Source organism: Salvia splendens, chromosome 15, assembly GCF_004379255.2.
Source record: "Salvia splendens isolate huo1 chromosome 15, SspV2, whole genome shotgun sequence".
Taxonomy (NCBI): Eukaryota; Viridiplantae; Streptophyta; class Magnoliopsida; order Lamiales; family Lamiaceae; genus Salvia; species Salvia splendens.
Window position 1 is genome coordinate 8,340,040 of NC_056046.1, and position 62,247 is coordinate 8,402,286.

Sequence of the window (62,247 nt, forward strand, 5' to 3'; positions counted from 1 at the left end):
ACCTCACCGAGAAGGCGGAGACGAAGCTAGCGAAGTATGATTTCGTCTCCCTTCTCTTAGTTTAGTTTCTTCCTTTATGTAAAATGGCCTTGAAGCCCTCCTTGTATAGAAAATTTTTTTTTCTTATGAATGAAAAAATTCTTCTTTCTGCTCTTGTGTCTTCGTTTAGCCTTTCGTACTCTCTTACTCCTGTTGTGGTTTACTACCTGCTCGGTAAGCTGAAATGCCGAACTGACGTAGCTGCTTTGTATTCTTAACTCTCAAGGAGCTGGAGGTACTTCACTGGAAGCGGCTGTACTCTTCGGCTTTAGACGAAGCTGAGAAAAGAGCTATAGCCGATCAGACGAAGAATGACGAGCTTCTGGCTCGTTTAGTGAAGCTGGATGCCGATAATAAGGACTTAGAGTCCGATAAGAATGATCTGGAGGCCGAGCTGAATACGACCATTGCTGAGAGGACTGCGTACGAGGATTACATCCGTGTGCGCGGGGGAATGACCATATCAGATGCTCAGAGTCGAGTTGACGAACTGTGGGAGGAATATAATGTACTCCGGAGGAACAATGCGCTGGAGAGCTCGGCTTGCCAACAAGTCGTGACATCATTGCGGCGCTGGGCTTCTCGGTACAACATTGTTCTTTCTCGGCGCCCCTCCATAGAAAGATTCCTTCGGCATATCGCGCCAACAGATGCTCGCACTCCTGATCAAACCTCTGGTTCCCTTGTTCAAAATCCTACTCCCAGCCAACAACGAACTCCGGAACAGCCGGAAACGTCAAGACGAGAACGGGCTGAAATTCGCCGAGGAGTTGTGACTATGAGCGAGCAAGATCAGCAGATGCTTATTGCAGAGACTCTTCATCGCCGAGGTGTTAGGACTTCTCGAGCTCGGGGAAGAGGCGTTGGGTCGAGGATAGCATCTCGTCGACCTGCTTATTCTTCATCTGCTCGGAACAACCGAAATCGGCTTCCAGAGGATTTTGCAGATAGGTGGCTTAACTTCAGCAACCCTGGACAGTAGAATAGTCCTTTGTAATAGCGTAACGCCATTTTGTAGGGTAGCGGAGTTGTGTGCCGAACAAGATTTGAAAATGAAATTTTGTTTTTGTTTTCGCTTCTAACACTGTGTATTTACAGCTTAGCGAAAAAATTTCATCGTACTTGTCCTCGGTCTTATGAAGTAAACTTCTTTGACCGGACTTGTCTTTGGTCTGATGAAATAAACATCTTTGACCGGACTCGTCTTTGGTCTGATGAAATAAACATCTTTGACCGGACTCGTCTTTGGTCTGATGAAATAAACATCTTTGACCGGACTCGTCTTTGGTCTGATGAAATAAACATCTTTGACCGGACTCGTCTTTGGTCTGATGAAATAAACATCTTTGACCGGACTCGTCTTTGGTCTGATGAAATAAACATCTTTGACCGGACTCGTCTTTGGTCTGATGAAATAAACATCTTTGACCGGACTCGTCTTTGGTCTGTGTTCTAATTTGGCGATTTTTGTCGCCGGGATCGAACTTTCCCTTGTCCTAATTCGGCGAGTTTTATCGCGTGGATCGGACTTTCCCAGTTAACCGAAGTGGTCTTATGCAGTAAACCTCTTTGACTAGACATGGTCGTCCTCGGTCTTATGAGGTAAACTGCTTTGACCGAACTTGGTCGTCCTAATTCGGCGAGTTTTATCGCGTGGATTGGACTTTCCCTTGTCCTAATTCAGGCAAGTTTTATCGCGAGAATCGGACTTTTGTTGCAGTTCGTTTCAGACGAAGTGCTTGATTCTTAAGCAGAATTGTGGTCTTGTATCCTCTTTAGAAGCTTTGACACACAATCGTGGGCTTGTTGCAGCTCGTTTCAGACGAACTGCTTGTTTAAGCTGAATTGTGGTCTTGTATCCTCTTTAGAAGCTTTGACGCACAATCGTTGGCTTGTTGCAGCTCGTTTCGGACGAACTGCTTGTTTAAGCTGAATTGTGGTCTTGTATCTTCTGTAGAAGCTTTGACTCACAATCGTTTAGCTTGTATATGTTCTAAGAAGGGGATCAGCCTTCGAAGAACAAGATACCTCAGTAACATTTGTAAGAGACGACACGCACATAGACAGACAAGGCATATAGACAAATAAAAAGCACATAGAGACGAACAAAAACCAAGCAAACCAAAGAAAGCACATTGACCGGACTGTCTCTTACAAATGGAACTTTTTGAGGTTGGAAACGTACCATGTTCGGGGTACTTGTGCTCTTGACACGTGAGTCAATTTGTAAGACCCTTTGCCGAGGACTTCTGACACCCGATATGGAACTTCCCATGTGGGTTCGAGTTCGCCCAGCTTTTCTGCTCGGCTTACTTCGTTGTTTCTCAAGATGAGATCTCCCACTTGAAATTGCAGCTTTTTCACCCTTTGGTTATAATACCGGGCTACTTGCTCCTTGTACTTGGCTGCTTTTATGCAGGCCAATTCTCTTCTTTCTTCGGCCAGATGTAGTTCGGCTCTTAGTCCGTCACCATTCATTTCTGAGGAGAAATTGAGTTCGGGGACTGGATATGCCGATCTCAACCGGAATCACGGCTCCAGTGCCGTACACCATCGAGTTCGGCTCCGGTGTGACTTCGGTCATTTCGCCGGCCTCTGATTCCGGCTGCTGTGATTGCTATGCTTGATGGTGCCGAACTGATTGCTCGGCACTTTTAAGCGCAATCTGCGAACACACTTGCTCTTTTTCGATCACCTCGGATGACCGCTATCTCTCCTTTAGTGGAGAAGGTGTTCGGCGAGGATGCCTCTGATCGCTATGACCGGGCTTCTTTTTGTCTTCTCTAGATGAGCTGTCTAAAGACCGTTTTCGACGGTCTGCCTCATCGGCACGAGAAAACTTGTCCGCAAGGTCCCACATCTCTTGAGCTGTTTGCGGACCGCACTCCACGAGCTTTCTGTAGAGAGCTCCGGGCAGGATTCCATTTTGGAATGCCGAAATGACAAGTAGATCATTGAGATTATCTACCTGTAGGCATTCCTTATGGAATCTCGTCAGGAAGTCGCTGATCTTTTCGTCGCGACCTTGACGTATAGAAAGCAGCTGAGCCGAAGTATTTCGGGCTTCCGCTTTCTGAAAGAACCTCCTGTGGAAAGCATCCATCAGATCTCGGTAGGATCTAATGCTGCCTTGAGGAAGGCTGTCGAACCACCTTCTGGCGTTCCCGATGAGCAGCTCGGGGAACAGCTTGCACATATGGACCTCATTGAGACCTTGGTTCGCCATATTATACTGATAGCGTCCCAGGAAGTCATGAGGATCCACGAGTCCGTCATAGGTTATCGACGGAGTTCGGTAGTTCTGTGGAAGGGGAGTTCGGGTAATATCGTCCGAGAACGGAGTCCTCAATGCTCCGTACATGGCGAACCCGACATTTCTTCGGTATGGAGGAGATGGAGTTCTCCTGTGATTCCGGTACCGAGGATTCTTTCTTCTGGAAGACATGACACTACTGCGGTAGTGACTGTCTCGTATGGAGGGAGAGGGAGAATCCGCCGTTTTTGTCCCCGGCTGCTTTTGGCTTTTTTGCAGGAAGGTTAAGAATTCCTCCTGCTTTTCCGCCAAAAACAGCTTGACAGCCTCGTTCAAATCGGGCTGCTGGGAAGACTCGGTGTGACGGCTTTTGGAGCGGCTTGTTCCTCCACCATGAGAACTGGTGGTGGATTTATCCCTAGGCTGTTTTCCCGACCTATGGGATGGATTGGCTTCCTCCTGGTTCTCACGGGCAGGAATACGGGTACTCTGCGATCTGGTATGCATTTTTTGGGTGGAAAAAATGGATCAAAAATTCGCTTTATCACAAATTTTGTTCTCTGTTTCCCACAGACGGCGCCAGTGATGATTCCGCGAATTTTTGATGATGATAAATGCTCGTAAAAATAAATTACGACACAGAGAATTTTACGTGGTTCGATTTACTGAGGTAAATCTACGTCCACGGGGAGAAATGGGGGCAGGTTTGTATTGCTTGATCTGCGAATTACAGCTTACAACACAGACTTGCTATATGATTATTTCTCTAGAGAGATTCTAACCCTTTTCTATCAGATCTAAGTTCTATTTATACATTGAACTAAGATCGTGGCTTACATCATCACTCTAGGTCGTGGAGGTCGTGTAGGTCATGGCCTAAGATCGTGGCCTGAGTTGACGCCACGTGGTAGTGGGTGTGTTGGAAGTTGTGGAAATCCTGCATGGGTCCACTAACTCCTTGTTCGGTCGAATACTGAGACCGAACTGCTTTGGTTGCCGATCTGAGAGTAGAGCTTGATGCCGACCTGAGAGCAGAGCTTGATTGGTTGGCTTTTACCGAGCTGTAGGCTGAGGCCGAACTCTTTGGTAATGCCGAACTCCTCCGAACTCTTTGGTAATGCCGAACTCATACTCTTCCTTGGGCTTTGGGCTGATGGGCCGTCACTGCTGTTGGGCTTGTTTAGTTCGTACCCCATCACTGAGAATAATTCTTCACTCAATCTACAAGATTGGATTTGGGGCTGAGATGAAACGTTAAGCCTGATCTACCATCTGTTTGCAATAGCCTTTGATTTGCAAATATAACTGTGACTGAGATTAATTAATTTACTATGCAAAATCAATTAATTTTAATGGGATGGCGGATTGTGCTGGGTAGAAAGAAGGAACTTGGACAAAGTGAGGAGGAAGGGAAAATGGTGGAAAAGAGAGGGGGGATTTATTAGGAGAGGCGACCATGAGAGAGAAATACATGGGGCGCTCACATGTCGCCCACCTTATAATGTCGCTCAGCAGAACAAAGAGCGTATATGATGCTTATTAATATCAACGCTCACAAATTCATAAATAAAAATTAGACAACATGAAAAGGAAGCATCTCGGCCGTTAAAACAAATAGGAATAAAATCAACGGCTCAGATTGATCAATTCACGAAGCTTTGCTTAATTCAAAGAGACCCGCATCGCGTCTTGATGCGAGCTCTATCTCGTCGACCCCATCGAGACACTCCGAGACGAGATAGAGCCTGCATCGAGACAGCGATGCGGGCTCCCGTTTCGTCCCCAGCCCGTCCCTTGTCTCGCCGTGGAGAGGAATCTCGCGCACCAGCTCGCCAAGCGCGTTGGCCACATGACGAACTCTGGTTCGTCCGTGACGCCCACTCGCCAGCCCGCGAGGGGGCGTCGTTTATATCCGTTTTAAATGTTTTTTTGTTTGTTTTTTTAAAAAAATTCAGGAAAAATTCAAAATTTAAAAAAAATTCCAAAAAATATACTAGCCGTTTATAGCTATTTTTTTCAAATTTTTAATTTTTTTTTGCATTTTTTAAGCCCTCAATTACTTCTATAAATATCTAATGGAGCACATTTGGGCAAATTTTGGCAACCGTTAGACGCACATGATCTTTATTAGACAACTCTTTCTGCTTCTTTGAGTTTTGAGATTTTGAATTTAGAGAGAGTGAGTGAATTTTTTTTTATTTTTTTTAGGATTTTAATTATGTGTTTTTTTATTTTTTTAGAATTTTAAATTGTAATTTTATTTTATTTAATGAAGTGCGTTTTTATTAATTGAATTTGTTAGAAATAAAATAAAAAATGAGATTGAATGAATAGTTAATGAATGAGATGATTAAGAGATGAAGAGATACATGTGTTGTCTTAGAGATGTGGTGAAAAGTACGGTGTACCCATGAATAATTAAGAGATGGGACGGTTCAGAGACGATGACACGGATGGCCTAGGCGTAAGGCAAAGTAAATGAGTCATCGAAAAAATAACTTGGAAATTTCGATTTCAAACACTTCTGCAAAGCGTCGTGCTTATATATTAGTCCGCACTTTTGAGTCTTCAATCAAGGAAAATATCTGTTTTTTTCTTGAATAGCAAAATGGAGAGTAATGGTGTTACTGAGGTTACAAATGAGAATGGTGGTTATGATCTTACTTCGATTCTGTTCTCTGCAGAAAGGGACTACCTTGTCCGCAACAATGGTGATCAGGTGATTTTTCAGTTTTTTTTTGGTAGTTTTCATTGTTGGTTATTAAGTGGTGTTTTGATAATTTTGGATTTCTCTCTATAAGTTCGATTTTAGGTTTTGGAGTAGGTGGGCTGTTGTTATGTATGTTTTCTTGAATTTAAGGAAGTATTTCAGTTTGTGTGTGTAATGAAGTTGGGGGGGAATTGGGGTTATGATGTTTACTCTTTTGGTTTGAGACTTTTGAATTAATGGAGAGTTGTATGATTGCATGGCATCTCCTTTTTGGTGTTTTTGACCTCATTTTTGCAAAGATTGTAAGTATTTTTATTGGTGTTGTTTCTGATTTTTGATGGCTATTTTGACCTAATTGTGTAGAGATTGCAATTTTGGTGCTGTTTTTTTTCTGTGTGTGAGTGTATTTGTGTGTTGGAGTTGGGGGAAAGAAAATTGGAGTTATGGATGTTTTACTTTACTGGTTTGATGCTGTGCTGATTGTGGATTACTTAATGGAAACAGGATGAGTTTGATTCTTACTAAGGCTTGCAGCTTTGACCTATTTTGCAAAAAGGGTTGAGTTTTTGGCTGGTGTTGTTGCTTATTGTAGATGAATTAATTGAAACGGGGCGCCTTCTATTTTCAGTCTACATCTTCTAGCTTCGAATCATTTGTGAAACGATTGAATTTTCACTGGTGTGTTGATGACTTGAAATGGGATGATTGGCAGAATAGGGTTAAATGGTTGGTTGCTATTTTAGCTCTTAATTTGATATTTGAATCTTGTGTAGTTCCAACAAACTATTGAATCTAAAGGTTTCTAATTCATGGTTGATTTCTGATTGATATTTGGAAATCTAGTTAATTATATGGAACAGGGGTGTTGGATGATACATGTTCAATGGAAATTTTCTGAATATTTTCTTGAATCCATTAGGTGAAACCCGATGTCCTTAAGGGGAAGATAGTCGGGTTGTATTTCTCTGCTTCATGGTGCGGTCCGTGCCAGCGCTTCACTCCAGTCTTGGTGGAAGTCTACAATGAACTCCAAAAACACCACAACTTCGAGATTGTGTTTGTCTCGGGAGATGGAGACAAGGAGGCTTATGATGCGTATTTCTCCAAGATGCCCTGGCTTGCAATCCCATTTTCTGATTCTGAGGCACGTGAGAAACTGGACGCATTGTTCACTGTGAGTGGAATACCCCACCTCGTGATCCTGGACAAGGACGGAAAGGTACTGACAAACGAAGGAGTGGAAGTCATCCAAGAATATGAGGATGAAGCGTACCCTTTTTCTCCCGAGCATATTGGAAAACTGAGGGAGCAAGAAGCAGCAGCAAAGGCGAACCAGTCGCTGAAAACCTTACTTGTGTCTAAGTCGAGAGACTATCTGATATCAGCTAACGGGAAGGAGGTTGGTTTTTAATTGTGCTTTTCTTTGCTAAATGTGTAGTGTTATTGTTAATACTGATAAACGACGTCATTTGAACTAAAGGTACCCGTCGCTGAACTTGAAGGTAAGACTATCGGCTTATATTTCCTTCTGGCGACATACAATGGTTGCCTCGCTTTCAATCCAAAGCTCATTGAAGCATACAAGAGTTTGAGAGAAGAGGGAGAGAATTTTGAAATAGTGATGATACCTCTCGATGATGATGAGCCGTCGTTTCAAGAAGAGTTCGCTTCCCTCCCATGGTATTCCTTGCCCGTCAAGGATAAATGCTGTTCCAAACTAGTGAGGTATTTCAAGCTCAACAGCCTCCCTACGGTGGTTGTGATCGGGCAGGATGGGAAAACACTTCACCCGAACGTCGCTGAAGCCATTGAGGAGCACGGCATGAAGGCATATCCCTTCACACCTGAGAAATTTGCAGAGCTTGAAGAGTTAGAAAAGGCGAAGCGCGATGCACAAACACTTCAATCCATTTTGGTGTCTGAGGATTGCGATTTCGTGCTCGGGAAAGACGGCATCAAGGTAAAATGAAGCATGTTCTAGAATGTTCATTTATCAGTTGAAACGAACTTTGGCTGAATTCTGGATGATAGATTAGATCAACAATATATGTAATCGATTTCAGGTACCGGTGTCGGATCTCGTTGGGAAAAACGTGCTGCTCTACTTTTCGGCACACTGGTGCCCGCCTTGCCGCGCGTTCCTTCCGATGCTCATCCAAGCGTATAAGGAAATCAAGGCAAAAGTAGAGGCCTTCGAAGTGATATTCATCTCAAGCGACCGGGATCAAGCCTCGTTCGACGAGTTCTTCTCGAAGATGCCATGGCTCGCTCTCCCGTTCGGGGACAAACGGAAGCAAGCTCTAAGTAGCTTGTTCAAGGTACGAGGGATCCCGATGGTAGTCGCGATCGGGCCAACCGGGAAAACTGTCACGACCGATGCCCGAGAGCAGATCATGAGCCACGGTTCCGGAGCGTATCCCTTCACGGTGGAACGGATCAAGGAGATTGAGGCCACGTACGATAAGATGGCGGAAGGGTGGCCGGAGAAGGTCGAGCACGAGTCTCATCACCATGAGCTCGTTCTCACCAAGCGCCAGTTCTTCAACTGCGATGGTTGCAGCGAGGAGGGGCGCATATGGTCGTACTATTGCGACGAGTGCGACTTTGATCTCCACCCGAAGTGCGCCTTGGGCAGCGAGGGAGGCGGAGGCGAAGGAGGAGCAAAGGAAGAAGATAAGGCCAATGCTCAAGGGTGGATCTGTGATGGTGATAAGTGTTACAAAGAATGAAAAATGGAGGAAAACAAGGTGTGAATGTTGCTGTGCCTACACTCTTGAAAGTAAAATTCACATTGAAAATGATTGAAACTTTCTGTAGTATACTATGTTGTGTGGATTTTATTTAGTACTATTGCATTAGGTGACTGAAAATTGTATCCTTGAGCAGTTATGTGTTTGCATACATGTATACAGATTATCATTCATGTGTGTGCATGATTTTGAATATTTTTACTACTCCTTAAATTTGATTTTATTGATTCATAAATTCTAAAAAAGTAAATAACTATAAGGTTAAAAAAAATAAATATATGTAACATCATATTGAAGTTTTATAATAATTAAATAAACATCGTGTTTTTCTTTCAAGTTTTATAGTAGTAATAATTGTGTAAATATCTTATTATGTGATACTATTAGGAGTATCACTTTTGTCATTTCAGTCCTTCAATGATTAAAAGTCTCGGTACATTTTTATTGTAAATGGTAAATGGTGAGTAGACTCCACCTTCAATTAATTCATTTTTATTCACATTTTATCATAAAATAAATATATAAAAATAATTTACATTCCATCATTTTTTCCTCTATTTTCATTAATATTTTCTAAAATCTGTGTTGAATTCAGCTGTGACTTTTAATCATGCGAGCCATCAAATAGTAACATTGAATAACAAATTCTAAAAGTATCAAATAATTAATCAGAAGCAGCTTGAAAATCGTATGCAGTGACATAATATTTGGCAAATAAAGCAAGAGAAATCCATATTGACTGCATCAAGTGCGCAAAAAATAATGATATTTGTAGTTATCCTAAAAAACAATGTATTATTGCTGTTGAAATGTCGAAAGTACCCTCCCCATTGAAGTTATTTGAAACTCCACAAAAGTAGGCCATTTGATCGGCGGTGCAAAGGGAATTGAAAATGAAGGCGTGGATTTACAGAGAGTACGGCGGCGTCGATGTATTGCAGCTGGAATCCGATGTTCCAGTACCCGAAATCAATCATGATCAGGTCTTGATCAAAGTTGTCGCTGCTTCTCTTAATCCCGTCGATTTCAAGAGACGCCTCGGCTTATTCAAGCCCACCGATTCACCCCTCCCTGTAACTCTCTCCCTCTCTCTCTCTCAAATTTAATGTATTTATTTACCATATATATGTTGCTAATTATTGTTCTAGATTGTTCCGGGCTTCGACGTGGCTGGAGTGGTGGTCAGAGTTGGGAGTGGAGTAACGAATTTTAAGGAAGGAGATGAGGTTTATGGAGATATAATTGAGAAAGCATTTCAAAATCCTAAACAATTTGGTAGTTTAGCAGAGTACACAGCTGCTGAAGAGAGACTCTTGGCTCTTAAGCCCAACAACCTTGATTTTGTAGAGGCTGCTTCCCTCCCTCTCGCCCTCGAGACGGCCTACGAGGGCCTCGAAAGGGCCGCTTTCTCCGAGGGCAAATCCATCCTCGTCCTCGGAGGAGCCGGTGGCGTTGGATCACTTGTAATTCAGGTACATATATTAATTGTCCTATTCATATATAGTTTTTAATAGTGAAGAAATGTTGGATTATAGTTGGCGCAGTGGTGTCCAATTCCAATTAGTTTTAAGTTTTTTAGGTCGACGATCCTAACAAGAAATGCTGATTCATTAAAAGTTGACTAATTATGCAGCTAGCAAAACATGTGTTTGGTGCATCTATGATAGCTGCAACAGCCAGCACTTTGAAGCTGGAATTGGTGAAGAGTTTGGGTGCAGATTTGGCTATTGATTACACCAAACAAAATTTCGAAGATTTGGATACCAAATTCGACCTAGTTTATGATGCAGTTGGTAACTAATTAGACTAGTAATACATTAACAAAATTTGACCTTTTTAAGAATATATATGAAGATATTGAATTTTGTTTGGACTTGATCAGGAGAAAGAGATAGAGCGATGAAGGCGTTGAAGGAAGGTGGTAGCGTGGTAGTTGTTAGTCAAATTGAATGGCTTAAGGCGGTGGATATTAATGACAAACTTCTTGTTTGTCAAATTTAGTAGGCAATTCATGTCAAAATTTGTGGGCACTCTTGCCTATAAATAGAATGCATGGTAGCATTCTAAGATCATCCCAACACACACAAATCATTCCACACACTAACGTGCACAACGTTATATATAGTGATTGTGGTAGTTTTATCTTGAGTGTTGTACTATTCTGAAATAGCGAGGATCTCTAGTTTTGCCCGTGGACGTAGCCAATATTTGGTGAACCACGTAAATTTGGGTGTTCTTTATTTTTCGTTTTTTTTCTCTTTCGTTTGCCACTTTTATTGTCGAATTTAGGCAAAGCAAATCCTAACAGTGGTATCAGAGCCATTGGTTAAGGATTGCTATTTATTACGGCTGGTTCTACCGCCTATTTTATGGAAGGTTCTACCTCCTTGATTCTATAATTTATGGAAGGTGCTACCTCCTAAGCTAATTTTCTGAAAGGCAGGTTATACCGCCAAATCATTGTTTTGTGTGGTTATTGTGCCAACAGGATTAGCTTGATTAATTGGCGAGCAGAAATTTTGTTCAAATAAAATAGCAGTCGGAAATTCCTTCTGGTGGTGGATTCAAACCATGGCGGCCAAATTCGACATTGAAAAGTTCAATGGGAGCAATTTTGCTCTATGGAAATTGAAGATGATGGCAATTTTGAGAAAAGACAATTGCCTTGCAGCAATTAGTGTCAAACCCGCGGACATGACGGATGACAAGTGGAACGAGGTGGATGGCAATGCAATTGCCAATCTACACTTGGCACTTGCTGATGGAGTATTATCCAGTGTAGCGGAGAAGAAAACATCAAAAGAAATTTGGGACACATTAACCAAATTGTACGAGGCAAAGTCGCTGCATAACAAAATCTTCTTGAAAAGGAGATTATATACCCTGAGAATGGCGGAGTCAACAACAGTGACTGACCATATCAACACTCTCAACACCATGTTCTCTCAACTGACCACGTTGAGCCACACAATCCAAGAAGCTGAACGCGCAGAGCTCCTGCTTCAGAGTCTACCTGATTCATACGATCAACTTGTTATCAACCTCACAAACAACCTTGTGGCGGACCAATTAATCTTCGACAATGTTGCTGCCTCTGTTCTTGAAGAAGAAAGCCGACGCAAAAACAAAGAAGATCAACATGTGAGTTCACACCAAGCAGAGGCTTTATCAGTAACGAGGGGGAGATCGATGGAGCGTGGCCCCAGTGGGAGTCACAACAAAGGTAGATCGAAGTCGAGACACTTGAAAAATATCAAGTGCTTTGGCTGCGGCAAAAAGGGTCATTTGAAGAGAGATTGTTGGAACAAGAAGAAGGGTGGAGAGCATGAAAAATCAAATGCTCAAAGTTGTGTAGCAAGTGCTTCAGATGATGGAGAAGTACTGTACGGTGAAGTATCAACCCAAGCAGAGGGCAGAAAGGCGTACTCTGATGTCTGGCTCCTAGACTCGGGAGCAACATGGCACATGACACCCCGGAGGGAATGGTTTCACAAATATGAATGTATTCCGGGAGGATCGGTGTACATGGGCAACGATCAAGCCTTGGAGATTGCTGGAGTTGGTACTATCAAAATAAAAATGTTTGATGGTACAGTACGTACTATTCAGGATGTACGACATGTTAGAGGACTCAAGAAAAATTTGTTGTCTTTGGGACAACTGGATGATCTTGGATGCAAGAGTCGCATCGAAAATGGGATCTTGAAGGTCATCAAAGGTGTACTTGTGGTGATGAAGGCGGAGAAAGTTGGATCCAATCTGTACATGCTTAAAGGAGACACATTTCAACATGGAGAAGCAGCGGTCGTGACAAGCAAAGCAGAAGAATCAACGATGCTATGGCACCGAAAACTTGGTCATTTGACGGAACGAGGTTTGAAGATTCTCGCTGAGCAAGGGTTGCTCCGTGATCTCACAAAGGTTTCTTTACCCTTTTGTGAGCATTGTGTTACAAGCAAGCAGCACAGATTGCAGTTCAACAACTCCAGTTCTAGAAGTAAATCCATACTGGAGCTTATCCATTCTGATGTCTGGAAAGCGCCGGTTAAGTCCTTAGGAGGAGCTGAATACTTTGTGTCATTTATTGATGATTACTCCCGGAGATGTTGGGTGTATCCAATCAAGAGAAAGGGAGACGTATTTTCAATCTTCAAAGTATTCAAGGCGCAAGTAGAACTGGAAGCCGAAAAGAAAATCAAGTGCTTAAGGACTGACAATGGTGGAGAATACACCAGTGATGAGTTCGTTAGCTTTTGTAAAGAGGAAGGTATCAAACGGCAATTTTCAGTGCCTTACACTCCTCAACAAAACGGCGTAGCGGAGCGGATGAACAGGACTCTTCTGGATAGAACAAGAGCCATGTTAAGAACTGCTGGATTGTCTAAATCATTTTGGGCAGAAGCAGTAAAAACTGCATGCTATGTTGTAAATCGGTCACCGTCAACAGCTATTGAGTTGAAGACACCAATGGAGATGTGGACGGGGAAGCCAGCAAACTATTCACGCATTCATACTTTTGGATGTCCAGCATATGTGATGTACAACACCCAAGAAGTTACAAAACTAGATCCAAGATCTAGAAAATGTATTTTCTTGGGGTATGCTGATGGAGTAAAGGGGTATCGCCTGTGGGATCCTACTGACCACAAGGTGATCATCAGCAGGGATGTAAAGTTTGCAGAAGATCAGTTGCAAGAAGCTGAAAATGATAGCACGAGAAATGAGAATGTACAATCTGCTGAGATTCAAGTGGATTGGATCGACAAGGAGAAGGATTCCTCTGAAGAAACACCAGAGCCGAACAATGATGATCCAAACGAGATTGAAGAAACTCAAGTCCAGAGGCCATCTCGTGAGAGAAAACTACCTGCTTGGCTCTCAGACTATGAAACTGAGAGCAATGTTGCATATTGTCTTCTAATTGAGGATGATGAACCATCAACGTTCATGGAGGCAATTAATTGTCCAGAAGCATCCAAATGGACGGCAGCAATGCAAGAGGAGGTGAAGGCTCTACATAAGAACAAGACATGGGATCTAGTTCCACTTCCATCTGGAAGAAAAGCTATTGGAAATAGATGGGTGTACAAGATCAAGCGTAATAACAATGATCAAGTGGAACGATATCGTGCTCGATTGGTGGTGAAAGGATATGCTCAGAAAGAAGGCATTGATTTCAGTGAAATATTTTCTCCCGTGGTTCGACTTACAACTATAAGAGTTGTACTGGCCTTGTGTGCTACATTTGATTTGCACTTGGAGCAGCTGGATGTTAAAACTGCATTTCTTCATGGAGAACTTGAAGAAGAAATTTATATGCTCCAACCAGAAGGCTTTGTTGAAAAAGACAAGGAGAACTTGGTTTGCAGGTTGAACAAATCTCTGTATGGTCTCAAACAGGCGCCGAGATGTTGGTACAAGAGATTTGATTCTTTCATTTTAAGCCTGGAGTATGACAGACTCAGTTCAGACTATTGTACGTATTACAAAAGGTTTGAAGGGGATAATGATTTCATTATCTTGCTGTTGTATGTGGACGACATGTTGGTAGCAGGCCCCAACAAAGATCGAGTCCAAGAGTTAAAGGCACAGTTAGCTAGGGAGTTCGACATGAAAGATTTGGGACCAGCAAACAAGATTCTAGGGATGCAAATCCATCGAGACAGAAATGAAAGGAAGATTTGGCTTTCACAGGAGAACTATTTAAAGAAGGTCTTGCGACGTTTCAACATGCAAGACTGTAATCCAATTTCTACCCCACTTCCTTTCAATTTCAAGTTATCCGCAACAATGAGTCCTAGCAATGAAGCGGAAAGGGAAGAGATGTCTCGAATGCCGTATGCATCAGCAGTAGGGAGCCTAATGTATGCCATGATCTGCACAAGACCAGACATTGCACAAGCAGTGGGAGTAGTCAGCAGATACATGGCAAATCCTGGCAAAGAACATTGGAGCACGGTAAAAAGGATTCTGAGGTACATTAAAGGGACCTCACATGCAGCTTTATGTTTTGGGGGATCTGATTTTACGGTTAGGGGATATGTCGATTCAGACTTTGCAGGAGATCAAGATAAGCGAAAATCCACAACAGGATATGTATTTACACTTGCTGGAGGAGCAGTGAGCTGGATTTCCAAGTTGCAGACTGTGGTAGCATTATCTACAACGGAAGCTGAATACATGGCTGCTACACAAGCTTGCAAGGAGGCAATTTGGATACAGAGGCTTTTGGAGGAACTCAGGCACAAGCAACGAGTGATATCGTTGTATTGTGATAGTCAGAGTGCCTTGCACATTGCAAGGAATCCAGCCTTTCATTCCCGGACGAAGCACATAGATGTACAATATCACTTTGTACGAGAAGTGGTAGAAAGCGGACAAGTGAATATGCAGAAAATCCACACTAAAGACAATCTAGCAGATGTCCTGACCAAACCAATCGCAACAGACAAGTTCCTATGGTGTAGATCCTCATTTGGTCTTGCAGAAACGTAAGCTGACATGGATGGCAGAACTAGAGAGACTGTGTGAAGACATGATTTCATCAAGTCTTCAAGTGGGAGATTGTTAGTCAAATTGAATGGCTTAAGGCGGTGGATATTAATGACAAACTTCTTGTTTGTCAAATTTAGTAGGCAATTCATGTCAAAATTTGTGGGCACTCTTGCCTATAAATAGAATGCATGGTAGCATTCTAAGATCATCCCAACACACACAAATCATTCCACACACTAACGTGCACAACGTTATATATAGTGATTGTGGTAGTTTTATCTTGAGTGTTGTACTATTCTGAAATAGCGAGGATCTCTAGTTTTGCCCGTGGACGTAGCCAATATTTGGTGAACCACGTAAATTTGGGTGTTCTTTATTTTTCGTTTTTTTTCTCTTTCGTTTGCCACTTTTATTGTCGAATTTAGGCAAAGCAAATCCTAACAGTAGTGATTGATCCGAAGGACTCTACGTTTGTCTTAACCTCGAGTGGGGAGTTTTTAAGGAAAGTCGATTCGTATTTGAAGAGCGGGAAGGTTAAGGCAGTGCTCGACCCTAAGGGACCATTCTCTTTTGACAGGGTTAAGGATGCTTTCTCGTATCTCGAAACAAATCGAGCTATAGGAAAGGTTGTGATATATCCAATTGCTTAGAATGATCGATTATCCTCGGATTTATCAGGGAGGTTTCGAAAAAATTGAGTGTTAAGACATTTCATGAGTTAAGTACAATATCTTTTTATTCTTCGCGCCTAAGTGTAAGCATTCGGATTTTAGTTGAGAGTTTTGCCTAATCTAATCATATCTAAAAATTTGAATTTTCAAGAAAAATAATATAAACTGAATTATCTGAAAATTCGAAATCCAAAGTATGAAAATCGATCTGAATTGAAAAAATATATTAATATTACATAAAATATTCTGAAAACAAAAGAATTGAAATTCCGAGAATTCTAAGTACTATTTAGAAGCACAAAGTCACAAATATAATCTTCTTAAAAATCGAAATACTAAGTCTAATTATATTCACTGCCAAATGGATTATAAAATCATGCAATACCAACAAGTAAAAGTTCATGACATCCGCGAAGTCCATAATACTAATCAAGCAAATTTATGAATAAAAATAGTTCTATATATTCTAAAATTGAAATAACAACAAATCAACAAATTCCACATTATGACAATACTTTTAAATCATGACTGAAGGCTGCATTTAACAAAGAAAAATACAAAAGTTGGTTTACTCATCCCTATTCAAGCCGCTTGATTTTCTATATTCAGTAAAGAGTGATGCTAAATGGTCATATTATGGTCAGCCATAAAATTAAAATAATAATAAAATTTTAATGTATTTAATGCTGATTCAATGTAATCAATTCACCTAAAAAGCATCTAATATTTTTGGTCCATTGTACCCTTTATTATTAAATCTATTTTTGCTTAATATACTCCATAAAATAACTGAAGATATTGCTTAATAAGAAAATGACAATAACATGACAATACATAATTAATTAATTATTACAGTGGTACTACTGTAGTTTAGGAATCGAGAATTTTATGGATAAGTATTATCCTATAATGGTACTACTTCAGCTATAGCTTTTCGCCACTAATTTGTTTTGACTTTATGGAGTTTCAAGAGATATTCCAAAACCATGAAATACATTCATGAAGTGGCTGTTTGGCTACATTTAGATTTTCTGCTTTATGTTGTCACATTTTTGGTGTCAAAGAATAATTACTACTACTATATTCTATGCGTATAAATTATGCAATTTAAAATTAAAACAAATATTTAATACTCTGTTAACTGCAAAAAAATGAATTAGACTATCTCCAATCATACACCAAAACCCATTTTTGGTGTAGACAATTTCTCCAAGCATACACCATACCCAAACCCATTTTTGAGTGTTTCAACGGATTAACGTCATATTTGGTGTTACTGCAAAATTTTAGTGAGACAAATACCCATAAATGGTGTAAATTTTAAATATGGTGTAAATGGTTGGAGTAAAACTACTTTTTGGTGTGATATATACTCACAAATGAGTTTGAATTTGGCGTAAATGATTGGAGATAACCTTAATAGAATTCAAGGTTATATACACATAGTATTATATTCTATATTAACAGTAATAATATTTATTATTATTATTATTATTATTATATTATATCACAACTTATAATTGGAAAGTATATAAATACATAAACTATTATGTACTAAGATAAGGTTACATTTTGATATTAAAAATAATTAAAGTATTGTTACTTGTTAGTCGAGAATGAGTCACATCTCAATAAAGATAAAAGAGTTTTCAAAATTAAAAAATGCATATTTTTTTATGGGACGGACTAAAAAAGAAATAATGCACCGAGGGAATTATTTTTTTTAAGACAGTGGGACATGGCAGAAACTTACTGGGGATGGGAATTTTCATGTTTTAATTTTTTTTTCTATTTTAAGATTTTATTATTTATAAAATAACATTTATGTTAGAACCTAACATTCAAAATAAAGAGAAAAAGATAATTATGTAAACACAACTATATCATAGTATATAAAAAATAATTAGTATGTTTATTTTTAGAATTATATTATAATGCACCATACAACTTAGTTATTATTGATTTCAATTTAATATGATTAATAGAAAAATATTTAGGGAAAGATAAAAACTTAATCCTAGACTAAAAAATTGTTTAAAAATAAATTACTGAAAATAGAAAATTAAAAAATAAATAAATTAAAAAAATGTAAATATCGGATTAAGGAAATAAAATTGGAAAACAATTACAATTAAATAGAAAGGGTAATAGAAAGGGTAATAGTGTAAAGGTATTGGAACATTAAATGACCTATTTGAGCTATAACATCTAAATTTTACTGAAATGCCATTTTATGGCCAACCATAATGTGGCCACATACCATTTCCCTTCAGTAAAATGGTGAAGCGGTCATTCTAACAAACTTGTTTCCGATTTATTAGAAATACATCATGCGATCATTTATATATTTAGAAAAACGATAATACACGTGAGATTCAGATAATCCACTTCGTCTTTTTACCAATCAGTTTTTAATTTCCTGATATTTAATCTTTTGATCTCATATATAGTGAAAATTCATTTACCATCCAAATTATTTTATTGACTTCACTACAAACTAGCACCTTTTTAGATTGTCACGGAAGTTATTAAAGTTTTTGTAGGCACGGCGTATAGGCGTCAAAACATTAATAAGAGTAGCCAATAACTTAAATTCCAAAAAGTATTTTGTTTCGTTACATTTTACTGTTGGATTAAAATGCTGTACTTAAAAAACGATATACAAACAAAGGTAATAATATTATAATCACAGAATTGGTTTCTTCATTAAAAAAACTAGAAGAAACCTAGTGACAAAAGCTCTTCAAAAATTCGAGCTCATGCCACAAACAATCAAATCAATCAAATCAATCATAGGAAAAGAAAATCGGAGCAAAACAAGCATCCTATACATAATCTTGATGCTTGTAATGTAATGAAATCAAGTGTGTGACAATGCTTTAATATTCGATTACCACACACGAACAAATTGTTCTTGAGCTAGAGATGAAGAGCTCTTCTCATTGAAAGCATGAAGAATCCGAATAAGCGACGCCGCTTTCTTGGTCGATCGAGGCGAGCCGTCGGAGATCAACGAGTAGAGCGACACCATCAATGACGAGTTCTTTACTAAAATCGGAACCACGTCTGTCGCATCGTTGCTACATAAAGAAAGCAGTAACGACACACTGCATTCGCTGGCGTCTCTGGAGTTGGAGGAGCCCAGAATCTGCACTATGATAGGCAGAATCCCGGCACTGACAATGGCCACCGCTCCTTCAACTTTGACGGCAAGTGCGGCCAAAACGGTTAGAGAATCTGCTACTAGATCTCCGTTTTCAGAAGATCTTAGCAGATTTACTAGAAGCGGAACTAGTCCTGCTGCTAGCACCCTCCAATGGTTCTCAGGGTGCACCAGGAGGCCCAGGAACGCAGCTAGGGCGCTCTTTTTTCCTCTATCCTCCCCATCACTGAGGACCCCCATTATGCCCTGGATGGCCCCTGGGGTCCTCCCTATCTTCCTTCGGTTATCTTCAGCCGAGGAAAGATAGAATAGCGCGCCAACTGCATGCTGGCGTGCTTCCCCAGTTAGACCGTTGTTCAGGACCTCGACTATGGTGTCCAATCCCCCGTTTTCCATTATGATCTTCCGGCCCCTAGGATACTTCGACAAATTGAGCAATGCCGCCATCGCATTACGCTGCAAAGCCCGACTAGTCAAACAAATTAGCTCCAACAAAGACGGGATCGCATCCGCTTCAACCAAACAAGATCGGTTAAAATTACTTGTTTTGGTAAGCAGACGAATCTCGAATGCAGCCTTATTTTGGTCCTCGTTGGTCCCAGTGACCAACCTCCCAACCAAAAAGTTAGCGAGCAGGGCCATAGCTTGTTCTGCCGCACCACCGCAAGTATCAATTGTTGACTGTTTTCTCGATTCATCGATTTTGACCCGATCTTCTTGAAATTTGTGCATGATGAGACTCTTCAGAGCAAGATTCGGAACCAAATCAACGCTCGTCAGCTTCTCACCGGTTACGGGGCAAGTGCAATTACCCGAACCGAACCATTTCAGGATTGAAGACCTTTCGTACGTTTGACCGGTCAACAGTGTAACCGGGTCACGCATGATCTCCAATGTGATCGGGCACTTAAAATCATCAGACCTCAAAACCCGAACCGACCGGTCATTGATTTCTTGATAAACCGGGTTTTTTCTTGATCTCTCCACTCTTAAAAAAACCGTACACCTACAATAGGTCAAGAATGCGATCAAACTTCCGATTAAAGGGACTTCCCTTTTCTCAACCGTCCCACATTCTCGTCCAAGCTCGCTCTCCAAACACTTGATCTCGTCGTTACATTCGCCCCAGCTCCCGATTTTCAAATCATCGAGAGCCCTTCTCAGATCAACCGGTTCGGGCGCGATCCCCCGCCCGAACCGGCCAGTGATGCGGAGAATCCTCCGCATCGCGCGCCGATCGTCTCTCCCTACTTGCCAGCTCGATCCCGCCGCCTGCTTCCTCACGAGCTCCGACACTTCCAGAGCCTCCTCGCAGGCGCCGGATTCAGGCGCCGGAAGGACGTCGAGAGTCACCGCGACGGCGTTAATGAGCACGCGGAAATGCGTGGAGGCTTCCTCCGATTTGGCGAGCATCAGCAGCCTGGCGTCGTCTCTGGAGCAGTCTTCTAGAAGGAATCGAAGCTTCTGGAAGATGAAGTGGAGTTCGGAGAGGCATAGAGCTGTGGAGGATTCGGATCTCGGCAGCGCGGCGGTGGACTGGAGATCTTCGAGGAAGATGAGGAGAGCCTCGATTAGGCGAATTGAATTTGTTGCGTTTGGCTTGTTTGTGAAGAAGGTTTTGGATTTGAATCGGCATATTGAGCGGCCGAGATTGATCAGAGAGGCGAGAAGAGTTAGGAAGGAGACGGATTCGCAGGGTCTAATCGCCGGAAGATTCAAAATCCAGCGGTGGAATTCGTCGGAATTATTTGACATTGACGAAAAAAGGGGTATAATTATTAGAAATAGGAAAATGTGGTGATAAACCGATCAAATCTATATGAAATCTAAGAATTTGGGTGCGGAGATTAAAATGGAAGAAATGATTTAGGAGAAAATAAAAAAGATTTGTGTTTGAATCTTTGCATTTGGCTCTCTATCTATATACTAGTGTGGGCTGTTGAAAATATGGATAGGGACACGTGGTGGCATGGTGTGAGTTGACTATGATCAGAGGGCTGTCTTTGTAACACGTGGCAAGATGGAGTATTTAGGATTGGGAGATTAGTAGCGTACATTTCGTGGAAGGTCTAATGGCCAATGGGATATCGACATGTAGCGCGCTATTATTGGGTGAGCTCGTGTGCCCATCCCTGCATGGAGGAAAGTGCAGCCGACATGCATTGTTGTCTTCAAAATTATATTTGCTCATAAATGTGTACGGTTTCTTGATTATTGGCACCATGGGCATTGGATCCATTTTTTGTTGGTTTATTGGTGTATTGATTTCAATCTAACTATTTGTGTTAGTATTATAATCCAAGATTCTTGAGTTAGGAGTATTATTTTATGCTTAGGTGTTGATTGGAATTTAATTATCTTTTTACCAATGGCACCATAATTTACGTAATATTCCATCCGTTCCACGGTAATAGAGGCATTTCATTTTGCACACTTATTTTGAAAAAATAATTATAAATAGTTAAAGTAGAAAAAAAGTAAAGTAAGAGATAGAATATTGTAGATAAGATTATTCTCTACATTATTCTCTCTTACTAACTCTCTATCCACTTTAACTATTTAATATCATTTTTTCAAAACGAGTGTAGAAAATAAAATATCTCTATTACTGTGGAACGGGGGAGTACCACTGTATCGACAATATCAAGTCGAATTAAAATAGAAAACTTCTCAGTGAAATATTAAATAGTAAAGTTAAAATAATTCGTGTTCAAAAGGATCATTTAGTGGTATAAATATGGGAGGATTAACACCACCATGAAGATGAGTATGTGTTAATCGTAGAATTAATTTTGTATTAGAGGTGTGTTTGTGTTAGAAACGTGTATTTCTTTATAACTATTCAACAACGTTTCGTTGCACGGAATGAGGTGGATACATTTTAAACTTCTATAATGACATGAACATGAAATTAAATTTAATTAGCTGCACAATTATGGGATAAAGTCAACAGACGAAGTAACACGGCAAGAGTTCCATATATATAATCATTTAGAGCATCCACAATAGCGCCTAGCGCACCGCCTAGCCGAGCGCCGGCGCTAGGCGGTGCGCTAGGCGATCTATTGCAGCTGCCTAGCGGATTTCGCGAAAAAAAACCGCCTAGCGCTCGGCGGTTCCGCGGCGCTAGGCGGTGTGCTAGGCGATCCGCTAGGCGCTATTGCAGCGTCCGGATCGCCTAGCGCGAATTTTTAATTTTTTTTCCTAAACACTATATATACGCAACTTGCCCGTCATTTTCATTCGCACCACTTGTATTAACGAGTACTCTCGCTATCTAAATTTCTGTACAAGATCAATAACGGTAAATGGATCTCAACAACGAGCCTACTTCAGGGAGTAGCGGATCTCAAACTCCCCCAATCCCCGTGGGAGGTGGATGGAGTCAGATGCACCCGAGTCAGATGCACCCATACTACAACATGTACCCGTGGCAGCAGATGATGCCCGGGATACCAGCGGGAGGGAGTCCGCCGGGGGCGTTTCCGGCGATGTCGGGGTGGGCACCCAGTGTCCAGATGCCGGGGTGGGCACCCGGGATGCAGATGATGCCCGGGGGGTACCGGCGACGCAGGGGACGCCCGCGACACAGGGGACGCCGGGGGACGCCTATCGCCCCAGTTTTGATTTTTCGACTGGTACCGGCAAGATAGCAGCAGCCTACCAGAGACGGCCTAGGAGGTCCCGACCCCTCGTTCGTTTGCTCGTCGTACTCGCCCGGTTGGGCACAGGCGGGCTCAACGGGAGGCGATAGGGGTCGCTGGGGGTTCACAGGAGGTCCAGTCGGCATCCCCCCTTGGCCAATCCACAACGGATCTCAAATTCTTCGCGCGTCAACAAACGCGCGCTCAGATGGTCAAGACGATGGCCGAATGGCGGGCGGCGGTGGACCCCGTGGAGAAGAGTTTGCTTCAAACAATGCTCCTTAGCATGCAGGAGGATTTGGAGGCGGCACGGAGGGAGACCGACGGCGGCGGCGGCGGTGGCGGCGGCGGCGGCGGCGATGGTGGCGACAGCGACGGAGGCGGCGACGACGGAGACGAGGAGTGAATTGGCACTCCTTTTTATTATTGTATTTTTTTTTAAATTAATGTATTTTTTTTAAAATATTGTACTTTTTTAAATTTTAATATTATTATTAAACTTTTCTCGTATATGTCTCGTAAATTAAATTTCGTATATTGTGTGATTGTTAATTATTTCATTTCATTTTTTAAATTAATAGTGATGTGGATATTATGTGGCTAGGCTATGGCTGGGCTATTGCTGAGCTATTTGCTTGTTTTGATGATGTGGCAGGAGAATTTTTAGTGCTGATGATGTGGCAGTGGCTAGGCTATGGCTGAGCTATTCCTATTGTGGATGGCCTTACGCCACCTTGATTTCACATGTTATTATCAGCTGTCTATATAGATAGAGGAAGAGACTAGAGAGTGGATTAGCTTATTGAGCCGGGTCGAATATTAAATGAAATTGGTAGTTTGTATAGTTATAAATTGATGGCCCATAAATAGATTCCAGATGGCCCAATAGCTAAAGCAATACTCCGCTAATTACTAATGAATCAGACTGGCTTGGCTGACAAAAAGATTGGACTGCAATTTTCAAAAACTGACCCAAAATACTTTAGTGGGCACTAGTTAAATTAATTTATGAATAAAAAATTATTAATTACATAATGGGAATAATATAAAAAAATTTACAGAATTGAAACAAAATCATAATCATTGAGGTGACTGAAGTGTGCCTTAATTTCTCTACTGAATCATGCTGAAGTCTTGGAGTCGACTATTTTGGTATTTGTCGTAAGATGACTCATGACGAGTTGCATAAGTTAGCAAGTTTGTGGTCGTATCTTGATTTGGCGCAACGCTTGCAATCAGGTCTTCACTGGGATGAAGAAAATTTACATTTTTAGGAAATATTTCTGCTCAAGAATGAAAATAGTATTTGGCAGGCTCAAGATTCAATTTTTGTTGCAGGCTGTTGACAGCTTTGTAAAAAGTTAATATACAGCCATATGCATAGAGCACATGGCTCGAGACATATCAATGGAGTATTTTTTTTTAAAAAAAGGAGTCAATCCTGTCTCTGTCTATCCAATTAGAAGTGTTGAGTTTTCGTTCTACGATAATCATTGCGTGAAATATGATGCACAATGCAAGATATTGGTTGCCACATACATGAACCACATGTGGCATGGACCTTTGATGACTAAGAGCCGTGCTTAGAAGCATATCGAAAGCACATATATATGCACTATACGTGATATTGGTGGAATGATGAAATCTTGATTCGATCATTTCAAGAAGTAGACTACCAATGTCATTTTATTAGCAAAATAGAGGATAAAAAGCCTCCATAGTAGCGTGGACATCCCAATAACCTAGCACTAGGATATCCCAAAAACACCTCCGGCCACGTCACTAGGACATCCCACTATACTGCCACATCACTAAGACATCTCACTGCACAATAATAGTCTAGCACTAGGACTAACCGACACTCTAGCCAATAAAACAAATTAAAAATACGATTAATTCATTTTAATTGTTGGTGTTTATCAAATATACAAAAAATGAAGTGCAATGAGTTGTAAAAAAAATTGGGACGTCCTACCTCTTGTCCCCGCAATAGCGGACAAGAGCACGAACGTCAGGTAGGACGTCCGGTTTCGGGCGTGGACGAGAGCTCGTCCTACTTCGGGACGTCCTACCTGACGTCCGCTATTGCGGCGAACACCCCCACGGACATCCCACTAGTCCCACCTGACGTCCAACCTGACATCCACTATTGCGGATGCTCTAAGTATAGCATGAATGACAAGAATCACCTTTCAAAATCCCATTTCCCTCAAATCCCCATGAACATTGTCACAATAAGTAGCATGTGTATATTTTAAGGAAATATCTGCATGCAGATTTTAGAGTATAATTATAATGTTAAACTCATCATCAAATGATTCAACCAATCTGCCAGAATAATCTCCGAGGCACAAATGCATTATCACACAAATCCTTTTGCATAGGACCAAACAAGAATATTTCAACACTACATCTCCGCATTTGATTAGGGAAATATCAGATTCATATAAGTATTACCTAATGTTGGGTATCGGTGGTGCACACCCGAACTCCACATTAGTATGATATTGTCCGCTTTGGGCAAAGCCCTCACGGTTTTGCTCTTGGGGTACTCCCCAAAAGGCCTCATACTAATGGAGTTGGGATAGCCCATTTATATGCTTGCAACTCTTGTTCATTCTCCGATGTGAGATATGGTTTGCTTCACCACAATCCTCCCCTCAAACCAAGACCACCAGACCAAGACCACATGTCTGTGCCCCATGTTACAGGTCACTAGGTCACCACAGGTCTTGGTCGAGCTCACGCAGAGACATCGGAGAACTTGCAAGCGCAACCCACCGAACCCCGAGCCACACAGGCCCAGCCCCTGAACCAGGGCTCTGATACCACTGTTGGGTATCGGTGGTGCACACCCGAACTCCACATTAGTATGATATTGTCCGCTTTGGTCAAAACCCTCACGGTTTTGCTCTTGGGGTACTCCCCAAAAGGCCTCATACTAATGGAGTTGGGGTAGCCCATTTATATGCTTGCAACTCTTGTCCATTCTCCGATGTGGGATATGGTTTGCTTCACCACACCTAATTTTAAATCGCATTAAGAAAAAAGTATCTCAATATTTAAAATGTTGGCATTTTCACTGTTGGTAGCTATGATACCTATACGGCAATGAATAGTTAAGGGAATGTACGGTTTTAGACTTTTAGTGATCGGATTGTGGAGTTGGGGTCTGGCCATTGAATTTTCCAACTATTTTGAAAAGAAAATTGCCTAATTAAAATATAAGTATGTTAGTAATTACATATTTTAATTATCAACTTTTTTATTCTAAATTTGAGAATGTTGAAATTTATTCGATTGGAGATTAAATTGTAAGTGTTTTTTTCCGTCTTATATCGATTCCTCTTTCCATGCTTTTTGTTTAAGTTGGGTAATAAAACATTTGGTTCCATCGTTGCGAGTTAAGTAGGTTTTTCTTTTGGAGAAATATGGTTGAGACATTTTTGACTTTTTGTGATCTTATAAGCCTTTCTTACATAAGAGTTTGGCAACCCTAGGAGTGAAGATGCAATGTATCTTGTGCAAGTATGAGACAGAGAGACAATGAAACATGTCGTTTTCAACTGTACGATATTTTTGGTAAATTTTAGTATCATTGCTATGAAAGGTGGAATGTTGCTCTCAGTTTGACACGTGACCAAAAGGTATGTATCTTGTCTTGGTTGGAGATGCATATATTTTGGTAAGTTTGATAGGAAATTACAGAGTTCCATGTTTGACATCACCTCATGGTCCATTCGTAGCATTCATTCATAACAAGTGTATTCCAAGAGTTGGAACCGAATCAAGAGGTGGAAAAGAAACGCATATTTTAGAACAAGAGTACATGAGATAGAGGTTGATGTCCAGATTTTTGTTTCGCACGAGATCCAATGATAAATGAGCTGGGGAAAATTAGGAAATGGTTGGTACTCCAGAGATCTCGATGACATAGTGGTCATTGCCATGTGGGTACATGTGTGTGCGCATCGCATCGCATCGCATCGCATCGCATCGGCCTTCTTTTTGGGCGTCTGGCTCCACCAGGAGACTCGGCCTCACCCACCCTTCCAAGATCATAACTGTTGCTCTCTATTTTTCATTCGATTGTTCCCTTTGATTTGTATAAAAAGCCTAGTTTTCCATTGGATTAGTACATTCAGTCATTCTTACATTGTACTCCTATTAAATGAATGCCTGAATAATGCAATTAATGGCTATGAGGAGCATACTCCAACCACCATAACCTGAAATAGCACATAAGGTGTTGGAGGAAAGCTAAGCTCAAACCGCGTGAATTATTGCATTCAATTATATGAACAAACAACAACAATAATTGCATCTAATTTCAGGACCAAATTGTTCGAGTTGGGCAGCCGTCGCTTCCATAATCTTGCCCAACTACAGCTGTTAATTTGCAAACAGACAAATTAATATTCTCATTCATCATTACAAAATTGTGTATGGGTTTTATTTAGCTTAATGTATGATGAATTATTATATATATATATATATATATATTATAGAATTCGGGTGCACATGTTTAAACTATAATTAAGTGCATTATAAATTCAAGAAAACAGCTTGAGATAGATGAAGAAAATCTAGAAAAAAGTAGTCCCATCAAGACATGGAAAAAGGCTGGAAACAAATGATATCCAACTCAACTGCACATGTTTATCTAACTAATGTCTCAAAATCTTACATCAACAATCAAATGGGATTCTTGGAAGATACAGCCAGCTTCAAACAACCCCCATATAAATATACATCAAAATTCCAAAACATATCATTCCATCTCTTCTTTCACTAGCATGGCAAAGTTTCATCTTAAGCTATGCTTCTCAGCTCTCATCCTTTTCTGTTTGACTGCTGACGTGTGCTCTCGTGGCCCCGTCTACAAACCGCCAAGTGTCGAACGCCTAACGGACAGATTCAGTCCATCCACGGTCGACAAAAGCTACGATGTTGCCTTCGGAGCCTCCAATATTCATGTCACGAATAATGGGACCACTGCTGCTCTAAGTTTGGACAAATCCTCAGGTAATAACACAATTTTTTCTCAATTTTGTTTCATTACTATTTTTTTTATCTTTTTTAATTGTTATTTTTATTATTTGTAGGATCAGGATTGGTATCGAAAAATAAATACTACTATGGATTTTTCAATGCTGCAATGAAATTGCCTGCCGGTTTTACATCTGGAGTTGTGGTGGCATTTTATGTAAGTATTGTTACAAATCTAAGTTGTTTTTTTGTGAAATGGTGTCACTTTCTAATTCAAAATATGTGTAGCTATATATGGATAATACTACCTCCGTCCCTGAAAATTCGTCCCAGTTTTCCATTTTCGTCCGTCCCCCAAAATTTGTCCCATTTCACTTTTACCATTTTTTGTAGTGGGTCCCATATTCCACCAACTCATTCTTACTCACATTTTATTATAAAACCAATATATAAAAGTAGGTCCTACAATCTACTAACTTTTTCAACTCACTTTCCATTATATTTCTTAAAACCCGTGCCCGGTCAAACTGGGACGAATTTTGGGGGACGGAGGTAGTAACATATTAATACTCCACTTGTTTTCAGTTTTGTACTAGCCCAATTTTTTGATACAGAAAGAAGTACTCCCTGGCAATCAAATAAAATCTACATAGAAATTATAGTACTCGAATAAAATTCATCCCTATCCACAGACTTTTGATTGACGAAATAATTCTTCTTTATAAAAATGTAAATGAATTTGATTCACTGGTCAGTGCCATTACAAATTTGTAATTTCCGATTTTTTTTAAATGTGATTTTCTTTTTAGAAAAAAATAATTGTTTGAATCATTAATCTTGTACTAGAAGATTTGAACACGGAATCTGTACATTTTGTAGCTATCAAATGCAAATCTTTTCCCACACAACCACGACGAGATCGACATCGAGCTGCTCGGGCACGAAAAACGAAGGGATTGGGTTCTACAAACAAACATCTATGGCAATGGAAGTGTAAGAAATGGACGAGAAGAGAAATTCTACTTATGGTTTGATCCCACTCAAGATTTCCACGACTACACCATTTTATGGAACAACCACCACATACTGTAATTCAACCCCACTCAATTAAAATTTATTTTAATTAAAAAATGTCAAGGGAAATTCGCATCCACTAATATAAAAATATGACAGGTTTTTAGTGGACAACGTGCCCGTGAGACAAGTGGCTCACACCCCTGCCATTGGGTCGGTATACCCCTCCAAGCCGATGTCGGTCTACACGACAATTTGGGACGGCTCAAAGTGGGCGACACATGGCGGGAAGTACGCGGTCGACTACAAGTACGCACCATTTGTCACAATGATGCGGGGGATCGAGATGGAGGGGTGCGTCTCCGATAGGAGAAATGCGACCGATAGTTCATCACCGTGTTCGAGAAGCGGCATTTCAAGCTTGGATCCAGTCGAGGGGGAGCCGTTTTCGCAGTTGTCGAGGCAGCAATCGGGCGCGATGGCGTGGGCGAGGAGGAAGCATATGTTTTACTCATATTGCCAAGATAAGATTAGGTATAAGGTCTTGCCTCCGGAATGCAATGCCAATTAGTATGTGTATTGTTTTACTATTATATTCTTTGCTCTACATTTGTAGAGATGATGTGTTTAAAATGTACTGTATTGTTTATGGATCAATTCCATCATTTATCAATAAATTGAATTTATATTATCTAAGATTCTAATTTGATCATGGACTACAGTTTGGGCCAATATTTGGTAGGACTATTTTGGACCCATTCATATTTCTCCACATATCGCATACGTCCTAATCCAGTGACCATAAAAAATTACCCTAAAAGAATATTTAGGTAAAGAATATTAATAAAAAATTAAAAGGCCTGAGAGTTTATGAATGACAAAAGCCTAGCAATCTTCCCTTCCTCTATATTTCTTTTCATTATAGCATCCACAACGGTGGTGGGAGTGAAGGCCGCCGTCCGTGCCAGCGGCGAGGACGAGGACCGCCGCCGCTGCGCTCGCGCCGTGCCTTTGAATTATTTTTTTTTAATTTTAAAAATCGTTTTTAAATTATATAAAATGATTAAAAAAAATTCAAATCCCAAAAATATGGCCGTTTTTTCTGAATTTTTTTTATTTTTTCCCCCAAAATCATCTATAAATACACACATTCATCATCCATTTATCACATCAATTCATCTCTCATTCATCTCGCATTCTTAATTCTCATACAAACTATCAACACATTCATCTCTCATTCAAAACCTCAAATGGATTTCACCCATATTATGGCGGAAGCGGAACGCGAAGAACAAGAATACTATGAACAACATCGTGCCGCTTACGAAGCATATGTCGCGGCGAATACCCCCGAATCCACAATCAACTACAAGAAGACCTAATCAAACACATGTGAGCGAAATTCGGCAACGCGTAGTGGTTTTTTTAATTTTTAGTATTTTAATTATGTAATTTTTAATTTTTTAGGATTTTAATTATGTCGTTTTTATTTTATTTGTCATTTCTAATATTATTTAGGTTTTTTTAATGAATTTTAGTATTATTGAAATGTTATTGTTTAATTAAATTTTAAATTAATTGTGCTAGTCCTTGCGAAGAACACAGCTGTGGGTGTTGTGCTCTTGCCAGAGAGCAGACAGAAAAAGTGGGGTCGGGCCCACAACCGTGCAGCTGGCAAGAGCACGGTTATGGATGCTCTTATTGTCAACTATGCTACGTTTTTTATAGTATAATAAATTGCCGGAATAAACCATAAAATTTGGTGATACTATAATCAGTCCTTTTGAAAATCAGCCACTAATTATGATTTTGGTGCACTTTATATGTATAGATAGTATCGGTCTTTGTCAAAATAAGTTGTATACACTTCTTGTATTACTCGTTCATGTCTACAATACACATTTTAATTCGACGTAAATTTTTAAAAATTGTTTGACACTATAAAGAAAATTAGTTGAATATACGTTTCATTTTAATATTATTAGTTTTTAGTTGAATGTGTATGTAATAAGTTAGTGAATTATGACTTGTGAGACCATTTGTCAAAAATGAAAAAAAAAAAAAACGTGTTTCACAATTATGAAAGTTCCAAAATGTCAAGTTTGTCGGATTTTGAGGGAGTACTATTAATAGTTTTTCTAGTAATATTAGTACTATTAAAGTATAAATATGAGTATAGAGATTTTTAAAATATGAGCAATCCAGAAGTAAAAATGACAGTACAAATACTAATTTCAAAATCAATATACTACTACTAGTATTAAAAATTTCAATAAGCTGACGCAATATATATCTTTATACTTTCAAATAATGCTGATTTCCAACCAGAAAATACAAAATTCCAATTCCCAAAGTTTTAAATAATGAAAAAGTGATTCCAAAAAGGTGACCACTGCGTGAAAGATTTGCACATTTTGTGGCCACTCACTTGCTGTGTGAAGAGCCTCTCCGTTGCAAGCGGCGCCATTCCAGTTCAAATGGAGGCTATAACAACGGTGGCGGTGTGGCGGCCGGAGGGCTTCCCCTCCGTAATCCCGGGGTGGTTCTCCGAGGTTAGCCCAATGTGGCCTGGTAATTTCCTTGCTTTTTCAATAACTATATCAGTATATTACATGTTTGTTGAAATTCTCTTTTCGTCATGTAAGAATCAGAAGCTGAGATTTTTCGTTGATTGTTTATCAAAAAACAGAGCTTTGAGTGAAGATGTATCTTTTCACACATTTCAATCTGTAGTTGGTTTTTGACTATTTAATTTAATTTTCTCTCATTGTGAATGAAATCAAAAGCTAAATTGTGGTGAAACATGCAGGAGAAGCACACTCATTGAAGGTGGAAAAGATATTGTTTCAGGGAAAGTCGGATTACCAGAACGCAATTGTTTTTCAGGTAAAATGTTCTTCATGATGAGAGAGAGATGGCACTTTTGTCTCTATAAGTACTGGTGAATTATGATTAATTCCTTGAATCCTACTGCAGTCATCAACTTATGGAAAGGTTCTTGTCTTGGATGGAGTGATTCAGCTCACAGAGAGGGATGAGTGTTCTTATCAAGAAATGATCACTCATCTTCCACTTTGCTCCATTCCCAACCCCAAAAAGGTGCTTCCACTACCAATCTCTCATAGGATTACATCTCATGTATTGTAAAAATTGACAAATTTATTAAATGTGGGGCTTTTGCTTTCCTTGATGTGAACAGTGCATAAGTTTCATATTCCATTTGGTTTGTGATCTAACCAGATGTTGTTCGTTTCAAGGTTTTGGTGATTGGGGGAGGAGATGCTGGAGTCCTACGTGAAGTGTCGCGCCATTCATCAGTCGAGAAGATAGATATCTGTGAGGTTGACAAAATGGTAGTTGATGCAAGTATAGTAAATCCCCTGTTTCTACTCATTTCTCACTTGTTGCTCATTCTCCCTTCGATAGAAAACTACATATATAATTGATTTAAATAAGAGAATCTCTTATGTAATAGTAATACATTATTGTACACTCTTTTGGAATTTTACTTTTGATCCTTTGCCCAAAAAAAGAAAGTAAAGCTCTAATGTAAGATATTGATATAGGTTTCTAAAAAGTTCTTCCCAAGCGTAGCCATTGGATTTGATGATCCCCGTGTCACACTACACATCGGAGATGGTAAAACTGAACTCTATACGTAAACTGCTTCACATCTCTGCTTCAAATTTGACACACTACATTTCCTGACAATCTTTGTAGGAGTGGCGTTTCTGAAGGCTGCCCCAGAAGGAACCTATAATGCAGTCATAGTAGATTCCTCAGACCCAATTGGTAACAACTAACAACACAAATCATTGCTTTTTAATAGCCCTTGTTTCTGTTCTTGGCTGTGAGTTCTTGCTTGCATAATTTAGGCCCCGCTCAGGAGCTGTTCGAGAAGCCTTTCTTTGAGTCCGTTGCTAGGGCTCTTCGCCCGGGTGGCGTTGTCTGCACACAGGCTGAGAGCATATGGCTTCATATGCACATTATAGAGGGCATTGTTGCAAACTGCAGCCAGGTTTTTAAAGGCTCTATCAACTATGCTTGGACAACAGTTCCTACATATCCAAGGCACTCTCTCCCCCTCTCTCTCTCTTTTTCCCATATTTTACTATATCTTGGATCTGTATACTGAAAGCAACTTGTTTTGTGCTTGTACACTATGTTTTTTGTATGCTATCTGAATTGTTCGCCAATCGCATATGAATGTCCCTCTATTTTACTATAGATTGGGCCTGTTGGCTTTGTATGATTGGATTAACCTTATGTAAAATGCTTAGTCTGAACTATGTTGTGCTGTTATGGGGGTTATCGGCTTCATGCTGTGCGCGACTGAGGGGCCTGCTGTTGATTTCAAGAATCCGGTAAACCCAATTGACGGTCGTGTTGGGGATAAGACCATGTTTATCGCTGCTTTGAGTCGACCTCCACGTCAGAAACTTAATTAAAAAAATAAAATAAATGCAATACATATTCTCCCTCTCTCCTCGACCCAAGTCTCCTTCTCTCCTCAAACCAACCTTCGGTCTCTCTTCTCATTTAATAATATCAGCCAATTGACACAATTTCATTGGCTGATATTATTATTTTTAATAATTAATATATCTTTAATATATTATATTAAAAAATTATAAAATTTATATCAAAATTCATAATTTTTCTTCCTCTATAAATAGAGACCACATATGCTATAGTTTTGCACACAAAAAATATCATCTTTTCTCCTCCTATAATCCTTATTGTTTAGTAGAATTTCATATTTTTTAGTTTAGTAGAATTTCATATTTTTTAGTTTATTTATTTGTTTTTATAATTTTTAGTTTGTCATTTATTATGTTTTTTCGATAAATTTACAATAATAATTATTTCATGTAATAATAATAGTATTAAAAAATAATGTAAAAATAAATATATAATAGTGTGGTTGGGTGGTCATTGATAAACCATGAATATATGTGTGGTTGGGTTGGATGAATATTAATGATATGGAAGATGATGTGTAAGAGATAGAAATGAATTAAATATTAAAAAAGTGGATGATTGGGTTGGGTTGAAGGGTTGTTGATAAACATGGTCTAAGGGAGAGTTGAATTTTTACAACTATGAGGTACTACTACTAAAGAAACATGTTGTAGATTGGAATTTTCTCACTTCAGTTTGCTTTACTGATTTTTTTATGGTGCTCTTTTCAGATCCATTCTGCAGCTTTCTGCTTGCCCTCATTTGCCAGAAAATTGATTCCGGCGAAGACTGATTGATATGATAAAGCTAAAACTACTGGATTAAATTTATTTTTTCCTACAAATCTTGGAGTGAGAAACCCATGTTTCATTTTTGTCTGGACAATGTAAGAATTCATTTTCATTGAACCATTTATTATGATCATGTAATTTCCATAAATATTTATAAAAAAAAGGATAAACATAAAATCAAGATACAGCCCACTCTGAAATTGATAGATGGGCTCACTTCATCAGAAACTACTCACTTCCAAATTACTACTACATCAATATCAAAAGATTGTTCCTTCGTTGGGTATTAAAAGTCTCATCCAATTATTATTTGAGAAATATCGCTGTTAACTTCGCAGCAAATTTCTCTCTATAGATTGACATAGAGTTCTCTTAAGTAATCCGAATTAGATAATTTTATACTAAAAATGAACCATACTTTGGTTCTGGGGTTTTCATGCTTGAAAACTTTCAAGATTCTAATAAACTAGATTACAAAAAAAGCAAAATTTATTGGAGTACAATAAAATAGGGATATTTGTATGTAAATTTCAAATTTTTTGTCAAATTTGGTTTTGTATATCAACATAAAAATTCACTTATAAATTACCAAATCATTAATTTGTATTGATTTTGCTGCCTAAAATGTGACTTCATTTTGGTTGACGTCTGATAGTGCCACCTACCTAAGTAAATCAAGTGATGTTAACGGTAAAATCTGAATTGCTTGCAAAATCAAAACAAATCAATAGTTTCATAAACTGTAAGTGGATTTTAATGTTGGTATACAAACTAGAATTTGACAAAAGTATATGAATAACTACCTTTATAAATAGGAACATAGTGAATAATTTATAATTACTTTCATAAATACCAGTATAGTGTATTTCATAACTAAAACTCCTGTTTTTTTTTCTGTGAAATATACAATAATCTCCATAAAAATAATTATAAAAACATTGTGTCCAAATTTTCATTTTGATAAGTAGGGCTGCTATTTTTTGAAAACTAATAGGGATAAAAATGAACAGTCCAAATCATGGAATTCGAACCACATTTTTGGGGTGGGTCAATAGCCTTCCATCTGTGTACAGATTGCAGCAAATTGTCTGCATATAGAGCCATCAAAATTCCTAGCAATATCCATATACATACGTGTGACGTTCTAGTCAAAGAAAGTAGTTCCATTTTACAATATATATACTAGTATTAATAAAATCCTACTCCATCATATACATATTTTAATATTATTAAACCACTGAAATAAAATATACGAGTTATACAATATTTACACGATAGTATTTAATCAAAATTTCCAACCTTATAACATTTTATTTAATCAAAATTTTCAACGAGTCGAATATACAATATTTACACGATAGTATTTAATCAAAATTTCCAACCTTATAACATTTTATTTAATCAAAATTTTCAACGAGTCGAATATACAATATTTACACGATAGTATTTAATCAAAATTTCCAACCTTATAACATTTTATTTAATCAAAATTTTCAACGAGTCGAATATCCACTTTTTGTGTCATTGGACAACGACAGTCAATCTTAATTTCAATGGGGAGAAGAGTCAGGTAGCACTCAAAAATTAGGTCTTGAAAATAAATGAAGGCACATTAAAATTATATGCCCCCACCCAAATATTTGGAACTATGATGTTCTCGAACTAACTCAATATTCAAACACCATTAGAATCTATTAATTTAATTTTACTTTCCTAGCTAGTTTACAACTTATAACTCTATTTGTTCTTTCTAAGTAGCCTAGGTAGAAACCATTAACCATATATTTAATGATAAATTTTGATTAAATGGCCAGATATAGATTGATTCCCTTGCTAGATATTCATATAATTTGGATATACTACAATAATGTACAATAATATGATAGTCGGTAATAGCTTTTAAAGATATAATTAAACACATCTACAAAAAAAATTAAGAGTTGGATGCAATATCTAAAGAAGCAAGTCCAATCATAAAGTTGCACAATAATATTTTGTAAATAGAATAGATTTGTGGGGATATCATAAGCTAATGTATTTATTATGGTCAATTTCCACCTACCTTTTGCTGCCACTTAATTAATTATTAATGGATAATTAATGTTTCCACACTTTCTAAAGTATATCATCCCAATAATAGATCATATGAGTCCAAAACTGCAAGGGCTGCCATATTGTTCTCTATTTTCGGATTTTATTGTGGACCAATAAATTATTTGATTTTTAGCAGAAATGGATGTTTCACCTAATTATTGATATGTGTTTTTAATTAGGGTTCTTTGCATTCAAATCGTTCTCTTTTTCAACCTAGCTTGTTATTCTGTAGTATCAATTATAAATTAGGAATAAGTTGTTTTCTTATAATTGTACGTAAACAATTAGAAGTTGTTTTCAATTATATAATTAATTAGGAATAAGTTGTTTTCTCTTGTACGTAAACAGTTAATTCCGATGTTTATTTTTGGCATTTAATTGACTGATTGAGTACTTGAAATTTTAGCGTCAATAGTAAATTATGTTAATTAATTTGAAATTTTACCAGTAGCATTTAGAAAATATATTAAATATATATGTTGTTTTACTGAAAACGAAAAATTAAGAATGTACGTGCGCAAGTAGAAATTAGAGATCATATAATTGTTGACCAAATAATAAGCACATTATTAGTCGACCTACCCTAATCCGGTTTATAGTGACTAGTAAGATTAATGTATTATTTGTTTATTATAGTTTATGAGCTTCAGATTATATTTTATTAGTTTCTAATCGTCAGAAGACTTCTACCAAACTGCCCTAAAAAATTAATTTACTAAAATTCATGCAATAAACTAGTATATCTCGAAGAACTGAACTACTACATGAAAACAACTTTAAAAGAATATTATATGTAAGATACTTTCTTTTCGAATTTCATATCTTATTATTATATTGCTTAGTTTGTCTTTTGCAACAATTTTATCTGAAAGTCACGTTGAAATTAATCAGTTTTATAATTAGCATGGAAAAAAAATCGTATCAATTCATATGGCTTCCCACGCAAATGATAGAATCAGTGGACCATGAGTCATCCAAAATCCACACCACTTCTTTATATTATTCCAAAACATTACTGTTTACCACATTTCTTATTTAAGATAGTAGTAGTAGTACTTAATTCATAGATGTAATGTTTTTATTTTCATTTTCTTTTACTATTTTTTTTATTTCAATTAAGTTAAATCCTCAATAACTAATATGTGAAATTCATTAAAATTCCAAAAGTCATTTTTATTGAAATCAAAGAATACATGATTGAAATATAAAAGTATGCATTATTGAAAGCGAAAAATATATAATCGTATCACTAGTTAGTGTGACGAAATCATGCTCAAATTTGTTTGAGTAGATTGTGTTGGAGTAGAAGATGGGCAGCGGTATTGCGCGGCGACTCATGCATATTATTTGAAACCTTGATTTGGGGGTTGTGTGTTGGGTTGGGTCATTCGTTTTCAATGACTGTGATGTGCATTATAAGTTACATACACATGATGTCGGTAATCAATTCTCGGAAAGCCTAGATCCTTCGAATGATAATTCTTTGATATTTGTAACTCCCAAAATACGACGACTTCTCAATACTCTCTGTCTATAAATTTGTAGCATGTGTAAGATTACAATTCACTTTTTCATTGTCTTCCCTTATTGCATTATAATTTTTAAAAGATTATGGAATTCACCTTCCTAAACTGTCTACAACCTAGCAATACTTCGTCCTCCATTCGAGTCTGATGTGTGCGTGTTTATGAATTCATGAAACATGGGGACAAATCCAATGTAATCTTTTTCGAATGTGTTTTCCACGACCGTGTGGTATAAGTGTTGTTTCTTATCTTATTACGTTTTTTTAGTTATTTATCTAAAACCATTAATTGTTTATTTTTTCCATGCAAGGCACTAGGATTCAAGGCACATTTCCCGCAATTTACAAAATAAGTTTCGTGATCAAATTAAGGAAGCTTCAATTGTTACTATTTGCCATTTTTTTTGTAAGAAGAAGTAGAGTACATCCTCCTATTTCAGATTATAAATTCTAAATTATTATATGCTCCAAAACACGGATATCTGAAGTCATCGACCCCAAATTTCCAAGATTTATTATTTAAGACAATTGATCTAATCAAGCAAATTTAAAAAATAGGTGAAGAGCTACTCTTTGGTACTTTTTTAGTACTACTGCTTTTGCAATTACATTATTATTATTTGTGTATTTACATTATTATTATTTGTGTATTAACATTTACTCGGATTGTATTTTTGTATATATAATTAGTGTGATTATTGACCTCGACAAGGCCATTACACAATTTAATTCTGGATCGTGAAGGATTGAATATTTTAGTTTGTCATAAAGATGGTGATGGTACTTGTGATTTTTCTACTAATGTTGTTTACAAATAAGTTTTACAAAATGTGTAGAATATGAAATATTAAATTATATTAATTGTGTTAACTTTTGTTAATGTTTGATTTTATTTATGTTTTTGTCTATGTAATTGACTAATTTTTTATATTGCCACGTTAATTGTTTATATTTTCATAATGTGTTTATTTACTATATATAAATGTATTTATGTTTCAATTAAATTAGTTCACAACTTAAAAAATTACAACACTAAAATAAAATAAGTCGTACAACGCACGGGTGTGACACTAGTATAGGTTAAAAAGTCCAAGGCAAATTAAATATGTGAATTGTATTATTTAATAGTATAGCGTCTTAATCTCTCCCATGATTTTCTAAACCAGTTTTGCATCCTGTGTTATATTAATATAGCTGGAGTTCAATGAGAACAATATATTTTTATTTGAAGAAAAGATAAATGTACATAAATTGTACATGTACATGATATCCTTAAATTTTGAAATTTAAGTGAATTTAATTAAAAATTAGTTTTGTTATTTATTGTATTATATGTAGCAAGAAGTGATATAGAAATTTTATGTCGAATTATAACATGATTTTGAGCTTGATTTGAATTAATTGTAAAATATTTACTAAGAAAATATTTTTTTGCTTAAATATACAAATATTTTTAAGTAAAAATTTAATTTTTTTTCGAAGTGTTGCAAAATAATTAGTATGAAATTTATTTTAAGTTAATTAATGTTTATAAAATGATTTTAATGTAAAATATTAAAAAAAGTTCAGTTATGTACTTATAATTATGTACGTTTATCTGCCCTTTTATTTGTAACTTTTCGATTGTCGTGGTAGTTAAAAATAAAACCATACAACAAAAGTTAGAGCTCATGTTAAGCTTAATTTATTTACGGGCTCTTATATTTATAATTTATTTTCACGATTATTACCTTAGATAATTTAATTTTAAAAATATGAAAATTTTAATTTCGGACTGGAGCAACATTAATATTCTTATATTCTACATTTATTACACTTTTAAAAAGTGAGTGGATAAGCAGATAATCGTCGGTGTAGTAATAAATAGTACTCCGTAATTGTTATAGCAACCATTACATTTCGCAAAGTACATAAATATCTTCATTTGTCTATCTAAAATAATTAGATTAAAATATTGGCAATAATAATTAATGACAGATAATTTATTGCTAATTGATGTTTTTATGGTGCATATAGAGTAAGAGACTTGCACGACAATATATCCAGCAGACGATTCTGTGACAATTAGTTTTGTGGTAACAACTAACAATTCAAAATCAGATCTAATTATGATTATAATTAGTTTCTTAATAGTTTGTTGGCTATTTATTTATTTTTATTTTTTAAACATAGTTGGTCTGCTATTCAAAGGCATCCATCATATTTATTGTCTTATACTAGCGGACAATTGCTATTTATAACGATAGTAGTATTCGTTTATTGTTTCCTTTTTCCATATGGAATATTCATAAATAATAATAGTAATAAACAAAATTAATTAACAAAAAATTTAAGAATAAAACACCTAATTGTACGCGTTGTTAGTTAGGGCGGTGAAATCTTAAAAGCATATTAAGTAATAATTTCGTGAGATTAGGATAATTTTAGCTACAAATTTACAATTTTGATCAATTAAGTTATTCAAATATACAATAAATCCATCATGATTTGTGTTGATATGTTCAATGTGAGAATATATGCTAAACAAATCCAATCGTTTTCATATGAAACAAACAAATACTCATCAATTACACATCAATTTACCAAACTTGGCAACGGAGGGGCAGGTCTTGCCCCAATGAGTCTGGGTTCGAATCTCACTGCTGTCATGTAGTTGCTTCCATCTCTCAGGCACAATTGTGAGGCCTTGGAAGATGTGCTTCTGGCAACCAGTGGGTTAAGGTCTCCCCCTTAACGGGCTACTGCGTACCCTGATTGAACCCCCTCACATGATGTCGGGCCGGAGTGTGGGGGCCGCCAAGGAGACGGAATCGCCTTTTTTGCCACAATGGATGTGGAAACAAATTAGAAGAAAAAAATTATTCATAACTTATATATATATATAGTAGTGATCTAGGGCAAATGCCCCTTAACCAAATAACTAGAGAACAAATCATAGCCACAAGATCAAAAAAATCAAGGGCTAGTATTAATTTTCGAATTTAATGAGATATTAGTTCCATCAATCACAAATTTACTCCATAATAACAATGCAGGGGTATTATGGTCATTGCATAGCCAATTGAATTAACTCCAAAATAAGGTTAGGTGCGAAAATTTGAATTCATTTGAAAACCGCGTCTTCTTCTCTTTTCTCCTCTTCTCTGTTCGCCATCGTCATCGCCGATTAAACCACATTCAAGCCATCGCCACCGCGTCGCTGTCGCCGTAGCAGTAGTTGTAGCCGTCTCCTTTCTTCCTGACTGCCGCTGCTCCCTTTGCTCATGAATCTCCTTCCGCTGCATACAATCATAGTACTACATTTACAACAATCTGAGTCGTACACAATTTAAGGAAACAGAGGAGATTAATTACTGGTGCGTTGTGCGAAACAGGTATACGATTAATCTGATCTCCTTCCCCCTGCTCCCCGCCAACCACCTGCGCATTTTAGTCCGGATCAGATCAATAAAATCTCTCAACAGATTGATAGATGAGTAGAAACCTCAGCCCAAGTGGATCTGGATCGTTCATCGTGACTTTCATCATCATCATCACGACCGTGATTAGGATTCAGAACTGTATCAGCGAGTCCGCATATTAAACCCTCCGTTTCCGACGTGAGATTTTGTTGTGTGTTTAGGTGAGGAAATGATTGAAGAAGATGTAAAGATATAAATAGAGTTGGCGGTTATAGCCACAAGATTTTTATATTGATTCATCCAATCATATGAGCTAATTTAATTTTAGTTGCTACCGACACTACCTACATAATTTATATTGATTCATCCAATCATCAGCGGCAGTCAGGAAGAAAGGAAGAATAAGAGTGATGTGTTTTGTAAACAATAGTGAAGTAAAATCAGAATAAGAGTGATGTATTTTGTAAACAGGAGTGAAGTAAAATCAGAATAAGAGTGATGTGTTTTGTAAACAGGAGTGAAGTAAAATCAGAATAAGAGTGATGTGTTTTGTAAACAAGAGTGAAGTAAAATCAGAATAAGAGTGATGTGTTTTGTAAACAAGAGTGAAGTAAAATCAGAATAAGAGTGATGTGTTTTGTAAACAAGAGTGAAGTAAAATCAGAATAAGAGTGATGTGTTTTGTAAACAAGAATGAAGTAAAATCAGAATAAGAGTGATGTGTTTTGTAAACAAGAATGAAGTAAAATCAGAATAAGAGTAATGTGTTTTGTAAACAAGAGTGAAGTAAAATCAGAATAAGAGTGATGTGTTTTGTAAACAAGAGTGAAGTAAAATCAGAATAAGAGTGATGTGTTTTGTGAACAAGAGTGAAGTAAAATCAGAATAAGAGTGATGTGTTTTGTAAACAAGAGTGAAGTAAAATCAGAATAAGAGTGATTGTTAATTTTTAGCTATTTATATATTGAAAGCATCACATGTTTAGTGAATCTCAAGTCTCCACTAACCAAAACCTACAGTCTTTCCCTCTGTCACTCTCCCTTCTTCACTCACCTATCCTCTCTCTCACTCACGTTTTCCGGCGGATAATCCGGTGATACAAAGCTCAATTTCTACAAAATATGATTCATATTCATAGAATCACATTCCTCTCAAATTCTGCAACAACTCTCTCCGTCTTTCAAAGTCTTTGTAACGACAATAAAAAAACCCAACATTTAACCCTCTCCCTGCTTGAGCCCACCGTGAATCCAACCAATTTAAAGGCTAGAAGAATGTCTTCCGGATTTCCAGGGGGCTTTACCGGTGGCATGAACAGCACCAATCAACAACAACAATTTCCGTTCCGATCGCCGCTATCCGAAATCCTTCACGACCCTGCTTCCCAGATCCGGCAACGGAAGAGACCACTAGCAGAATTTTCAGCAACAGAACCAGCAAGGCTTCTCTCCGCCGCCGTCCATGGCCGGAATCACGGTGTGAGGAGGGGGGGCAGCGTGATCAATTATGCTATATTTATGTCACCAGATAATAGTATTACTCTCCTATTACAGAGGAAAATAAGTGATGAACGTGAAAAAAACGGCAACACATAGTGAAATTTCATAATGTAATTTCCAAAAATACCCTCAGCCTATTTTAGATTATTAAAATAAATAATATTTGTTCCATTAGATTATTCTCTAGTTATACACTTAAGATTAGTTTTATCTTGATCACTAACCTCTATATATATATATAGAGAGAGTTGTGATCATATGATAACCCCTAAATCACGTAATAACCCTATAACCAAATCTGAACCACACATATTTTCTAATCTTGTGGTTGAGATTCAAACTTAGATTTACTTCATAAAAAAAGCGCGGGGGTAAATATGTCATTTCCCTCATTTAATTTCTGAATTTCGCCAAATATCACGTAAAATGATAAAATGATATATGTTAGGTTTATTGCATAGAATGATAGTTTTGCCGGATAGAATGATACTCTGAGTTGATAAAATGATACTTTTGACTGACTGATAAAATGATAAAATGATATATGTTAGGTTTATTGCATAGAATGATAGTTTTGCCGAATAGAATGATACTCTGAGTTGATAAAATGATACTTTTGACTGATAAAATGATAAAATGATATATGTTAGGTTTATTGCATAGAATGATAGTTTTGCCGGATAGAATGATACTCTAAGTTGATAAAATGATACTTTTGACTGATAAAATGATAAAATGATACTCCCCCCGTCCCGGACTACTCGCACATTTCCTTTTCGGCATGGAGATTAAGGAATGAGTGTATAGCAAAGTCAACAATTGCGGCTGTAGGTGATAATTTTTACTAAAAATGGAAAGAGTGCAAATAACTTGGGACGCCCAGAAAGGAAATAAGTGCAAGTAGTCCGGGACGGAGGGAGTATATGTTAGGTTTATTGCATAGAATGATAGTTTTGCCGGATAGAATGATACTCTGAGTTGATAAAATGATACTTTTGACTGACTGATAAAATGATAAAATGATATATGTTAGGTTTATTGCATAGAATGATAGTTTTGCCGGATAGAATGATACTCTGAGTTGATAAAATGATACTTTTGACTGATAAAATGATATATGTTAGGTTTATTGCATATAATGATAGTTTTGCCGGATAGAATGATACTCTGAGTTGATAAAATGATACTTTTGACTGACTGATAAAATGATAAAATGACAAAATGATATATGTTAGGTTTATTGCATAGAATGATAGCTTTGCCGGATAGAATGATACTCTGAGTTGATAAAATGATACTTTTGACTGATAAAATGATAAAATAATATATGTTAGGTTTATTGCATAGAATGATAGTTTTGCCGGATAGAATGATACTCTGAGTTGATAAAATGATACTTTTGACTGACTGATAAAATGATAAAATGACAAAATGATACTCCCTCCGTCCCATGCTACTCGCACTTTTCATTTTAGGCCGTAAATTTGGGATTGATTTTTTTGTGTAATTAAAAAAGAATTTTAGGTGTAATGAGACATCACTTAATAAAAGAGCTCTTAACTTAAACTAACATATTAATTAAATGCATTAATTCTAACTTAAATTATAAATAGTGTAAGGACTTTGTGACGAGCCGAAAAGCAAACGTGCGAGTAGCACGGGACAGAGGGAGTATATGTTAGGTTTATTGCATAGAATGATAGCTTTGCCGGATAGAATGATACTCTGAGTTGATAAAATGATACTTTTGACTGATAAAATGATACTTAAATAAGATTTTATGTATTTAAATGAGCCAAATTTGTATATTATGGGAAATAAGATTTTACGTATAACTGAACCTCATACATCTGTATATCATGAGAAATAAGATTTTACGTATTTAAATTATTTAAATGAGCGAAATTTGGATACGTAAATTTTATCATGAGCGAAATTCAGAAATTAAATAAGCGAAATGACATATTTACCCTCTGCGCCCTTTTTATGAAGAAAAGCTAAGTTTGAATCTAGACCACGTGATTTTAAAAATGTGTGGTCTAGATTTAGTTATAGAGTTATTACGGAAATTGGGGTTATCATTATAATGCACCTATATATATATAAGCTAATACCTAACCATAGTATCAATAGATTCAATAGTAATGAATAAGATGATAGAACTAATTTTGAGAGTTTCAATAATAATAAAATAAATTAGAGCACTTAGCAAAAACCCAAAATAATGAACGATTTGGAATATCATTTTCATCTCTCGTGAGTCAACCACGTAGTGGAATATTAAAATCGAGTTTAATATTTTGATGTAATCTCACTTATCTGCATATAATTGCACACGTTTACACGTCTCTCTCTCTCTCAAAGTTAAAAATAAAAGTTAAATAGCATCTGTCTTAGTCTTAGCCAACAATAAAATAGATAAAGCTTTAAGAGCATCCGCAGCGCGTCTCATTGCCATCTCTATCTCGTCTCGGCGAGACGAGACGGCGTTGCAACCCCGCTTCTCGTCCCGGTCTCAGCGAGTGTCTCGTCCCAGCGAGACGGATGGCGCGCCAACTCGCCACGCGCCAGCGCCACGTGACGCCCACTCGCCGGCCCGCGAGTGGGAGTCGTCACTGCTGAAGCTATAAATCATTTTTTTAAATTCGATTTTAATAAAAAAAATAAAAATAAAAGCCGTCATATGACCGTTCAATTGTCATTTTAAATTTTATTTTCTTTTTTACTCTATAAATACTTCTCTTTCATCCTCATTATACACACAAACACACATCTATTCTTCTCAAATCATCTTCATTTCCTCTCCAATTTTCATTTCAAAAATGTCCGGCGACGGAAACGAGGGCGGCTCCGGCGGATATGACTTGAACGCGTTTGGCGATTGAGGGGGCATGTACAATGTATTGGGTGGTTCCGGTTCGTCGATGCCGGCGGCGTACCAATCACCCCATTTTGATGTGGATGCATACGCTCGTCCCTCCGCCCCGAGGTATGGGCAATCGCAGGGATTATCCCAAATTATGGAGGATTTTTCGGATGAACCAAATCCGGAAGGAGGACGCGGCGGTGGAAGCTCCAGTGGCCGCACATTCGACGCCGTGGAGGAAGAGGAGAAGGCAACCGAGGAGGAGGAGAATATAGGCCGTCATCCATACAGCCGGGCGGACACGATGACTCTGTTCAACGCTCGGTCAGCGTCTCGTACGATCTCATCGTCGGGAATCAACAAACCCGCAAGTGTTTTTGGGAAAAGGTCACCGCCGCCTACAACGAGAACAAGCCGGCTCGGTCCCGCCACCGCACCCTGAAGATGCTCCGCAGTCATTTTGACCGCGTCGACAGAGATGTCAAAAAATTTTGCGGCATCTACAAGAATAAAGCAACTCAATACCAAAGCGGAGCTAGTGGAGCCGACATTATGAGAGCGGCTTTGCGAGTCTTCTTTGACGACATCGGCAAAGAATTCAAACATGTCGATGTTTGGGAGGCCGTCAAAGACGTTGAAAGGTGGGCCGTCGGTGTCCAGTCCAGCCAGGGCTTGAGCTCGAAGCGCATGAAGCACACGGCGGATGGCCAATACTCGTCTAGTGAGGGCGGGTCAGGCAGCGCCTCACAAGAGGTTGAGGGCACAACCACCGATGCAGGGGGCTCCTCCCGTGGGCGCCGTCGGCCGCAAGGGACCAAGGCAGCGAAGGCGGCTAGAGGGAGGAGGAGCAGAGGCGAATCAAGCCAGGCTGTCTCGGGCTCGAACACCCTATTGTCCATGTCCTTGACCGCCACGATGGCGGACACTTCCCGCATGACGCCTCCACAATATCTAGCCCATCTTGCTGGAATTTAGTATATGGCAAGACAAATTGGTATTCTACCTCCAGGTAGCTTGAGTGCACCGCCACCGCCTTCGGGTGATGATTCGCCGGCGGAGTAGTTTTTAAAATTTCTATAAAATTGTATTTTAAATTATGTCTTTTTTTATTTATTTTGCCACGAATTTAATTATGTATTTTTTTAGGATTTTAAGTTGTAATTTTATTTTATTTAATGAAGTGTGCTTTTATTAATTGAATTTGTTAGAAATAAAAATAAAAAATGAAATTGAATGAATAGTGATGGAGGGTTGCAGGTGTTGTCTCTTAGTTAAGAGATGGAGTGAAAAGTACAGTGGTGCCCATGAATGGTTAAGAGATGAGACGGTAAGAAACGGATAAGAGACAACGTTGCGGATGGCCTAAGGAGCTTCCCATTAATTACATATTACGGGTGCGTTATAATGCTAACTTTTCTTAAATTGCTTACTTGCTAACTCATCAACGTAGTGTACTAAAAATGTAACACGATCACGTTAAAATGTCAACAAATATTTGTGTTGACATTTTAATAAACTATGTTGATATTTAAATATTAATGTCAACACAATATATTAAAATATCAACTTAAGTTTATGTTGACATTTCAGTATCATCGTATTGACATTTTTAATACACTACGTTGATTAGTTAAGAAATTAACAATTTAAGAAAAGTTAGCAACGGATCACATCCCTTACCCACGTACTCACTTTTAAAATATAAATTTTGCTTATCAATATAGGAGTATCAATCTTTGATTCCGATTGTCAATCTTTCTTTATCATTTTAAATTCTGCTGTCACACACTTCTTTGAGTTCTTAACAATCTTGCTTTTTCTTTTTTTATTTGTTGTTTCTTCTTTAGAGGTTGTTCAACAACCGCTTGTGGCACGTTTAGGTATATTCTGATAAATTACCAATCAATATATATATGCCTACAAATATGTCATCTATTGCAATTTCTTTTGTGAAATTCTTGAATTTTCAGTGGAAATGGTTTTCTTGAACCACTGAGAGCATTTCCGATGGATCTTGAAAGTGGGGTTTATCAGAATCAAGTAAAGGTGAGATTTTTTTCATCTGGGCCTTCTTTTTTTCGAAGAATTTCATTACATATGCAATAAAGATACGATTATGAATAAATTTCAATATATATGCATTAAAGCAATGAATTATTTGCTGCAGAAAGAATCTTGGAGGACGATTCTCATTCTTGCATACCAGAGTTTGGGAGTTGTGTATGGGGATTTGAGCACTTCTCCTTTGTATGTTTACCAGAGCACTTTTGCTGAAGATATTAAACATTCAAGCACAAATGAGGAAATCTATGGGGTTTTGTCTCTTGTGTTTTGGACATTGACTCTTGTGCCTCTGCTGAAATATGTGTTTATTGTGTTGAGAGCTGATGACAATGGTGAAGGAGGCACATTTGCCTTGTATTCACTGCTTTGCAGGCATGCTAAGGTGAATTCACTGCCTAGCTTCCAGCAGGCTGATGAGGATTTGTCAGCTTACAAGAGGGATGTTGTGGGCCCGGCGCAGACAAGCTTCGGGGCCGGGTTGAAGGCCACTCTGGAGAGATACAGAGTGTTGCAGAGGTTCTTGCTTGTGTTGGCTCTGCTTGGAGCTTGTATGGTGATTGGCGATGGGATATTGAGTCCAGCAATTTCTGGTGTGTGTGTTGTGTGTATGTGTTGTTTTGTTGGAATTTGAATTATTGATTGGTTTAACTTTTTATGCCTTTTTCCCTGCAGTGTTTTCTGCTGTTTCTGGCCTTGAAATTGCCATGGAAAAAGAGCATCACAAATGTAAGAATTCTCAATTTTATGGAATTGATTGGCTATGCTAATGGATAGCTTTGTTTTATTCCACTGTTTATGTCATAATTAGGAATTTTTAAAAAGTTGAAAGTGATTAGGCTGAGATGGTGTCTGTATAGTGTCCAACAGTTGAAATATTTAAAATTTGAAGTGTTTAAAACCACTAACTTTTTTCAAGCATATATTATAGTTTTGGAAAAGTTCATTTTATACTGTCTGAATAGTATAACATGTGTGTTTAGTTTAGAAATGATCGCTCAGGAGATTCTTGATCGTGCTTTCACTATCTTGGTTCCCCAATCCTACCTTTGGAGAAGTGTTTTAGTGATATTTATTATATGAATATTACAAAGCTTTCTTTATTTTGGAGCAGAATCAAAGTGCTGCACAATGAGCTTTGCTCGTGAAAGTGGGATGCCTTTTCATTGTTTGTTTCTCTTACGATAATTTGTGTCGTAGGCTAACTGAGATATTTAGATGAATTTGCATCATGAATCTAGAAAGGTCGTTTATTAATTTTTTATCTCCTGAATGACCTCACAACTGCTTAGAGGCACCTTTCCTCAGTGACTAGTTTATGTTGTAGTCTAATTTGCCACATTTCTGTACTTGTAGACAGCTTGAATGATTATGGACCAAAATATTTCTGTTTGTCTTTCGTTCTTTTTTAATTGTGTTGTGGATATGATTTGTATTTACGCTTTTCGATTCTGCCTGAAATGCAATAATCGTGCAGATGTAGAAGTACCCGTTGCTTGTATCATACTGATAGCCTTGTTTGCCCTTCAACATTATGGCACCCACAGGGTTGGATTCTTATTCGCACCTGTGGTCGTGACATGGCTTCTGTGCATAAGTGTTATCGGGGTGTACAATATTTTCTATTGGAACCCTCATGTTTATCAAGCTCTGTCGCCGTATTATATTTATATATTTCTAAAGAAAACTCAGAGAGAAGGTTGGATGTCACTGGGTGGAATTCTGCTTTGCATAACGGGTAAGCAGGAGCACTTGAGATAGTCTTTTCTATTCTTTGCGGAATATGGTTGATATTGGGTTGAATTTTTCCAGGTTCGGAAGCCATGTTTGCTGATCTCGGGCACTTCTCTCAGGTGTCGATTAAGGTATTGTTGAAGTGATTCTTGAAAGTATCTTCCCTAAATTTGTAGATGAAGCTTTCAAAGCTCGTTTTGACTAACACGTTTTTTCCCCTGTGGATTTATAGATAGCATTCACATCTTTTGTATATCCGTCACTAGTCCTCGCATACATGGGGCAAGCTGCGTATCTTTCTCAACACCACGATATGCAGAATCATGTCGGGTTTTACGTCTCTGTACCAGGTAAGAATCTCTGACCGAATCTCATCTGATGTGGAAGAATGTTCATGATGCTGTTTCCACTTACACGGCATACTTGTGTTGTTGTGTTAGAGAAACTAAGATGGCCGGTTTTGGTGATAGCAATCCTCGCTGCAGTGGTCGGAAGCCAAGCAATTATCACCGGAACCTTTTCTATCATAAAGCAGTGCTCGGCCCTCGGCTGCTTTCCGAGGGTCAAGATAGTCCACACCTCATCAAAGTTCCATGGACAGATTTACATCCCCGAGATCAATTGGAGTTTGATGATCTTATGCCTGGCCGTCACTATCGGTTTTAGAGACACGAGACGTCTTGGTAATGCTTCAGGTAAGCCATAACTCAATTTTAGTCTCATGTGAAACAGTCTTACTGCTCATGTTATCAAAATGTATTTTGTTTTTTCCTTATCTAGGTCTAGCCGTTATCACGGTGATGCTGGTTACGACTTGCTTGATGTCTCTCGTTATCGTGTTATGTTGGCGTCGGAGCGTCATGTTGGCAATTCTCTTCGTTGTATTTTTTGGGACAATCGAAGCCCTCTACTTCACAGCTTCTCTGGTGAAGTTTCTCGAAGGAGCCTGGGTGCCGATTGCTCTCTCGTTCTTCTTCATGCTAACGATGAGTATCTGGCACTACGGGACACTCAAGACGTACGAGTTCGACGTCCAGAACAAGGTCTCCGTCGACTGGCTTCTCAAGCTCGGCCCGAGCCTAGGCATTGTTCGTGTCCGTGGCATTGGCCTCATACACACAGAGCTGGTCTCCGGAATCCCAGCGATATTCTCACATTTCGTCACCAATCTCCCAGCCTTCCACCAAGTTCTCGTGTTCCTTTGCGTCAAGTCTGTCCCCGTTCCCCACGTCAGACACGAGGAGCGGTTTCTTGTCGGACATATTGGCCCTAGGGGCCACCGGATTTACCGATGCGTCGTTCGTTATGGATACCGCGATGCCCATAAAGACGACCTAGAGTTCGAGAACGATCTCGTGTGCAGCATAGCCGAGTTTATAAGGACTGGGAAGGTCGCCCTAACGGACGAAGACCCAGATTCTGCAAAGCATAGTGACGAAATGGTCGTCGTCGGGTCACCCTCAACCCATCAAGGGATCCAGTTTTGCGAGGACGAAGGCAGCGGTGGGGATGGTGAAACGGCGGGCACATCAGAGCTCAGAGAAATACAATCCCCTTCGGTGAGGAAACGAGTCCGGTTTGTCATCCCCGAGAGCCCGGCGATCGAGAGACGCGCCCGGGACGAGCTACGGGACCTCGCGGAGGGCCGGGAAGGCGGGGTGGCCTACATTCTAGGGCACTCGTATGTAAGAGCAAAGCATGGATCAAGTTTGATGAAGAAGATGGTGATAAATCTAGGGTATGATTTTTTGAGAAGGAATTGTAGGGCTCCAACTTATGCATTGAGTGTGCCTCATGCTTCGACATTAGAAGTTGGGATGGTGTATCATATCTAATCTTGGTTGTAAATATTTTTTGTTTCTATAAATGTGTTTTTGTAAATGGAATAAGGAATATATGCAAAGTTTACAGTATAATTATAACTAAGGTTAAACAAGATGACTTAAGGTTGGTTTTAAATTTTTAATAATAATTTAACAATCTACGGTAGTAAATTATTTATTCCTCATAAAATTTTATTTCATTCGTTAATTACTGGTACTTAATTTGGATTTAGTTCTCTATTATCGCATTATACAAAGATACGGTAATTACTAAATTCAAATTGAGGGTAAAGATTTCTAAGAGATAATAACAACAAATAACTAATTATATGATTTAATTTTATTATATAGGAGTAATAACTAATATACACTGAATTATATTGGAGTCAATTCATGAGTTTTTTTTATAGTCTTTAACTCTTTATATAAGAAAAGCACTTCAAATGAATCGTTTTATAGCAAACTTTTATACAACAAAAACTTTTGTATACCATAAATTCACTTAAAATATTTATTATTAATGATATAATCTTAAATAATAATTATAATTTTGGCGAAAAATGTAATTTAGCGAGGAGTAGTATTTTTTTTCCTATTACAATAATAACTGAGATTGCCCACAGAGAAAAAATGAGGAATCATTTTAACACTGTGGCACCCCTACACCACACCGTATAGGAACATTCCTCCCGCGAAAGGAGAAACTTTTTTGCAGTGCGCAATTTCTAAATTTTGCGTCAATTCCATCTTCATAGGCTCAAACCAGTTTTCTCCATTGAATTCGATCGTTAATCGTTCGATTTCTCCGTTTCTTCCAATCGGTCAACCCCTAATTTTCGCCATTTCTCAGCTCGCTTGTCCAAAACTGAGTATCACACCTTTTGTTCTTCACCTTCTACAGATCTCTCGGTCGGTTTTAATTTTGCTTTTTAGGCTTTTTGATCTCATTCATTTGAGGATTCTGCTGGATCAGTTGAGTTTGGATATTGAGGAAAATTTCTGTGATCATAGCTGGATCTGGTAGTGCTATCTTACAATCATGAATCCGTTTTCCTCCGGCACGCGAATGAGGTCAGCACTCTATCGTTGTAGTGTTAGTTGGATTGTGTGTGACGGTATTTGTTGATTTTTTGGAATCGAGATGAGTTTGGTTTGAATTATTGGATTTAGCTGCAGCCAGTTTGAGATTTGATGAGCACGATTGTGATTGAATGCTGACATTGTTAGTATATTAGGTGATATGGTGATCGTATAATAAGATTGCATTTTTTTGTAAAGGATGAGAAAACCGATAGCAATAGGATATGGATTTAGCATTTAAGTTTCTTCGAAATGTGAGGCAGTCTGTTCAGTTATAGATTTGACTGATATTGAAGTTAAATTGGTGAATTTAGGATTACTTATTTGTTAAAAGACAAACACTATGTTAAGAGAAAAGCCAGTAGAGAAGGTAGCTCTGTTTGGAGTAGGGTCAGAGACTGAGGCAGACTTATGGGAACTTATCTTAGTCAAGCTGTGATGGTTTTGATCTTCTGGGATTTGCAACACCTGGGTGTATGATGCAGTGGTAAATGAAGCTGAAAAGGATTTTGTTTTTTTTGTATCTGTCTAGAAAGTTCACTGCCCCATTCTTCTTCTGGTATATGCAATCATGGTTAGAGCCGAATGTGGAAACCCTTTAGACTGCGATAAGAAAAGTTCATCTTGATGTTTATGAATCGACTTTACTCCATCTCATCACTACATTCTACAACATACATCATATCCTATTGTTAACTTTAGCTATCCTGTTCTTCCCTTGCATTGATGCATATGAGTTGTTTATTTATCGTGATAATTGGTTAAGTCAGGAAATATCAGTTAAGACTATTTTCTTGCAGGGACATGATTAGGGCCATACGTGCATGCAAAACTGCAGCTGAGGAACGAGCGGTTGTAAGAAAAGAATGTGCTGTAATTCGAGCTGCAATAAGTGAAAATGATCAAGATTATAGCCATCGCAATTTGGCAAAGCTCATGTTTATTCACATGCTTGGATACCCAACACATTTTGGTCAAATGGAGTGCCTTAAGTTAATTGCTACAGCAGGATTCCCAGAGAAGAGAATAGGATATCTTGGCCTTATGTTGCTTCTTGATGAAAGACAGGAAGTTCTGATGCTTGTCACCAACTCAATAAAACAGTAACAATCTAAACTTGGTTTTGTTTATACATATGTCCTAGCTCACAAGGTCATGCAGAACACAGGAAACACAAAGTTATTGATCCTGTCATGTTATTATGATAAATCCAAAGTTATTATTAATTTGCTTGCTATTGAAAATCAATTGCATGTGAACTTGAATACAGAGATCTAAACCACACAAACCAGTATATTGTTGGACTTGCTCTTTGTGCCTTGGGAAACCTCGGCTCTGCAGAGATGGCTCGTGATCTTGCCCCAGATGTTGAAAGATTACTTCAATTTAGAGACCCTAATATAAGGAAAAAAGTAAGTTCTTTCTCTCAATGAAGTTGACTAGATAGCAAGTAAAACCATAACCTATGTCACGTACTCTGTGTTTTGTATCAAGCATCAAAATGTCATGTCATTCGAATATGTTTTCACTTATTTTATGTTATATTTTTGAAATATTGTTCATGCTCCTCAAACTAATCATATCTCTTGGAACTGGTTGAGTTGTGACAACAAAGCCTTAGACATAAGATGTAAAATGTTTTCTTATCTATTGACGATTCTAGTATTTATATCTTGTTTCTCCAGAAACTAAGACTAATGCGCTATTCACTAGAAAAGTAGTAGAAAACTATCAGAAAATTTTGTGGTTTTATCAGTTATGTCTTTACAAAACTTTGTTCCTCCAGAGTTGCTTTAAAACACAGACCTCGAGAATCCGATCTCATCATGACCCAAAAGTCTATACAATGTAGGCAGCCTTATGCACAATAAGGATAATTAAGAAAGTACCAGACCTGGCAGAGAACTTCATAAAACCTGCAGCTGTCTTACTGAAGGAAAAGCATCATGGAGTCTTAATAACAGGAGTCCAGCTTTGCACAGATCTCTGCAGAGTCAGTGAAGAGGCTCTTGAATATTTTAAAAAGGTAACTTTCCAAAATTATCTCTGTGTTTCTTGAAGGTAGTTGCTACAATGAACATAAGAAGAAGTTTCTGCTTACAAGAATTTGATCTTTTTCCTGTATTATTTCCTCTGGTTCTAGAAATCCATTGATGGCTTAGTCAAACTTCTAAGGGATCTTACGAACAGCCCATATGCACCTGAGTATGATATTTCTGGGATTACAGATCCTTTTCTTCACGTTCGATTGCTTAAGCTCTTACGTGTTCTGGGAGAAGGAGATGCTGATGCTAGTGATAGCATGAATGATCTTCTTGCCCAGGTAACTAGGCATTTCTCATGCATCAACCTGCTTTCTTCTTAAGGTGGCATAATTCCTTCCTTTATTTGTAAGGATGTTCTGGCAACCATATAGCTTTCTACATGTTGTTTGAAGCAACCACGCCACTCTAATAATTTTTCATATTTGGCGTATTTCTCCGTTTTCTGTGGCACATCCATATTGTTCAATATTTGATAACCAGTCTTGGAAATTACAATTTTGATGTATCCTTGTTCTTAACATGTCTCCCCTCTGGAAAATGAAATAGAGAAAATAAGGGAAAATAAGATATTAGTTTGTATAAACTTTGGGTTATTCATGTTGATCATAAAATGAAAATAACACTGTCTCTTGAATTCATTAATCACCGATAGACCAGTATTACTATCTCGGTATCTGTATGGTAACAAAGTTCGTTTATTTTGCTTCCTTATTGCAGGTGGCAACCAAAACCGAGTCAAACAAAAATGCTGGGAATGCCATCCTCTATGAATGTGTTGCTGCTATCATGAGCATTGAAGATAATGGAGGGTTGAGGGTACTTGCTGTCAATATACTGGGAAGATTTTTGTCCAGCCGGGACAACAATATCAGGCCTGTTTATTAATTTTTTATCTTTACTTTCTGGGGACTCTTGAGCTTCAATTAATAAAACAAATTTTGATTTAAAGTTGCTTCAGTTCATTGAGATACTAATCATTTCCCTGTGTTCCTTGCCGAAAGGAACTGGTCCACTCCAGTATGATAATCAAGAATTTTATTCCTTATGAATGAGACCCCATTCTTGTAGTATGCTTGACCATACAAGGCAAAAGATTCTCTAAGAAATCTGCCTTGTTCTATATTCAAGGTTTTGTCTTTTAAATTTTTATTTTTGTATATCTGATGAATTATGTCTTAATTCAGATATGTCGCATTGAATATGCTGATGAAAGCTATGGCATTAGACAGTCAAGCAGTGCAGAGGCATCGAGCCACGATTCTTGAATGTGTAAAGGTGTGTGATGGAATGCAGCTCTATTGCGTGTATGCAGTATGCTAAAACTTAGTAATAAACTTTTCCTTTGCTTTTGAAAATATATCTTAACCATACTGGTTTCATTAATGGAAAATCTCTTTAGTTTTTAGTTAGTTTTCTATAATAATGAGTATTGTGGTTGGGCGCTTGCTGCGACTTGACAAACCAGGCCCTCTTTAGACACCAAAACAGTCCAACATTCTTACGGAATGGTTTTTGAGACTTTCTGGTTGCAGATAACTTTCTAGTTCCAGCACAATGCACATTTGTTTTTGTTCTGTTTCTTTTCATTTTATCCAAGGATCTGCTGAAACTTAGTTTTGTAAGCACATAATGGATGTGCAATCTTAGGGACTCATGGACTTGTTTGATGTCAGGATCCAGATGCTTCAATTCGTAAAAGAGCCCTTGAGCTTGTTTATCTTCTGGTAAATGAAAACAATGTGAAGCAGATGACGAAGGATCTTGTTGACTATCTTGAAGTTAGCGACCCTGAATTTAAGGGAGACCTTAGTGCAAAAATTTGCTCTATTGTGGAGAAGTAAGTAAGTTTAATAAGTTAAAGGGTTCCTAAACTTCATCCCTGTAACAAGAATTTGAGTGATATGATCATTGATGTTTGCTATGCTAGAATGTATGGTATAAGTGTTTGCAATTTCTTTAGCTTCTCGTAGTTTGTATTATGTGAATCCATGTTTATGATTTCAAGTAGATTCATTTCTAGTTGATAGATGTCTTGTATCTAGAGAGAAATAATATCCTTTTGTCTTGGCCTTTGGGTATTTTTTGTGGGCTCATATCACTGTAGCAGCGATTGGTTTTATTGGACTACATTAGTATAATTCAATACATTTAACATGGTTGTACTTGAATAGTAAAATATCTTCTAGTTCAATGTAGTTATTCCTAGCTTTATATCATGAATCATCTGTGTGGTGCTCCAGGTTTTCCCCTGAGAAAATATGGTACATTGATCAGATGCTGAAGGTCCTATCAGAGGTATGCCTACTAATACTTTCTGGAGTTTCTCTTAAAACTGGACTTGGCCATCAATTTGTTTTTGGTAGTTTACAAAGATATCTTGTACTACTATTGTTGGTGTACTTACTGATAGTGCATGTCTTATGGTTCATGCAATGCTAGTATACATAAAGAAGAAATGTCATGCAGCTCATCTTTTTGTTATTCTTTGATATAGCTGGAGTAGCATCACCTTTGCAAGATCTAGATAGCGAAAATTTGTAGTTAGGATGTGTGGTGCATCATGCATTTAAGAACAGAATTTCCTGTGTCTTGATGCAAACAGGATTGTGAAAAGTTATATTAATTACAAATGATCTGGTTGTGGTGAACATACATTACTTTAAGGGTTAATACCTTGTGCTTATTGCTCCAATATGTATACAACTGAACATTCATAGCTTCAGCACATGATAGAACTTTAACTGGTATTGTGAGACCTAAAATTCTCTAACCACTCTTGGCATAAGAGAAAACTGAACGGTCATGAAGATTTGCTAACTCCATCAATTATGATATTACTTCTCTGGCACTCAAAAAATGTCTACAATCTTATGATTGTACTCATATAGTTGATTAGTTTTGGACTCCCATGGGTTTCCTTACCCAATTATATTTCCCAAAGTACAACCAATCATATTTCCATTTGCTGGTGCATTTTTCTTATTACTGGGTCATATATGAGGTTTTCTCCAAACAACTTTTCCCCACAAACTCCGAAAACATAACCAATTGCATATACCAAAATGCTGTTTGCAATTGTATTTAGAATATCATCACTTAATCCCACATGCCACCATGTCGGGTTTTTTAAATATAAGCTATATAATATAATTTCTACTAAAAATGCATGAGAGTAATGTCTGTCCTACTCCTATCCCATGAAGAGCTGTGGAAGGGTGCTTTGGTGTATAATATGTATTGTCACTTGTCAGTAAAAAGGTTGCTGCGGACCTTTTCACTAATGATTGCACTTTTATGATATGGTGTGCAGGCTGGAAATTATGTGAAGGATGATGTGTGGCATGCCCTTATTGTTGTAATTACTAATGCTCCCAATCTCCATGGTTACACAGTAAGATCGCTGTACAAGGCTGTACAGACGACAACTGAACAGGTATGCCCTAGCTGAGGAAGGTTATTAACTATAATAGGTTTCTACTGTACTTGTCTACTTGTTTCTTAAAATTTTGCTATCACTTCCAGGAAACTCTTCTTCGTGTAGCTGTTTGGTGTGTTGGAGAATATGCAGACCTGCTGATTAGTAATGCTGGAATGCTTGATATAGAGGACCCAATAACTGTGAGTCTGAGATTTTTTACTCCTTACTTCATATTTCATTCCCTCCCCCCCGCCCGCCCGCCCCCACGTTCCCCTCCCAAGGTTCTTACCCTTTTTGATACTAATGTACTAATGGAATTTTTTATTTCTCTAAACTTCATAGGGAATTAGGGATGAGTAAAAGGCTGCAATAATTTAACTCATGTCTGGAACAGGTAACAGAGGCTGATGCTGTTAATGTTGTAGAAACTGCAATTGGACGTGATTCTTCCGATCTCACAACTCGAGCTATGTGTTTGATTGCTTTGTTAAAGCTATCAAGTCGTTTCCCTTCCTTATCAAAGTATGTTGCCATCATTCCACTGTAAAATATTGATATCTATCATTTAAGACCGCATGTTCCCACCTGCTGAGTACTTTTGCAGTAATCATTGACTGCTAACACAAATGTCTCCCATAATGTGCTTGTTCTACTTCCCTGTTTTACCGGCTTGAAAGCAAAAAAATGTTTATATTTGTCTGGACATATTGCTGTTAACAATCATATGTGATAGCATGTTTAGATACAATTATATCTATAATTTCCCTACTCAAGCAAGGAACCATTCCTAATCTGTCACAGGAGGATAAGCGACATTATTCATAGTCATAAACGGAGCCTTGTGCTTGAACTGCAACAGAGAGCAATTGAGTTCAATTCTATTATTGGGAAGCATGAGAAAATCAGGTAAAGTTAGACTAGTTTTGAGTATCTACATCCTCCACCTATGGTTCTTCAGTTACGTGGTTCTATGACGCTACATGCATTTCTTCAGGTCTGCCTTGGTAGAAAGGATGCCAGTACTTGATGAGGCAACTTTCAGTGGGAGGAAAGCTGGCTCTGTGCCAAATGCAGTTTCAACTTCACAAGGAGCTCCACCGAAAATTCCTAATGGGGTTGCCAAACCTGCACCTCCTCTAGTCGATTTACTTGATCTTAGTTCTGATGATGTTCCAACCACTGTCTCTGCTGGTGGAGATTTTCTTCATGATCTACTTGGAGTTGATATGTCCCCAGCGCCTTCACAAGGTTGATTTGACTTGAGTTACTGTTTGCTTGTATTAATGATTCAATTGAAATGCCGATGGTTCATATAAGTTGATTTGTATCTGCACTAGTTTTGCTTTGTTAGAGTTTGTAGTCTGGGTGAGCAATTTTAATGTTACAACATTCCTTCACTATTCAGGGTAAACCTTATTTGTTCTTTCGTGTTGACATTTCAGGAACTAACCAGACAAAGAAAAGTGGTACAGATATGTTGCTGGACCTTCTGTCAATTGGAGATCCTCCAGCCCTAAGTAACTCATCCACACTCGATATTTTGTCCACAAGTCGGGATAACCAAAGTGCTGGGGATCTTTTGGGGAAATCGCCGACACCCCAACCTTCAGTGAAAGCTTCCACCCCTGCTGGAAGCTCTTCAATGATGGATTTGTTGGATGGTTTTGGAGCCGCCCCATCTGTACCTGGTAATATATCATCGTTTTATATCTGCATTGACTACTTACTACCTTCTTGATAGATTTTTCACACTGGTACTTTAGTTGCAGTAACCAACGCCCCAACCTATCCATCAATTGTTGCATTCGAGAGCAGCTCCCTGAAAGTAACTTTCAACTTCTCAAAGGATCCTAGCAGCCAACAAACCACACTAATCGAGGCTCAGTTTACGAACAAGTCACCCAATATCTACTCAAATTTTGTATTCCAGGCGGCAGTTCCCAAGGTAATTTTAGGGCACCATCATCCTGACTCCTTTCTCGTGTCCCAACACTTGGGAGAACGTAAATAACGTTCTTGCATGTCCTTGCAGTTTCTTCAGTTGCACTTGGATCCTGCTAGCAGTAATACTCTTCCTGCAAGTGGTGATGGATCTATCACACAGACATTGCGGGTTTCAAACAGCCAACACGGCAAGGTATGTGTGCTCATATTGTTTTCTTTAAAATCATCAGATGAATAGTTGACATGTATGTTTTCCCCCATTCTGAGCATGAATGCTTTGGCTTTCAGAAATCTCTTGTTATGCGTATGAGAATAAATTACAAGGCGAACAACAAAGACGTTCTCGAGGAGGGTCAGATCAACAACTTCCCCCGTGGCTTGTGAGAAAACTGCCCGACACTTGACCTTATTACGCGTGTTAATTTTCACAGAAAAGAAGCATCATTGTAATCGGCACAGCACCATTTCAACCGGGTGCCCTTCGAATGCATCTATTTACAATTACGCGTCACCTCTTCCCTGAGTGGGTTAGTTTTGTGTCCATTGTTACAAGAAAAATGTCGTTAAAAAAGTTTTGTGCCAACACTTATTTCTCCACAACAGGTCTTGAAATCTGAATTGTGTTGGCCTAATTTCCTATAGAACTGTCTGTATTCAATCCAAGAAACATTTTTGTAACTTAGACTTGTTAAAAAAGTTCAAATTTTGGAGCATTGTGTCTTAACCTCTATTTATTCAAAACTTCCGATTTGGACTTCATTTGAAAAATTATACTCCATTCTCTCCGTTCCATTACAAGTTATTGATAATTTTTTTGATTGTCTCATTACAAATGATCAATTTTTTTAGATTAAAACAACTCTTACTTTATTCTATCTCTCGTCTCATTTTATTGCATCAGTGCCTGCATTATCAGTTTCTCTAATTTGAGTCGCTGACAACATATATGGAAAGCATGTATTGATAAAATAAAATACGAATCGGGCGTAACGAATGACCTAAAATTGCTCAAGACTAACGTATTGTACTCTAAAAAATCACATGAACAATTTTATCGTATTTCATGGCTTGAGCTGTGTTGCACATTGCCAGAGCATGTAATAGGACAACGCAAATATTTTATTTTATATATGCGAACTTTTCTTTGTTTTTTCCAATGTCCAATGTATTGGCTACTCGATTTTCTAGACAAAAAAATTCTCATAATAACCTTTTGTATTAATATTGGTAGCGTAATTAAAGTACATCACATGTACCTAGTGTCACACAGCATATAATCTAGGACAAAAAAAATGGAAATGGAACCTATAAATTTGATTAATTAAGGCCATCCACAACGCTGTCTCTATACCGTCTCTTAAACCGTCTCTTAACTACTATTTGAGCACTATTTGATGGCCCCACTGTCCTTTTTTCCTCCATCTCTTAACTAAGAGACGGAGGCTGCAACGCTCCGTCTCTTAACCGTCTCTATACCGTCTCTTAATTACTATTCATTCAATTTAATTTATAATTTTTTTAAAACCCAATTCAATTTAAACAAACACACTTTATTAAAATTAAAACAAAATTAAAAAACACACAAAATAAAAAAACACACAAAATAAAAAAAACACACAAAATAAAAAAACACACAAAATAAAAAAACACACAAAATAAAAAAAAATTAATCGGAAGGGCTAATCATCCTCCGGAGGCGGTCGAGGTTGAGGGGGAGTCGGAAGGCCAAGTTGTGCTGCCATATGCACAATTCCGTTCCACCAGGCCGCGTATTGGGAGTGCGAGAAGCGGGAAGTGTCCGCCATTGTGGCGGTCATGTACGCCACCATAAGTGTGTCCGAGCCTCCTCGCGAGCCCGATCCTGAGGCCGGCTGGCTTGATTCGCCTCGGCCCTTCCTTGCTCTAGCCGCTTTCGCCGCCTTCGTCCCTTGCGGCCGACGGCGCGTACTCGCGGATCCTCCTGCATCGCCGACCGTACCCGCAAACTCCTGGGATTCAGCATCATGTTGGCTGATGCCTTCAGCAGTGTCACCACCAGACGCACCAGCACTAGACGAGTATTGGCCACTCGCCGTATGCTTCGTGCGCTTCGAGTTTGAGCCCGAGCTGGAGCGGAAACCGCCGGCCCATCGTTCCTCGTCCTTGACGGCGCGCCAAACATCAACAAATCTGAATTGATGTCCCTCGTCCTGGTAGTAGGCGCGCAAAGCGGACGTCAAAATGTCGGTGGCCGTGGCGCCGCTTTGGTAGCGCGCCTCTTCCGCCGAGTAGATGCCGCAGAATTTTTTGACCTGTCGGTCGACTCGGTCAAAGTGACAGCGGATCATTTTAACTGTGCGCTTGCGGGAGCGGTTCGGCTTTATTTGGTGGTAGACCTCGACAACCTTTTCCCAGAAACACTTCCGGGTTTGTTGATTCCCGACGATGGGATCGTACGAGACCGTGATCCAGGCGTTGTACACCGCCATCGTTTCGAGGTTGTTGTACGGATGTCGGCCAAGATCCTCTTCCTCTTCTTCCTCCTCGTCCTCGCCCGTCTGGGGTTGTACACTGCCTCGGCCACCTCCACCGCCTCGGCCACCTCCACCGCCTCGGCCTACTCCCGGCGTGGGATCAACTGGAAAATCCTCCCGGATCTGGGATAATCCCTGCGAAAACCGCGGGACGTTGGGACGAACATATGCATCAAGGTCAAAATTGGGTGGTTGGTACCCCCCCGGCGTCGCCGAACCCTGGGTCCCCGGCGTTGACGAACCTCCACCGCCCAATGTGTTGAT

At 38.3% G+C, this 62,247-nt stretch overlaps 7 protein-coding genes across 12 annotated transcripts; 6 read left to right on the forward strand and 1 right to left on the reverse strand.

Annotated features, from left to right (window-relative positions):
• Positions 1-3,944: 3,944 nt before the first annotated feature.
• LOC121768884 (probable nucleoredoxin 1) lies at positions 3,945-8,956 on the forward strand. 2 transcript variants are annotated; one of them, XM_042165484.1, is made up of 5 exons: positions 3,945-3,996; positions 5,977-6,011; positions 6,922-7,401; positions 7,483-7,962; positions 8,066-8,956. In XM_042165484.1, exons 1-5 carry the CDS (start codon positions 3,987-3,989, stop codon positions 8,729-8,731), a joined length of 1,671 nt encoding a protein of 556 aa, XP_042021418.1. In that variant the 5' UTR covers positions 3,945-3,986; the 3' UTR covers positions 8,732-8,956. The 2 variants fall into 2 exon arrangements, with proteins under 2 accessions (XP_042021418.1, XP_042021417.1); XM_042165483.1 differs by lacking the exon at positions 3,945-3,996 and having other exon boundaries at positions 4,367-6,011.
• Positions 8,957-9,544: 588 nt separating this feature from the next.
• On the forward strand, positions 9,545-10,919 carry LOC121767536 (2-methylene-furan-3-one reductase-like). The gene is made up of 4 exons (XM_042163821.1): positions 9,545-9,825; positions 9,901-10,224; positions 10,386-10,545; positions 10,635-10,919. The coding sequence occupies exons 1-4, from the start codon at positions 9,646-9,648 to the stop codon at positions 10,751-10,753; spliced, it is 783 nt and encodes a 260-aa protein (XP_042019755.1). The 5' UTR covers positions 9,545-9,645; the 3' UTR covers positions 10,754-10,919.
• A 7,659-nt stretch (positions 10,920-18,578) lies between these two features.
• LOC121766604 (U-box domain-containing protein 18-like) lies at positions 18,579-20,957 on the reverse strand. The gene has a single exon (XM_042162886.1). It carries the CDS (start codon positions 20,834-20,836, stop codon positions 18,809-18,811), a length of 2,028 nt encoding a protein of 675 aa, XP_042018820.1. The 5' UTR covers positions 20,837-20,957; the 3' UTR covers positions 18,579-18,808.
• Positions 20,958-27,450: 6,493 nt separating this feature from the next.
• Positions 27,451-29,419, forward strand: LOC121767271 (probable xyloglucan endotransglucosylase/hydrolase protein 33). The gene is made up of 4 exons (XM_042163508.1): positions 27,451-27,750; positions 27,831-27,931; positions 28,594-28,802; positions 28,888-29,419. The coding sequence occupies exons 1-4, from the start codon at positions 27,522-27,524 to the stop codon at positions 29,297-29,299; spliced, it is 951 nt and encodes a 316-aa protein (XP_042019442.1). The 5' UTR covers positions 27,451-27,521; the 3' UTR covers positions 29,300-29,419.
• Positions 29,420-31,010: 1,591 nt separating this feature from the next.
• LOC121766528 (spermidine synthase 1-like) lies at positions 31,011-34,120 on the forward strand. Of its 4 annotated transcripts, XM_042162786.1 has the most exons (8): positions 31,011-31,299; positions 31,538-31,614; positions 31,705-31,827; positions 31,986-32,090; positions 32,295-32,367; positions 32,449-32,520; positions 32,604-32,799; positions 33,921-34,120. In XM_042162786.1, exons 1-8 carry the CDS (start codon positions 31,206-31,208, stop codon positions 33,964-33,966), a joined length of 786 nt encoding a protein of 261 aa, XP_042018720.1. In that variant the 5' UTR covers positions 31,011-31,205; the 3' UTR covers positions 33,967-34,120. The 4 variants fall into 4 exon arrangements, with proteins under 4 accessions (XP_042018720.1, XP_042018718.1, XP_042018719.1 ...); XM_042162784.1 differs by lacking the exon at positions 33,921-34,120 and having other exon boundaries at positions 31,025-31,299; positions 32,604-33,017; XM_042162785.1 differs by lacking the exon at positions 33,921-34,120 and having other exon boundaries at positions 31,027-31,299; positions 31,986-32,081; positions 32,604-33,017.
• Positions 34,121-47,105: 12,985 nt separating this feature from the next.
• Positions 47,106-51,041, forward strand: LOC121769040 (potassium transporter 6-like). Its single transcript, XM_042165695.1, has 9 exons — positions 47,106-47,245; positions 47,336-47,411; positions 47,533-48,019; positions 48,102-48,155; positions 48,904-49,164; positions 49,239-49,291; positions 49,393-49,510; positions 49,601-49,855; positions 49,941-51,041. Exons 2-9 carry the CDS (start codon positions 47,373-47,375, stop codon positions 50,993-50,995), a joined length of 2,322 nt encoding a protein of 773 aa, XP_042021629.1. The 5' UTR covers positions 47,106-47,245; positions 47,336-47,372; the 3' UTR covers positions 50,996-51,041.
• A 589-nt stretch (positions 51,042-51,630) lies between these two features.
• On the forward strand, positions 51,631-60,194 carry LOC121768379 (AP-1 complex subunit gamma-2-like). Of its 2 annotated transcripts, none has more exons than XM_042164867.1 (18): positions 51,631-52,054; positions 52,864-53,166; positions 53,334-53,475; positions 53,916-54,089; positions 54,207-54,386; positions 54,826-54,980; positions 55,293-55,383; positions 55,782-55,945; positions 56,349-56,403; positions 57,419-57,541; positions 57,631-57,726; positions 57,921-58,048; positions 58,328-58,432; positions 58,521-58,774; positions 58,969-59,214; positions 59,290-59,471; positions 59,559-59,663; positions 59,759-60,194. In XM_042164867.1, the coding sequence occupies exons 1-18, from the start codon at positions 52,023-52,025 to the stop codon at positions 59,852-59,854; spliced, it is 2,631 nt and encodes an 876-aa protein (XP_042020801.1). In that variant the 5' UTR covers positions 51,631-52,022; the 3' UTR covers positions 59,855-60,194. The 2 variants fall into 2 exon arrangements, with proteins under 2 accessions (XP_042020801.1, XP_042020802.1); XM_042164868.1 differs by having other exon boundaries at positions 59,296-59,471.
• The last annotated feature ends 2,053 nt before the right edge of the window (positions 60,195-62,247 follow it).

Bases quoted from the DNA above. Each gene is read 5' to 3' on its own strand.
- LOC121768884 (XM_042165483.1), top strand. From the start codon at position 5,901: ATGGAGAGTAATGGTGTTACTGAGGTTACAAATGAGAATGGTGGTTAT. The intron at 7,402-7,482 runs GTTGGTTTTTAA...TTTGAACTAAAG, and splicing joins TATCAGCTAACGGGAAGGAG to GTACCCGTCGCTGAACTTGA. The intron at 7,963-8,065 runs GTAAAATGAAGC...AATCGATTTCAG, and splicing joins TCGGGAAAGACGGCATCAAG to GTACCGGTGTCGGATCTCGT.
- LOC121767536 (XM_042163821.1), top strand. From the start codon at position 9,646: ATGAAGGCGTGGATTTACAGAGAGTACGGCGGCGTCGATGTATTGCAG. The intron at 9,826-9,900 runs GTAACTCTCTCC...TTATTGTTCTAG, and splicing joins CCACCGATTCACCCCTCCCT to ATTGTTCCGGGCTTCGACGT. The intron at 10,546-10,634 runs GTAACTAATTAG...GGACTTGATCAG, and splicing joins CCTAGTTTATGATGCAGTTG to GAGAAAGAGATAGAGCGATG.
- LOC121766604 (XM_042162886.1), bottom strand. From the start codon at position 20,836: ATGTCAAATAATTCCGACGAATTCCACCGCTGGATTTTGAATCTTCCG.
- LOC121767271 (XM_042163508.1), top strand. From the start codon at position 27,522: ATGGCAAAGTTTCATCTTAAGCTATGCTTCTCAGCTCTCATCCTTTTC. The intron at 27,751-27,830 runs GTAATAACACAA...TATTATTTGTAG, and splicing joins AAGTTTGGACAAATCCTCAG to GATCAGGATTGGTATCGAAA. The intron at 28,803-28,887 runs GTAATTCAACCC...AAAATATGACAG, and splicing joins TGGAACAACCACCACATACT to GTTTTTAGTGGACAACGTGC.
- LOC121766528 (XM_042162784.1), top strand. From the start codon at position 31,206: ATGGAGGCTATAACAACGGTGGCGGTGTGGCGGCCGGAGGGCTTCCCC. The intron at 31,300-31,537 runs GTAATTTCCTTG...TGAAACATGCAG, and splicing joins GGTTAGCCCAATGTGGCCTG to GAGAAGCACACTCATTGAAG. The intron at 31,615-31,704 runs GTAAAATGTTCT...ATCCTACTGCAG, and splicing joins AGAACGCAATTGTTTTTCAG to TCATCAACTTATGGAAAGGT.
- LOC121769040 (XM_042165695.1), top strand. From the start codon at position 47,373: ATGGATCTTGAAAGTGGGGTTTATCAGAATCAAGTAAAG. The intron at 49,165-49,238 runs GTAAGCAGGAGC...GAATTTTTCCAG, and splicing joins AATTCTGCTTTGCATAACGG to GTTCGGAAGCCATGTTTGCT. The intron at 49,511-49,600 runs GTAAGAATCTCT...TTGTTGTGTTAG, and splicing joins GTTTTACGTCTCTGTACCAG to AGAAACTAAGATGGCCGGTT.
- LOC121768379 (XM_042164867.1), top strand. From the start codon at position 52,023: ATGAATCCGTTTTCCTCCGGCACGCGAATGAG. The intron at 55,946-56,348 runs GTAAGTAAGTTT...GTGGTGCTCCAG, and splicing joins ATTTGCTCTATTGTGGAGAA to GTTTTCCCCTGAGAAAATAT. The intron at 58,433-58,520 runs GTAAAGTTAGAC...GCATTTCTTCAG, and splicing joins GGGAAGCATGAGAAAATCAG to GTCTGCCTTGGTAGAAAGGA.